This window comes from Pinus tabuliformis, chromosome 9, assembly GCF_031772625.1.
Source record: "Pinus tabuliformis cultivar Carrire ecotype Pingquan chromosome 9, CPIR1, whole genome shotgun sequence".
Classification (NCBI taxonomy): Eukaryota; Viridiplantae; Streptophyta; class Pinopsida; order Pinales; family Pinaceae; genus Pinus; species Pinus tabuliformis.
The window spans coordinates 1,354,854,351-1,354,926,439 of NC_142307.1; the positions used below are offsets into that span (position 1 = coordinate 1,354,854,351).

At 36.4% G+C, this 72,089-nt stretch overlaps 1 protein-coding gene and 1 pseudogene across 1 annotated transcript; one reads left to right on the forward strand and one right to left on the reverse strand.

Annotated features, from left to right (window-relative positions):
• Positions 1–25,724: 25,724 nt before the first annotated feature.
• Positions 25,725–29,639, forward strand: LOC149153532 (ras-related protein Rab11A-like). The gene is made up of 2 exons (XM_089441112.1): positions 25,725–26,764; positions 28,834–29,639. The coding sequence occupies exons 1-2, from the start codon at positions 26,538–26,540 to the stop codon at positions 29,276–29,278; spliced, it is 672 nt and encodes a 223-aa protein (XP_089297238.1). The 5' UTR covers positions 25,725–26,537; the 3' UTR covers positions 29,279–29,639.
• A 31,272-nt stretch (positions 29,640–60,911) lies between these two features.
• Positions 60,912–61,585, reverse strand: LOC149153533 (uncharacterized; annotated as a pseudogene).
• Between the last annotated feature and the right edge of the window lie 10,504 nt (positions 61,586–72,089).

Genomic DNA, 72,089 nt, shown 5'->3' on the forward strand with positions numbered 1-72,089 from the left:
TGAAACATGGAAAACTGGGTGCAATTGAAAAGCTGCAGGAAGCTCCAATTTGTATGCCATAAGACCAATCTTTTGCAACACCTTGTACGGACCATAATGCTTTGGTGATAATTTATTATCCTTCTTAGCTTGCTTGAGGGACATTTGCTTATATGGTTGTAGCTGTAGGAATACCCAATCACCTACATCAAAACTTCTTTCATTGTGATGTTGATCTGCCTATTGTTTCATTCTATTCTGTGCCAAGACGAGGTTATCCTTTAAGAGTTGGAGGACTTTTTGTTGATGTTCGATGTGATGTTCCACTGATTGAACCTTAGAATTTTCTCTTAAATATGTTGTGATGGATGGTGGCTGATACCCATAAAGTGCCATAAATGGGGTCATTTTTGTTTCTGTATGGAAGGAAGTGTTATACCACCATTCAGCCAGAGGCAACCATTTGACCCATTGTGTCTGTTTATCAGATACAAGGCAACGAAGATATCCTTCCAAACATTTGTTTACTATCTCAGTTTTCCATCAGATTGAGGATGATAAGATGAGCTATGAGCTAATTGAGTACCAAGACAAGAAAATAATTTTGTCCAAAAATTTCCAGTGAAAATGGGATCTCTGTCACTTACAATAATCTTTGGGTTTCCATGTAGCTTTTGAATTGTTTCCATAAATGCAGTAGAAACTGTATTGGCTTTAAATGGATGTGATAATGCACAAAAGTGTGCATATTTGGTAAGTTTGTCAACTACCACCATGATGACACTCTTTCCCTCAGACTTGGGTAAACTTGTGATAAAATCCATTGAAACCTCCTCCCAAAGTTGGCTTGGAATGGATAAAGGTTGTAATAGACCCGGTGTCTTAATTGTTTCAACTTTATTTTTCTGGCAAACCAAACATTCTACCACAAACTTTTGAATATATGATTTAAGGCCATCCCAAAAAAATTCCTTCTTAACCCTATGGTAAGTTTTTAAAAATCCTGAGTGCCCTCCTAAAGGAGAAGTGTGCAATTCCATAAGAATATTTTGTTTTAGCTGGGAATTCTTACAGAGGTATAAGTGATCTTTGTACCATAACGAATCATTTTGCCAGTTAATGTATAAGACGTACTGGAATCTTGTTGTAACTTTCGAATAAGTGCCCACACTTCTCCGTCATTCTTCCATTCCTCCCTTGCTTCGTTTATCCAATCTGATTGGATAATAGAAATGGCGCACAACAATGCTTCCACATCCTCATCCTTTCTTGAGAGTGCATTTGCCACCACATTTTGCTTCCCTTTTTTGTAGATGATTTCAAAGTCATAACCCAACATCTTTGAGACCCACTTTTGTTGCTGTTCAGAGGATAATCTTTGTTCTAAAAAGTATTTAAGGCTATCATGATCCGTTTTTACCTTGAAGTGTCTTCCCATTAGGTAGGGTCGCCATTTCTTAAGTGCATGGAGTATTGCCAACATTTCCTTCTCATAAATAGCTTTGTGTAAAAACTTTCCCTTGATTGGACGAATTTCAAAAGCGATGGGTCTTTCATCTTGAATTAAAACAACACCAATTCCATTTCCTGAAGCATCACATTCCACAATAAAAGTTTTTGTGAAGTCCGGTGTAGCAAAGACTGGTGCTTGGCACATTGCCTCTTTAAGATGTTCGAAGGCCTTTTTTGCTTCTGGAGTCCATGAAAATGCATCTTTCTTCAATAATGTTGTTAGAGGTGCTGCTATTCTCCCATAATTCTTAACAAACTTGCGATAATACCCTGTCAACCCGAGAAATCCTCCGAGAAATCCTTGCGATAATTTTGCTAGGGTCTACCTTAACTCCTTCATGAGATACGATATGACCCAGATATTCCACCTCTTGTACTCCAAAGAAACATTTGGATCTTTTTGCATATAATTGTTTCTCCTCCAATAGTTGTAGCACCCTGTCAACATGTTCAACATGATCCTTCCAAGACTTGTTGTAGATTAGTATATCATCAAAAAATACTAACACAAATTTTCAAAGGAATGGTTTGAAAATTGAATTCATCAAACCTTGAAATGTTGAAGGTGCATTGGTAAGGCGAAAAGGCATGACCAAAAATTCATAATGACCCTCATGAGTTGTAAATGTTGTTTTTGGAATGTCTTCAGTCTTCATTCTGATTTGATGATACCCTGAACGAAGATCCAACTTGGTGAAGTAAATTGATCCATGCAATTCATCTAGTAATTCATCAATGATAGGAATGGGAAACTTATCTTTAATAGTGAGCTTTTTGAGCTCCCTATAATCCGGACACATGCGCCATGATCCATCCTTCTTGTGCACCAATACTACTGGAGCAAAGAAAGAACTTTGACTCGATTGAATTATACCAACCTCTAGCATTTCTGCAACCATATGTTCAATTTCACTCTTTTGGGTGTAGAAATTTTGAATAATATAACACTTATTCACAGAGATTATCCTGATTATACACTATTTGTGGAATGCATGCATAATACATAACCTCCTCTACGTTGATCATCAATTTGCGAAATTAAAAACAATCGCATGTGCACATTGAAACATCAATCATACATATCAATTAATAATTAGTGAATTAATTAATAATTAATTCACATCACTCATCACTAGTGTATTTGGCAGTTAGACTAAATACAACTAGTTCAACTAAGTCAAACTGAACACAACTCCATCAACTCCACCAAAATCAATCACTTGAGTTCTAACTGAAGTCCATCAAGCAATAGCTCAACTAACCCATAAGAAAAGCGTATTTCCTTCTGGCAGTTGTCCGTAGCTCGAACTGAAGTGCTGCAAGAGGATAAGATAATGTTTATAGTCCAAATATTATTAAGAGCTAATAATATTCGACTGTTCTATTTTTAGACTGGCAGTCTAAAAATAGACTCCGCCCATATGTCTAAAAATAGAAGTCCATCTATTTTTACCAACATGACCAATCATCCATAAACAACATCCTGCAACTCATAGACCATGATCCATATGTCTAAAAATAGACTTTGCACCAAAAATAGCCTGCGGGCCCACTTAGTGAAGGCGACTTCTTTTCACTAAGCTCCATCATCTTGTTGCATTTTCAACATTGGGCATAGGGAATATCTGTATGGCCTGATGTTTGGAGGAACACTTCCTGGAATCAGATGAATAGCATGATCATGATCACGAATAGGTGGGAGACCTTTGGGAGTCCCAAATACCTTGGAATGATTGTTCAAGACTTTTTGGAGATCTGGAGAAATAAATGATTCCAATGTGGAAACATCTAGCGAACATAATTGTGCAATTACACCTCTTTGTTCCTTTTTTAAAAGCTTTGTCATACCGTTAGAGCTGATTATCTTTCCCGGTTTCCCTGCAATACCCCTTAATTCAACTTCCTTTCCTTCCATAGAAATTTTCATGAAAAGTTCTTGAAAATTAAATGCTATTCTACCCAAGGATTGTAGCCATTGGACTCCTAGTACAACATCAGCACCTCCCATTGGAATGGAAAGCATTGGGCTAATCAATACATATTCTCCCATGGATAGCTTGATATTATGGCACTTTCCAGACAAATTTATTGTTCCTCCATTTGCAACCATCACTTGACACTTTGGTGCTAGATATAAGAAGCAATTCAATTTTTTTTGCTACCTTATAATGAATAAAATTGTAGGTACTTCCTGAATCAATCAACACTATTACCTTTTTCTTCTTGATTTTTCCTTCTATCTTGATGGTTTGAGGAGTGGTAATTCTCGCCAATGCGTTACAAGATATGTTCAGATTCATTTCTTCTTTATCTAGGCTTTGTTCCTGGAGTATATCCTCTTCTTTTGACCTTTCTTGCTCCTTTTCTTCTTCCTCTTCACAATCTATGTAGAATAATTTCTTCTCAGCACACTTATGACCTTTAGTGTATTTTCTATCACAACTGTAACAAAGCCCTTTTTCTCTTTTTTCTTCCAATTGCTGTGGTATCAACCTTATAGGTTGTGGAAGACTAGGGGCAACAACACTTCCATCTTTATAGTTGTGAGTGGTATGCTTTGTGGTTGCCATAATTTTGCTTTCCATTTTTATTGCTAACCTGAATGCCTTCTCTAATGAATTAGGTTCCCAAAGGCGAACATCATGTTGAATATTATCCTTTAAAGTCCCTATGAACACATCAATCCTATGCTCCTCTAGAATATTTTTTACCCTTATGTTCAATTTTTGGAACTCCTCAATGTGCTCCATTATTGAACCCTTTTGTTTGAGACTTATCAATTGGCTAAAAAAAGTGTTGCTTTTTGTATCCTCATAATGTGCTGTCAATTCTTCCGTAAAAATTGCCCAAGTGATAATTTCTTTACGAGAGCAAAGCCATTGATACCATACAAACTGATTTGGTTCCAAATATAAAGTTGCAATACGTACCTTTTGTGTGTTTTGCACATTATTAAGATCGAAAAATTGCTCCATTTGTAATATCCATGTTGCAGGATACTTGCCATCAAAATTCCTCATATCGATTTTTGGAATATGGTGGGTCTTTGATCCGACATTAGAGTCTATGAAATCATGATTAACATTTCTTTTGTTTGCATCATGAGTTTCCTTTACTACCTTTTCACCATTAGTAAGTATTTCTTGTAGAAAATTTGTCAAATCTGTCTTCAAATCTGCCATGTCTCTCTTCAAATCTGTCTTCAAATCTATCTTCAAATCATCCATCTTAGCTTCCACGCCCTTTATCTTAACTTCTATTAGCTTTTGTGAGAGTGACATTTGTTGCATCTGGTCTTGTAATTTTGATATATCATGTAGCATTTCTTCCTCTTCTTCATAGAGCTTTCAGGTTGCTTACTAGGTGTTTGCATTTTCTTTCCTCGGGGTATCAATTATCGATAATAATTCTCTACTAAGCCCTTTGAATTCCTTCAAAATAAATTTTCAAACCAAGCTTATGCAAAAATTTAAAAAAATCTACACACCTTTTTTCACTTGGTAGGAGCTCGATATTGCCTCTAATGTATCTCTGTACTTTCGAATCATCCAGTTCTGAAATTGTGATCTGTAGTAGCCCTCTATGTCATATTTCCAATGCCACTAGTGTGATCCAAATTGGATTCTCCAAGGAAGAGTTATGCGAAATCTCCCACAGTGACCTGATTATAGATTAGTTCAGTAGAGCGAACTTGTACGACGTGCCACAAGTCACTGGTTCGACCTTTGGCACTAAAAAACATATACAAGAAACTACAGTCCGTCCTCTTTCTATGCCTTCTTACGAAATTTCAATCCAATGCTCAAAGAGAAAGTTATGACGATTTTTCCTAGGTCACCTGTTTGGAATGTAATTCAGGAGTCTGCAAAAATACCAACTTCCTCAGATCATATCTCTGCAAATATAGTGCGAAAAGCTCTGAAATTCGGACCTGAGATTCAGCACGATGTCTTCTCAAATGAGTTTTTTTTTAGCTTCTAAAACTTCGCAGAAATAAATTTATAGCGAAAATTCCTTGATGACCTATTTGGAGCAGCGAAACCCTAGAATCCAAAGCTCTGATACCAAATGTTATGAAACCAGCTCAAGAAAAAGATAGAAAAGATAGATCAACGCCTTAGAATTCAGCCTCTTCGAGGGGGCAACCTCCTTTACATTACATAAATGAACAATTCTTCGATGATTCAAATGACAAAACCTCCTTTCTATATATAGGAGTCTAAGGAGTCACAATATAACCTAGCCGACCTAACAATAATAATATAAAGCCACAAAAATAACAATAGAGGGATTCTATGGGGCACAGTAATAACAATATGGGGACAATAGGGGCACAAAAATATTAATAAGGGGTACAACTATAATAGTAAATGGGGTAATCACTAGTATTATAGGGACCCAACAATACCCATATTGAAGAGCATTGGAGGGAGGTAATTCTAAGGTACTATTGAGAAGAGAAGGAAGACCTCTCTTTGTGTGTCGTATTAGTGTCCTATAATTTATAGGATCAATTGATGATTATCCGTTGATTTTATATCATGAGAGGTTGTAAATAATTATTTTATTCTGCAAATTATTTTCAAAACTTCAAAGAAAAAAGAAAAATAGAAAAAGAAAAAGAGAGAGAGAAAAAGAGAAAATAGAATAGGGGATATAAAAAAAATGATATATATGTGAAAAAAATAAAATAAATGAAAAAAAAAAATGAAAAAAAAAAATGGGCCCCTATAGTGAGCCAATCAAAATGTCGCTTTCCAAATTCCAAAATGTCAAATTATAAGGTTTTAAACCTTGGTTATTATCGTTTATTTGGTTTTTATGTGTTATGATATGTAATAAAATGATAAAATTGATTTGTCGCATATAACAAAAGGTCACGCTAGAATCAATGGATGTGATCGACTCCGCCCTGATCTATGTCAGAGGAGTGTTTTTGGCCCCCCACCCCCCTCCGCCGCACTCCCAACAATTAACACGAGGGGGGGTACGAAAAGTTGTTTCCTCCAAAACCCACTGGGCTAATGTGGCAGTCCCTGATTCATTTTGGGCGATCCCCTCTTGATACCACATACTGCCTACACCGCCCCCCCCAGAAAGACCGCCTTCATCTCTCGCCAATGGCCTATCCCTCCGCCACTCCTCTCCTGCCATGTGTCTCCCCCTCCACCACTCATCTCCCGCAACATGCACATTACCCCCCACCACTCCACTATCACCATCTGTCCAGCCACGTCACTCCCCTCCATTTCATATACCGATTGGACGTTCAAAAAATTGCCACAAAATATCAAATGAACGTTGTTTCATTTAATTCCGGCGGTCTATCCATTTTGCAAATAAATCCTTCTCACTCCACAGATGTTGATTTTTCCATTATGCAATCAATTAGACTATTATAAATAATCCTTTGATGTTAGCAGTTCATTTCTTTTAGCCTGCCATTAATCCCGTAGGATGAAGAATGAATTTCCACCAACTATCAGCCTTCAACAACAACTTCCCTGCGCACAATCGATAGTTTTTCACGAGTAACTGTGTTCTTCATCCTTTTCTCTATCAAGATTTTCTCTACTATTGTTCTTCCCCTAGCCTTCTTCATTTTCATGATGTCAAACCGAAAAGGGAAAGAAAAAGATACATAGTCAAATCCCCTCATTCCCCCAGTCTTAGATTTTGACAACTCTCCCATGATAGACACCTATTACAAAATTGTCGAGATCCAATCCGAATTTGACCTATACGAGCTCCACAACTGGGCAAAGCAAAATTTCATGGACAAAAGTGATGACTTGAGTGTTTGGGAATCATTTCTCCCTCAATCTGTCTTCCCCCAAACTCACTTTTTCCATAATTTCTTTGTTTGGTGCCATCTTTGATATTTGTCAAGTCAAAAGGTTGTCATATCCCTTAATAATGAAGTTATTTTCTCCATTTCCCCTAAAAGTATCTGCCAGGCCCTGCAAATTGAATATCAGGCCTCCCATCATCCCTTTTATGCCGATGTTTTAATGGAATTATATAAAAAAATGACATTCTCTTAGAAAGCCAAAAAAAATTAGTGTTTCCTTCCAGAAAATGTTGAATTACCTCGGACAAATCCCCCATATTCAGTCTTAATTTTCCCTGAAATGTACAAATAGGTAATTTCTATGGTAACCCGACTGCTCAGGTACCATAATGATCAGTTGGTAGATGAGATAGTGTTAGGATTTTTATCTATTTTTGCAGTTGGAAAACATCCATCAATCCTTTTCAATTACAGTCAATTTTTGGCCAACTCAATCCATGACCAGTTTGTTAATTTCAAAGTTGAAGGTGTCTTTAAGTATCAGTCAGTGCTAGTTTACCTTATGCTATATTATCAGTCAGACAGGTTCAAGTTCCCTTTACAGAAGACAGATAGTGAAGGAAACCCTTGGTTAGTGATTCACTGGACTTCTCTAGTTAGAAATAACTCGGAGGAGTATTCTTATACTAATTTTGTTGACAACTTTTTACATATCTCACTATGTTTACTTAGCAGTGATATGATCCCAAGGATTTCACTAGAAATAAAGAAATTCATAGCAATCCAAAGTTGGAGACTGGTATTTATACTAGAACTACACTGAGATTATAATTTCTTCTTATAGGTTGCCAATGTTTGTACTAGTCAGGATATTTGCATTAGAATACACTAGGCAAATGCTAAACATGGATGAGCTACATTTTGTCTCCTAAAAGAAGAAACCACAGTTCAAGCTAAAGTCTCATATAGGGCCCTATATTATCAACACAAGAGATACAGAAAAGGAAGTGGATGATATTTTGAGTCAAATGAAATTCAAGCTTAGTTTATCATGGTCTTATGATCCCCTAGGCATCATTTCTAAGCTTAGATTGAATAAGAAGAGTACCTCCTATGCACATACACCAAGGCTTGAAATTAAAAAATATGCTAACCAAGAGGAATGGATAGAGGGTACTTTACAGGAAGCTGAAGAATAACTGGTTAGTCAATCATCCATGAAAACACCTCTTCCCAAGGAAAAGGAGGGAAAAAGGGAAAGGGAAGCCATGTCCCCTACTGATTTTGACAATCAAGATGCATAATTTATTGTTTTTAAAAGGAAAAATAAGGACCCAACCACTACTCAAAATTCATATTCTCAAATAAATCCTCTGTTTAAGCCTCAAGTAATTACTATTCAAGATGAAACTCCAGAGGAAAGGGACACACAACAAACAACCACAGTGATTTTGTCAAGAACTCCTATCACTCCTTCTACTCAAATAGAAGAAACAATACAGTCACCTACTGCAGAAACAACAATCCAGTCTCTAGTATCATCCAGTTCCCAAATTTCAACTCAACATAGTATATTTTCAAGATACAGGGAGATAAAATTAAAGAATGAAGCTTTGAAGGCTTCCACCTACTCTGAATTTTGGAAGAAGACAACTAAAACACAACACAGATTACTCTCTGCATTTGATTCAGAGAAAGGACAGTTCCAAATGGCCTTCATGGAACCTTTAGTACCAGCTCCCAGGAGTGCTAAAGACTACAAAGCCTCCATTTTCTCAATTGATACCAAGAAGATACATGAAATCGATCAAATCGATTTACACAAGCAAACAAGGGAGCTGATTTTCTCAACACTTACCAGTTCAACCATGACTGCTTCAAAATTACAGTCATCTTTGAATAACATAAATTATTAGTTAAATATTGAGAAGATGTCATCATTTGCTAAGGACAATAGGATCAAATCTCTAGAATATTTTATCATAAAGCTAGGACATGACCCTAAGGATATTAAAGCAGCAGAAGAGCTCATAAAGAGAAAAGATGCAGACATTCAAGCATTGAGGAAGCAACTAAAGCTACCCTCCACAAAATATCCTCAAGCTAAAGAAGTTTCCAATATAGAAATGGAGAAAGTAAAATTATTTACTATAGTGGTTGAGCAGAATGCACAGATACAAAATATGGAGCAGGTCATGGAAGCATTGTTGAAAGAAAAGAACAGTAGGAAACAACACGAGCATCTACATCAAGCATAGGTACAGTAGCATAAACTTCAACAAAGACCACAACTTTAGAGTCTACAAAAGAGCTTACCAGAGCTTTGGATGAATTGTCATCAGTTTAGGCTGAGAAAGAGAAATCGTCAGCAACATTAACTCAGATGGAGGAGAATAATATTAAAATTGAAAATGCATATTTGTTAGAAATGCATAAAAATTACAAGCTCATCCAGCAGTTATATAAATATGAGGACCATTCCTTTGTCATTCAGATGTTGGCAGAGGCTACGAAAAAAATTTGGCAAAATATAAATGCCAACATAACATATATGTGGCCTTCGATTCAGATTACTTTTGAGCAATAAGAACTTGAGAAAAGAGTCAAAACAACAATATAGAACACAAAGGAAGATTTGGAGCATAGACTAGAAGAGGCACAAAATATTATCAAGTTGTTGAATTCCAAGACCAAGGAGGAACTAGAAGACCTTAACATTCGAGACAGGACAACAAAAATCATGGAGGTTAAGAGGGTCTTAACAAAAAGGAATTTGATGATACAACTGGAGAACAAATTTAAAGACCTTGAGTTGCAGGTCAGGAGGGTTGCAAGAAAATGGTTTATCTACTCTCAGGAATTCTAATGGAAAATTGATCCCATTAGAAAACTACCAAGAACAACTATGTAACATAGGTTCTTATGCTTCCAAGTTTGTAAAAGCCAAAGGAGTTATTAGTGGAGAAGCATTCATATAGGGAATACAGTTTGATTTGAATATTCAACATGAAATCCACCCCTTTTTTGTCAATAAGCCAACTTTTGACATTTACATCGAGGTGGATGAAAGGTTCAAAAATATGGTCAACTTTTCTATCCCAAGTGAAGAAAGGTGGGACCGACTGCTAGAGTTAATCAAATGAAGTGTAACTGAAGCACAAAATTTTCAGCATCAGAGGAACAATATTTGTAGAGAAATAGCTACAGTCATCACCAAATTCCTACATAGCCTCAATAACACAACAAAGTTCAACAGATTTTCCCTATTTTTCTTCTTCTATATCTAAAATATCCGTGTCTTTAACACATATTATTTTGTAAATATTTTATTTTGAAATCTAATTTGAGATGTAATAGTTTTCTATAAATATTCAGAAATAAGACTTAGAAAAGGTTAGAACTTGTATGAAGAAATCAGACATTTTGATGTAAGTTGCACATTTACTAAAGTGATAAATTTCATTAATACAAAAAGTTTGTTCTAGGATTCTTGTGTTACGCAATTGGTGATGTCTCCTCTCATGTGAAATTGTTATTTTACCAGTTTTCCATATGTTTTTCTATCTCTATTGTTTAAAGAAGATAAAAGGATGAATTTGTTTAAGTACACTCTGCTCTGGCTTATAAACAATATTTATGTTTTCACTATGATATTAAGTATAAAATTCATCCTAGCATGCTCTATATTTAATTGAATCTAAATCATTTCATCCCATTCACTCCACAAATGCTCTAAAGATCTAAAATCTTGTCTATCTTTCCTTACATTTGTTTTGTCATTTTTGTATTTGATCACCCACGGACTTGCGACTCCATGCCCAATGGACTTTCCCTGCAGTTTTCAACCAAATCTTTAAAAAACCAAACTCAAAACTCAATAACTAGCCTAATATCTCAAAACAAAAATCTAAAATCAAATAGAGAAATCCCTCTCTGAAACTGGAAGGGCTAGATTCTAGCTTTACAAGTGGTTTTGTGGTTACCTTTGGGTTTCTCTCCACAGCCTTGGGAAATTACGGAGTGATAACATGTCACAAGGAAGGTACTTTGGGTACCACAAAGCCATTCTATTTTCAAAAACTTAGAAATGAGATACTTGGTTTGTAGTCTTCTTGCTCTTGAGACAAAGCGACTTCCTGAAAAAATTTTCATCATTCTTCTTCACCTTGGTAGTATCATAACTTGGCTAGGGGGTTATGTCCATAGGGGACTACTTGTTAGGTAAAACTTGACTCCATGAAAGAGTCAAAGTTACTCGATCTATAGTGGTGGTTTTGGGCACATGGTTTTGTTCCCATGGAATGCATGTAATGAAGCCTTTTAAAGGCTTGGTAAAACTTCATTATAATGGGCCAAGGGAAGTTAGTGGTGAAGGCTCATTTGGCCGATTTTTGGCAAAGGACACTAATAGAATATTGTTAGCTGGTTTTTCCTTAGAATAAGATTTTCTAGGATAAAACATTATGCTTTTTTTGTGATTTGTTGCTGGTTATTTTAATGTTTCTCTTAGTAAATTTAACTTTTTCTCCAGCAATTTTAATATGGTATCTAATCCAAAGGTTTATTTATGGCTTGGATACTTGAATCAGATCGATATATAAAAGCCAAGTGTTGGATTCAAAGGGACACCTTTGTCACCAATGGCTTATTTGGGTTGGTGAGTGTGAGAGAAGTAGACAAGTATGTCAATAAGAAGAAAGCATCTAAATGGAAGAACCAATAAAGAATGGGTTCTTGAGCAATGGAAATGGAAAGTGTGTGGAGTCTAGATTAGGTTCATGGTGTGGTTCACATTGTCACGTGTCATGTTGAAGGGAATGTTGTATAGGTTTCATAAGGAGGAAGACTAGGTGATGACAATGAAGCGCAGGAACATGGAACTAGAAGAGAAAATTAAAGGTCGGTGTGCACAAGTTCACAAGGAGACAAGCATGGAATATGGATCTACAGAGAAGAGCATCGAGCAAGAGGATGAACATAACAACAACAACAACAAAAATATATATATATATATCTATATATATATATATATATATATATATATATTATTTTAGAATGGATTTAAAATTTTTATTACATGTAAATGGGCATATTGATGTAAGACCTGGTAAGGCATGCGTAGCCTTGAGAAATTATCGATAAAGTTTAGAGTTAAACCAAGGTGATAGGGGGCAAGTTGAATTATACCCTAGATATAAATTTTTATGGGGGTGGGGCTTGGAGATAAGTGAGTTGGTTCACTTGGCCAGTTTCACTAGTTTTGGTTAAGGGAAACCCCAAGTCAAGTTTTAAGGGGGGGTTGTTAGGTAAAACTTGACTCGATGAAAGAGCCAAAGTTACTTGATCTACATTAGTGGTTTTGGGAACATGGTTTTGGTTCCCATGGTTTTCTACCCATGGAATGCATGTATGATGCCCCTAAAATGTCTGGGAAAACTTCATTACAATGGGCCAGGGAGGCGAGTGTGAAGGCTCACTTGGCTAGGTTTTAGCCAAGGGCACTACTAGAATTTTGTTAGTTGGCTTATGCCTGGATTGGGGTTTTACAAAATTAAAAATTGTGTTTATATCTTGTGATTTGTTTTTTTTTCAATTTTAATGTTTCTCTCGACAAATTTATTTTTCTCTCTAGTAATTTTAACAATATCTACGATTGGGTGGAAAACTGTTTTGTCTTATCATTTCGTCTTCAACATATATATATATAATTCATCTCTTCTCAATAATTTCTCATTGTTTTGGTATAATAAATGTTTTCATGTAGGCCTACAAATTTGTGATTAAAATTATGCTTGTAAAAAAAAATGATCTCATTTAACTCAGTTGTGTATATTAGAAGTGACATTAGTGTCACTTTGAATTACCGTGAACACATGAATGCTACTAGCTATAGGAAAACCATTAAGAGCATTAATACTTTGTTTGTTCACCATTATTTCAATGCTCAAACTATGTTGATGGCCATGGTTTTATATTATTATGGTTGCATCTAAAAGTTGTCCTCTTGGTAAAATGGTTTCTAAAGAATTTATGCTTCTATGGTAAAATGATTTTATTTATTATTAAGAATTATGATTCTATGTGTAAGGATTCTTATCTTTGTTCTACCCCTATAATTTTTAGTTGTAGGAGGAAAATCAATCTTGTTTGGATGTCTTATCTTAGTAACAACATGCTACACTAAATTCATTTCAGAAGAGGTGGAGAGGGAAACCTCAATCCAACAACCTCTCTCCCTAAATGTGGCTATTCCGAGCAAGAGATAACCATCCTTATCATGCCCATGTAGTAGTTAAAAGGCTGCCCAATAATAGGAGCAAAACCAATTCCAAATCATTTGGGAAAAAAAGGTTGTTTGATGAAAACCCATATCAAGTGCTTGCTAATATGTTAATCACTTGATTTTTCTTCCTAATAAACCAATGGTAAGTTATTGACACTCTATTTGTCCATGCAAAAATGTAGCAATGGTTGGCACTGATTACGAATGTGAAAATCAAAGATAGATCAATTTTCATGAAATAAAATTATACCTGTAAAATTACCATTTTCTTGCATATATTATTTATTGTTGGGACTGTTATTAAGTATAAATACAATGTCCAACCAGGAATGTTAATGTGGGATGTTTAATTATTTATGATGAGCAAATTATTGGGAACAACATAGGGTATGATTAGTCTTTTGTGAATAATCATAAATTGTTTGACATTTTTCTTTAATAAAAAAGAGTGGGCTTTATTCATCCAAACGTTTCCAAATGGTTATATTGTTATGGGAGGGTGATTGATTCAATGTGTTCTATATGATGTGGCACAAAAAGGTAGCGCGTTAATTTGTTTGAAAAAAATGTGTAGAAATACAAAATTACATATTTATTGAATTTAATTTGATCAATAATATAAGCTTGAATAGACACATTTAACTTGTGTTGATTAATGTGTTGGATGTTATTAGGCTAAAAGATAGCACTACTAGTATTGTTTGCTTCGACCAGAATTAGATGAGTGAGATGCCTTCCAAAAATGGGCCTTTTAAAGAGTTTATGGTTTCATGTATCCTTTAATTTTGAAGTTAGAAGTTTAATATGACTTTTGACCGAAATGTGGAGAGCACAATATCAATTATTTGAGAGATCATACTTGTTTCTTTACGCATGAAATTTTTATTTCCTAAGTATATTAAGTTTATCCATGGTTAGTAATTATTGAATAGAGTTGTTTTTAATTATCAAATTGTGCTCATAGAGGTTATATTTAATCTACGTATTTATGCTTTGAAGTTCTTGTGGTCGTGTCTTTTAGGCTTTTTAAGTGTAGATGGTTACAAGTCTCATGTTATGTTATGTTAGATGTTATGTTAGATGTTGGTAATGATTTCTTATAGAAAAATAAATAGTTTTATGGTGATGTTTTAGTAAGTGTGTATCTAATAAAAAAAATCTTTCTTTAAGTAGTTTTTGGGCTAAAAAGTTATATTATACTAAAAGCTAATTAGATTAGTGCATAAAACAATTCCTTTTTTTTATCATTGGACCAATGTGGAAATAGCGGCAGTTTTTATGCTCTCAATGTAGAAGTTACTCCTTATTTAGGCCATATCCATTGTAGAAAATACTCCCATTTCTTATGCTGACTCGAAAAAATTTGACTAAGGCCTCCCAAGGGTCAACTGTAACCTATCCTAAAAATAGTAAATTGTTGAAATGGTAAGGGGGTCATACCACTAACTTGAAAATCACAAATTGAAATTTCCATAATATTTTTTCTCTTCCCATTATCCCTTAGTGTTAGTCTCTATCGTTCATTTGATACTTTCTACCTCATAATGGGTTTCAAGGATCCCTTAATCCCTTGATTGCAGTGGACTTTCCCATATTGACTTCAACATCTGTATTATAAGGGATTGGCTTAGATATAGTGATAGTGTTAGTGTATGCTCTGATACCATGTTTGGAACAAAAAAGAATAGATAATAGAATCTAATTAGGGTTCAAACATAAGAGAAAATAACACTCCAAGATGATGGATGGTGTTTAGAGACATTGTTATATCATTGAAGTACAATGTATTATAATCAAAACATCACAATGCTAGTGAAAAATATCACAGTATATTGTTCTTCATTGTTGTTTATTTGACCCATAGGGTCCTTTATTTATAGGAGCCGAATATAACCAATTCCTTGAATTATGAAGGATTGGGTACAATGACTCAGCCATTAGAACTATTTTTGGTAAATAAACACCATCTCATCAACAATAATTATGTTGGTTATTTGAATGTTCAAGTTGATCCGATGATCTTGTCCATTCCTTCGACCATTCTGTTGGGGATACGACTAGTTGACCACTGTCTTCTAGTAGGTTACATGACCAACCTATTGACCACTCGGTTGATTGTTCCACAAGCTGATCATTCGACTAATTTTATGATGTTAGTTGAACCTTCAATTGGTTGTCTCCAAAACCTCTAAAAATGTGATGATTCAACAAAACTTAGGTTCCAACAACCCCCCATCAACACAATGTTATGTAGGACACACTCCCCCATAATTGAAACTTCTCAAAGCCTAAGAAATCCACATAGATTGAAAAGCTTGGGTTCAACCAAAGGCTTTGTAAATATATCATTGAGTTGATCATCAATGTTGTAATAAATAAGAGTGACAACCTTATCTTGGACCAATTATCATAGATAGTGGACAAGAAGTTCGACATGCTTCATTTTACTATGTGCAATAGTATTGTCAGTGACCTGAATTGCACTTTTATTACCACAATAAATAATAGTTGAGGTTTGAAAAAGAAATCCAATCTCACCTAAGAGTTGGTGAACCCAAACTGCCTCCATCCTTGCATTGATAATTCCATGATACTCTGCTTTCGTTGTCAAAAGAGAGACTGCATATTGTCTCTTGCATGACCAAATCATGGGTCCACCATTGAAGTGAAACACATATCCTAAGTAGATTTTCGATCACCATTGCTGCCTACACATTCAAAGTCAATGAAATTGACCAATGAACCTGAGCTTCATTAATATTTGATACCAAAGTGAGAGGTACATTTAAGATAACAAAAAATTATCTTTGTAGCTTTCCGATGACTTTATCGTGGATCTTGGATAAATCAAGAAACCACACTAACAGAAAATAAATGTAAGGACAACTCTGAGTCGAATATATGAGGCTACCAACTAGTTGTCAATGAAGGGTCACATGGACTTTCAGAGAGGAACACTCTTGAGTCAAATTAACATCAGATTGAAAGGGAGTATCACATGGCTTACAATCAACCATATTGAATCTTTTCAATAGGTCCAATAATGAAGAGATCATCATATAAAGGAAAGACTTCAAGACCAAGAAATAAATATAAAATACCCAGGTCAATCATTTCAAAGGTATCAGTATGCCAATTCTTCAATCTAAAAACTACATTTGTATTAGTACTAATCATAAGTAAGTTATCTACATAGACAATGGCAGTAAAAGTATCATCATTGAGATGTAACACATAAATACTATGATTAGATTCATAAAATTTGAACCCAAGATCAATCTTACATTTTAAGCCCAAGGAGCTTCCTTCAAACCATATCAAAACTTTTGTATTTGATAAACAAGACTAGAATCTATCGCAAAGCTAGAAGGTTGCTCCATGTATATTTCTTCAGATAAGTCTCCATGAAGGAAGGCACTTTTAACATCCATTTAATGAATTTTCCATCTAGAACAAATGATAAGTAAAATAACAAGCTAACATAATTCATCTTTGCAATAGGGGAAAATGTTTTAGTGTAGTCAATGCCTTCTTGTTGTGAGAAGCCCTTTGTAACCAAACAAGCTTTGTGATGTTCAAAGACACATTTAGAATTAAATTTGGTCTTATATACGCCTTGACACTTGACAACGTTATTTCCTTGTGGTTGAGGAACTAAAGTTTATATGTGTCTGTTCAAAAGAGAATCAACCTTAGATTGCATGGCATGTTCCCATTCAATTTGTCCTTGTGCATTTGTAAAGTATTTTGGATCACAAGTTTCATGATCATGAGCCATCAAAGGAAAGAATAGTGTGATAATTGTGACTTCAATTCATCCGGTTGGTAGAAGCATCACTAACATCTGATCCAATGACTTTAATAGTTTTAACATCTCATTGAGGTAAACATTATCTCAAGGAATGAGCATGAGCTTCAAAAACTTGAGCAGAAGAGAATATTGATTTAGTTGAAGATGTTTGACTAGTAATCTACTCGAGAACAATATTTGATGGAGTGGTCGAGATATGAAAGAAAGGTACGATTGATCATGAACCATCGACAATGTCGATCAGATCATTGCTCATTTTTCTAGAAGAAGATTTCAACAACTTAATCCAAAAGCTTTTTGATGAAAGATGAAATTTCTCCTAATATTGATTTGTTGTTTGACATGATCAAATGATCAATACGATTTTGGTTCATCAAAATAACCCATCATGATGCAATCATGTATTTTTTCATTTAATTTATTTCTATAATCATTATGAATATGTTCCCAAGCGATGCATACGACAACTCTAAGGTAACCAACAAAGGGTTTCCTACCATGTCAATATTAGACTAGATTCATAGAACTAATGACTCTAATTAGAACAAGATTTAAAAGGTAGTTGGCAGAGTAAATTACTTCAGCTCAAAACTTCGTTGTTAGCTCCTTTGCTTGTAGAAGATAACAAGTCATTTCAACTAGGGTGTAATTCTTCCATTCTACCATGCCATTATACTAGGGAGTATGAGGGACTGACAATTTCTAGGAGATACCCAACTAAGTAAGGTAATATTCAAAGGCCAATTAATTTAATCTCCACCATTATCTAATCTCAAGCATTTAATTGAGTGATCAGATTTCTTTTTGACCAATACCCAAAATTCCTTTAATATTATTTAGAATATATACATCACTAGCCAATTAAGGCTTATTTATGTAGCAAAGAATTTGAACCATCTCCAGTGGTTTATGCACATGCCATGCTTTCCCAAAGTTTAAGGTTGCTTGATGATGCTTTCCTAGTACACATCCTTCATAGACTCCATTAGGTAGGATTATCTTTGGTGGGCCAACAACTATATTCTAAGTTTCTATAATCTGGATGCTTCTAAAGTTCAAATGTTTGACTCTTTCATTCTAAAGTTGATTTCACTTAGTTTTATATGCCACAAGAGCATTTGGTTCATGGTCGGGTCAAGATATATTATAGAACTTATATAGTCCATCAATCATGTCAAGAATACCTTTGGAGACAACCAACCCATCTTTATTTAAATTTTTAACAATGAACTCATATGACCAAAATTCAACAATTTTCCCAATCATACACACAATTGACACACACACATATTGCAAGTAAAATTTTGCTTGGGAGCCTTATCCAAGAAGGAAAATAAAGAAGCGTCCTTTTCCATATTGTGGGTACGACCATAATCAATGACCCATTCACTCTATGCCATATGAGCATGCAGCGCTTTCATTCCAATTGAGAAAGTAAACTTGTTGGTAAATCAATTAGCTAATCATTCAATTTCAAGTGATTTGAATTTATGCTCCAAGTCATCTCTCTTCTTGAAATAGGTTTTCTCCACATGTCTAACCTTCCCCCAGTTAGTACATGTCTTCTTCTTATGATTCTTTTTGGTTGATTCAGTCCCATCATGCTTCTAAGTTTTTGAACGAGATACTCCGGTTGATTTTGACTTTCCTTTTATGTCGACTTGCCCTTACCTTTGAGAAAATGAGCTTGATTCTTATTACCAAGCTTCCCTTCACTCAGGAAACATCTGTTGATCCTTGATAAAAAAAATCATAGAAGGTATCAGAGTATAATCCTTACCGTCTTCCTTTTGCGATTCTTAGTTAACCGAGAGTGAGGAAAAAAAATATCATAAGATGTCCACATATTCTTAGGATCAATTCTAAGAGTTGTCCAACTTTCTTTAGATATTTGTTCCTGCATGCACCTAATTTCATATTTAGATCTTTGATGCAAGTTAGATAGTCTTCAATTCTTTCAAAGGAATAAGGATCAAGAGAGATCAAATCCTTTTCTAATTTCATGACTTGACTTTCGTCGATTTTTTTCAAACAAAAAATTTAAATTCTTCCAGTCTTCATGAGGGAAATCAATCTCACTCACATGAAAATGAATTTCCCAACCAATGTAGGTTGTGATGAACCAAATAGACTCATCTTTCTTTGCATCAATGATAAACTTCATTTTATCATCCTTTGGATATGGAACAATGGTCTTCATATGCTCCCAATGCCCTTTTCTCTTCAGAAGGGTTTCCATATATGGTGCCCAAACAACATAATTTTTCCCATTCAAAATAACAAGGTCAATCTTAGACATCATCTTCAAAAAATTCTAATAGATCTGATCTTTCTCAAAAGAAATATTCCATGCAACAAATTGATTGACCCAGAGTCAATCACGAAAAGATCTGACTCAATATGATTTGCAAATAACAGGTTTAGGTCTTAAACCATCAACTTTGATACCATTTTGGGAACCAAAAGGAACTGCTGAAAGAATCTAATCAAATATCGAACAAAAGAGAAAATAATAGCCCAAGATGTTGGGTGGTGTCTATAGACACTATTATATTGTTAAAGCACAACACATTATGATCGGAACATCGCAATGCATAGAAATAAGATCACAATATTTTGTTCTTCATTGTTATTTATTTGACTCATAGGGTCCTTTATTTATAGATACCAATTCTAACCAATTTCCTTGAATTATACATGATTTGGTCTAATGATGAAGCTTGACAATTACAAACATTTCTAGTAAATTTTCACTATTTCATCGACTATATTTATGTTAGTTCCCTAATTGTTTAAGTTGATTTGATGCTCCAATTGATTCCTTTGACCATTCAGTCAGGGATATGACTAGTTGACCACTATCTTCTAGTTGGTTATGCGACCAACTCGTTGACCACTCAATTGATTGTCTCGCAAGGTGATCATTTAACTGATTATCTAGTGTTATTCGACCCTTTGATTAATTATCTCTAGAAGCTTCATAGATGTGATGAACCAACATTACCTTAGGCTACAACATATAGTGCACCTTAGGCCCATCTTCCTCATGGGCGAGTGCCTAAGACAAAGTAGGGAGAATTCTCATTGCTTTAACTTGGTTGTTTCTCACGTGCTTAACTTTATCTCATTATCACATATTTTAGATTTGTACACTTTATGGTTCAATGATCTAGTGGATTGTATTAGATTCCTAGACATATGTGAGCTATATCATCCCTCAAATAGATCCCCACATGTTCTAGGCACAACACTAGTTTCTAGAGATATAGATCTAGTTGTTGTACTTTAGATGTTAGGCCTTAGGAGTTCCTTGTATTCCTAGGAAATGACAAACTTACCCCTATTAATACTAGCACCTTGATTCTAAAGGTTAGTCTTATATACCATGGTCCATTTTACTTATTGATGGGTTACCTTGGACAAAGTTGAGAGAGTTCTTATTGCTCTTAGAATTGGTAGGATCTCATTTGACTTCAGCTCATTCTTATATTGTTGAGACTCGTACATAACTTTTAATGATTTAGCCTCAATCACAATTCCTTCAATTTGGTTGGCTTAGTTCCATTGTTCTTAGAGCCTTCAATTTGAACTTCCCTCATTCTAGTTCAATTTATATATTTAGAGCCCATTTCCTATTTAGTATGGCTTCCCAAGTTGTTTCCTTTTCCCCCTCTAGGGAGGGGGCATTAACTCCTATGTCTCCATATTAGTTATGGTGATTATGCTTCTATTTTGAACCCGGGATTTTCACTTCAATCATGTGTATGTAGGATTTCTCATATCATTTTATTATACTCCAACACCTTTTTATTAGCATCACATTGTATTGTATTAAGACCCCATTTGATCTCATTTTCCTAGCCCATTAATACCATGGAACATTGTTGTATCATTGTTATGAGATATATCGATGAGCATGGGTATGGTTATCTTGCACTCATTGAGATCCTATATTTATTATTGATAGGTGGTTCTCCATGGACCTTTTATGGGTAGTCCTTCTTCCTTGGACATTCCTATCCCTCCTTGGTTCCCTATACTTGGATAAAGAAATTGTGGTGTGTTTAGGCATACAATTTTCTCCTAGATTCACACACTAGGGAGCAATTTGTTATCACCTAAAAACTACTTGCTTGCCACATTTATGGAAATGATAACAAAATATATCACATTAGCATTCTTAACCTCCATTTCACCCATTTTTCCACTATCACACGACCTCTAACTCATTGGAAACTGCACAGTTAAACCTTGATTTTGATGAAAAGGGTCCCTTGTATACATTACATCAAAAATTGTACTCCTAGCATATATAATACCACCAAAATATGCACGAATTTACCAAAAAAAAATTTTGATTGTTTTCAAGGCAAATTTACTAAAATAAGAATTTAGTTATATATGGACCACTTTAAACCCTAATTATAACTCCTAACCTTTATTTGGTCATCTTTAGCCACTATTTTCAAGATCATGTAAAGGTGGTTTAACCACTATGTTTCCTATAAAATTCTTGAAGTTTCTTTATTCACGATCCATCATTTAATAGTAAGGCTATGTTGTGAAAATCACACCAAAAATCTTAAGGAGATCTTCCTCTTGCTATTGCATTCTTATCCAAGTACCTTGCTTGCACACTAGGGAGGGATCATACACACACTACAAAACCAAGGAAGCCCCCAAAGAGGGGCTTTGGAGGCACAAGTCCTATTATGGCCATATCTAATTGGTGAAGTAGTTATTTTTTCATTCTTTTTAAACTCTCGTTCATGTTATAATTTCTTTCAATGCTTTGTATCTTCTATCCCATGAATAATATGAATTTGAGAATGATATATGTCGCTTAGAATTAGAGTTTCTAACTCTAAAACCTTTTATTTCCTGTGCTTGATTCACAACCATCAAGTTAGTGTATTTCGTGCACCCTTGTCACAATTTTCACACAACAAATGCTATTTTGTGTTGGGCTTGGAGTATTTAGGAATTGGTGGCAATAATGAGCCTACAAAATATCTTGAATATAAAAACGAGTTAGATAGAGTTATTCCTTTTGTGTCTTTTACTTGTGACACAATCTCCATTAATGAGAACTCAAAGATTTTGTAGTTTGGTCATGTTGATGAACTTTCAAAACTTAGATGACTACAAATAATATGGCACTAGAAATCATCTCTAATGAAAATGAGAGCATTTGTAGGTTGATAATGATTGGGTGATGCGTTCTAAGCTTTAATAAAGCTCTAGAAAATATTTTCTAAACTATCAAGGGTTTGATCTTACCCCTACATTAACCCAATTGTTGGAATAATATCAACCTCTATGTGGTGTTGTGTTCAATAATTAATGAGGCTCTTAAAGTAACTAGTAATTTCTAGTGTGTTTATTCATTATTTTACTTCTTCCAAGGAATTTCATAGAGAGCATCCAATCTTATCTCTCTAGAGCTTATTGCCTCCATTGTATCCTACATATGGATTACAACATGTTTACCATCATCATAACTTGATGGCAAACATGTGAATTATTTTGGTCATACATTTTGCTCCTAACTTCATGGTATCACCTAAAAACTACTCACTTGTGACATTTATAGTAGTTTTACCAACTCAATCTCCATTTTAGCACTTTTTCCACCATCGTATGACCTCTAACTCATTGTAAAATACAAAGTTAAACCCCAAATTTGGCTAAAAATGGATAGCGTAGATATTACCCCCAAAAGTTGTGTTCCTAGTGTGAATGATACCCCCAAAAGTTGCATTTCTTCATCAAATAACTAGTTTTAATTGTTTCTAGGCCATATTTACTAAAAAGAGAATTTAGTTATGTGTGGACTACTTTAAATGATGATTATAGTTGCCAGATTTGATTTTTTCGTCTTTAGCCACTAGTTTGAAGAACATGTCAAGCGAATTTTACCGCTATTTACGCTATAAAAGCCTTGAAGCCCGTTTATCCAAGATCCATTTGTTCACAGTAAGGTTATGTTTCCAAAACCACACCAAAAATCTTGAGCATCTCTTCCTCTTATCTATGTACCTTGCTCACATACTACGGAGGGGATCATACATACACCAAGCAAACTAAGGACCCATCCAGAGGAGGTGCTTTAGAGTGCACAAGTCTTCATCAAGCTCTCTTCACCAATGCCATCTTGGTATACATATTTGGTAATGGATTTATTCTTTTATTATTTTAAACTCATGTTCATGTTATAATTTTCTTTCAGATTTTGTATTTTTTATCCAACGAAGAATGCTAGTTTGAGATTAGTAGATAAAGCTTCGAGTTAGGATTTCTAATTCCAGAAATCTGTATTGCTTGTGCTTGAATTACAAACATTAACTTAGTGTATTTTGAACACCCTTGTCACAAATTGCACAAAACAAATGGTATTTTGCAATGGGCTTGGAGTATTCAGGAATTGGTCACAACAATGAGCCAATAAAATCTCCTGAATATAAAAAAGAGTTAGATAGAGCTATTCTTCATCTATCTTTTACTTGTGCCAGAATCTCCATCGATGAGAACTTCGATCTTTTGTAGTGAAATTCAAAACTTAGATGGTCTACAGATAATGTGGCATTAGAAATAATCTCTAATGAAAATAGGCTTGAGCATTTGTAGGTTGATAATAGCTAGGTGATGTTTTCTAAAGTTAAAGATTTGTTAAGCTATAAAGAGTTTGACCTTGCACCTAGGTTAACTCATTTGTTGGAGGAGTAACAACCTCTAGGTGGTGTTGTGTTCAATGATCATATGAGGATCTTAATGTATTTGATATTTTATGGAGTGTTTATTCATTATTTTACTTCTTTCGAGGAACTGGATAGAGAGTACCAAATCATACCTCTACAGAAGTTCTTGCCTCCATTTTATGCTAAATTTGGATTACAACATGTTTGTTGTCACAACAATCTATCTATGAAGGAGTGTGGAATGGTCCCAACGTCCATGGGAAAATATCGAGTTGGATATCTCAGTGATGTATGATTTCTTATAATCAAACTTGTTTTTTTTAGTGTTCTTTGTGGGAAGTTGTCATTGGTTTTGATAAGATTATGATCTAAATTTTGGATCCATTAGAAAATAAAAGTTATTGCGTGTTCTTAGGAGATATGAAGCTTGTTTTTGTGCAAGTACCAATTCCATTAACCAATGTTCATATTTCATCCTCTCAAGGTTTCAGTAAGACTCTCCACTTTGTTTTCTACAACTTTTAGGTGATTATAAGAGAAAATTTGAAGGTCTTAAGAGAGCATTAGAAGTTCTTAGGCTTCCTCTAGAAAAAATATCCTATGGTGAGATTAAGTAACACAAATATATGCTTCTTTAGAAGTTGATGTGGTCAAATGTCTAGGGATATGGCAATCAAGATTGAATTATGTTTGTGAAGAATTCTAGTTTCCTAAATCTATGATATCAATGATCCTTTGTTTCAAACGACAACAAATATTTTAAATGCAAGTAAGATATAATTGCATTGCTCTTATGGATTTTAGTTTTGTTGTTTATGTAGATTTTGTTGAATTATATTTGAGGAGGCTAATAAGAGCTTAGTGTTTATCAATTATTCAAATTGCCTTTTTAATGAGTGTATCTTCTCTTTCTAGGGTTTGTGATTAAAGTATTTTCATGATATAGATTATAAGTTTTCTTCTATAAAACAATTTAGAAAGGCGAATATTGGTAGAAATGCTTCTCCTAATTATTAAAAAATGATTGAGATGTTAAATTGGAAAGTGGTCCAACAATTCCATCATTTTAAAATCTTATTAGACATCTTTTGAAGATATTCCTTAATTATTTTGGAAATCACCTTTAAAAATCTACATTAAAATCCAACTATTAGACTTCTTTTGAAAATGTACCTTAAATCACCTTCGAGTATCTACATTCAACCTCACCTTTATATCACAAAACTTTAAATTATCAAAATATGTTACTATTCAAATAAAAAACACAAATAATAAAAAATTTAATCACATCCCAACATTGATTTAAACCACTGAAATAGTAAATAATAAAAAAATATTATATATTTTTTTGACCTAATTTAAATGAAATACAAAAAATAAAGCATCCCAAGCAGATACTATGAAATCAGAATCATAACAGTTGGTATAAAACTGATGTGCCCACAATAGTACACAGAGTCGTTATATGGATGGATTGAAGATTTAGTACCTCTGTATATGTGACATCACATGAATATATACACAACTGGTGGGCCCAATTCCGAGAAAGTGATCTCCTCCAACTTTTTCTTTCTATTCCTATTCCTATTCCCAACGATTTACCTTTCACAAAGGAGCCCACTTTGTTTTGGCACCTACATACGGCATTGCCTTAATCAACTGTCACCCAAAAGTCATAACATTTTATTTGGTCTCTCTTTTCAAATTCTAGTAATTTGCTATTCCAGCCACGACCAGCCACCGCACAAGACCTGGCGGGGGAAGTGCAGGCGCAAAAGGGGCTAGAATTTGCTGTTTCCAGAGGCAGATCTGCCGATCATCGTCATTATGGTTGAACTCTCCATATTTTATTCTGTTTAAGGACACCAACACCTCAGGAATACATTAAATACACGTCAGGCCCGCTTCTTCAGAAAATCCTGTACATCTTGATTGAAAATAACCGTGAAAAGATTTGATTCTTGACGCCAGAATTAGGAAACTCTGCAGAATTTGGTGTTTTCCGTGTGGAAAATTGTGGAAATTGGGTTATTCTGAGCCCATTTACCTGCGATTCGAGGCTTGATCCAATATTATGTAATGTTTCTTCCATCTTTGATATCAGCTTAGTGAAAACTAGAAAGCCTTACCCCTCTTAGGAAAATTCTAGCCTGGCTTTTAGGCGATGGTAATTTCGTTTTTGTTCGAGGGCCGCGATTCAAAAAAATTCGGGCTTTTGGATCCATTATTTGGGACAAATTTGACAGAATTCTGAGATTCACACCTTTTGAAGGATTTGGGTAAATTCAAGGCTTATTGCAATCAGCTCAATTCCGGATTTGCAGGCTTTTCTGCCGAATTTGATAGAATTTGGTTTCGGTGACTCGGGCAATCACGCGCAGAGCCCTGCGGTTGTGTTTTCGGTAGTGTTTTAAAGGGGTATTGACTTACACGAAAGAGAAAGCGGCAGAATTTAGAGAAAGAATGGCTGGCTCATATGGAGATTACGGTCCAAAAATAGACTATGTGTTTAAGATTGTTCTGATTGGTGATTCCGCTGTTGGTAAGTCACAGCTGCTTTCGAGGTTTGCGAGGAATGAGTTCAGCTTGGATTCAAAGGCCACCATAGGAGTTGAGTTCCAGACCAGGACTCTTATGATTGATCATAAAACAGTCAAGGCACAGATATGGGATACTGCTGGGCAAGAGAGGTTTGTTTTCTTGGCCGTTTTGGCTCCCCTTATATTTAATATGTTTATGGTTTTCCATGATCTCTTTGCCTTTGGACGGGAGAGTTCTTTGTTATGGTGATCCATTAAACCCTAGGATCAATTTTAACCGCAAATAACAAGTGCATACCCTTCAGAAGCTTAAGATTTTAATATGTGTGGGGTCCTTTCTGTGTATAGATTTTGTGGCCAGTTGACGCAGAACCTGAACTGCCAAACAGTTCTTCTGCCACTCGCAGAATTAAGACCTTTTTGTATGAGTATTGAGAATATATATATGTTTTCCTTGATGCTATCTGGTCAGATAATTTTTATTTCTAAGCACTATAAGGGTCAACGTGGTGATCTTTACCTTCCAACCAATGAACATGAACAAGACGAATGTACAGAAATCACCCATTTTTGGAATTTTATGTAGAATTTGCCGACGATGGACTGGATTTTTTAGGAGTTTTATAACTGTAGCGTATATTTTAGATAAAATTTGCTAATTTACAAAATTGATCAGAAATTAGCCATGCAAAACGGGTAGAGAAATATTAACAAAATGACATTAGAGCGTCTTAACCAGGGAACTGAAATTTTCATTCCTCTTTTCCTGGATGTTTATTATTCTTCAATGTGACAAAACAAAGTAACAGTTTTCAGTGACTTGCCAACCAATGGTTGTTTTTATATTGTTGTGAATTGTGTTTTTTTTAACGGGTTGGTTCTAATTTTTTTGTTATATTTAAAAATTAAAATGCCACTTTACTAGGCAGGTTGGGGAGTGGTCTACTAGTTATTTCCCTTGCATAGCATGATAACTAAACTAATTTAGTTCCTGTTGTATCGTTTTCCTGCAACTTCATAAGCTCTAATATCATGCATGGTCACGACTCGCAACTTGCACCTAGTCTTAAAAAGCGGGGCCTCAGTTACCTTAGTGATCTGTTCTCTGTTGTCCGTGTCTCCTATTGAGTTCGTTAGATGTTGAAATGAAAAAGCTTTGCTGTGACCTCTGTAGTTCCTTGCTACGGATTAAACTGGGGCTGAATATCATAGATGCATGAGTAGGTTTAATGGATAAGAGTATATGCTACCTCGTAAGAGTTCACAGGTTCAAATTCAGAGGGAAGTAGAATATGTATACCTCTGTAAACTTTAGCAGTCAAATTGCTGTATGGAGGTGGTCCCTTGTTCCACAAACAAGAGAGCTTCATACACCAACTTGGTGTCTGGTAAGAGGTCACAGGTTCAAATCTAGAGTGAGGTAGAGTATGTACATCTCTGTAAACTTTAGCAGTCAAATTGTTGTGTAGAGGTGGGTCCCTTGTTCCACAAACAAGAGAGTCTCATAGATCAATTTGGTGTCTGGCTTGGCTGTAACCTTACATATGAATTATTGGTTTATTTTTCTCATGAATATAATTTCAATATAATGATGCATCCAACTTGGAAAACAGGGGGAGAGAAAGAAACCCTATTAGTTAACAATAAGATAAAATCTTGAGAATTTGCAATGAAAAACATTAGCATCTATTTGCGGCAATAATGCAAGTAAAATTATGGTTCTGAACTAGTAAGTATACTGATTATGTCATTTTATGTGAAGTATAGGCTCAACTTGCCGATAAACCCAAGCATATTTGCCTTGATCGTAAGCAATTACTGCCTGTCAATCATGGATTTAGCCATCGGATAAACCCTATAGTTTGTGACGTTTTACTGGCTCCGCAGTCTCCTAACTTTGAGCTCTATTCTCACCTGAATTGAAGGGGTGAGTATTGATCCTTACAGTGAAGGGATACACTTAAGGTGGATATGAGTTATTAATATTATTATATATAGCGTTTGATAGTTGGATCATATTAAACAAGGGGCACAATTAATACAAGCTTCTTACAAAATGCATGCGCAGAAATAATAACAAGCATTGTCCAGATTGGTAGAGCTTAAGGACTGTAAGGGAAGTTCCTTATGACATACAATGAATATCATGACATGGACTTGTAAGAGTTATTTGGTGATTACTAATTGTTTTGACCATCGCTTTCTTTGTCCGTGAATAGGTACAGAGCAGTAACAAGTGCTTACTATCGGGGTGCTGTTGGGGCTATGCTGGTATATGACATAACTAAGCGACAGACATTTGATCATGTGTCCCGTTGGCTCGAGGAGCTGAGAGGCCATGCTGACAGTAATATTATTATTATGCTCATAGGCAACAAATGTGATCTTGGTAACTTGCGTGCAGTTCCGGTAGATGATGCAAAAGAATTTGCTCAGAGGGAAGGTTTGTTTTTCTTGGAGACTTCTGCACTCGAGGCAATTAATGTAGAAAGTGCATTTTTAACTGTTTTGACAGAAATCTACAGGATAATCAGCAAAAAGGCCCTCATTGCAAATGATGATCAAGGAAATGGAAATTCAGCGTTGTTAACAGGCACCAAACTTAATGTTCCCGTGGAAGTGCAGGAAGTCTCAACGAACAAGAGTTACTGTTGCTCATCATGATAATTTGTTGATTTGGTATATCCTTTCCTTTTATTGGTCTCAGGTATTCATTATTGGTGAAAATATAAAGGAGTTGCATTTTCTGTTCTGTTAGCAAGGACTTTTGCACTTCGGATAGAGCCCTTTTTGATCTTGTAATCTGGACTCTCTTGAGGCCAGTATTTTGCTAAGTGGATTTTAGGTATATGTGGTTATCAGGGTCTATTGATTTCGTATTTTATGACCTTTTATGAGCTGCTGAAACACATATTAGAGAATAACTGAAGAGATCTCAGATCTCTCATCCGTTGCTTGATATACTTCTTGTATTTTGGAATAATTTTTTAAAATTAATTAGTGCCAACTGTTTGTGGGGTGATTATGTTTGCTTGTTCTGCCTTACTCTCCCTCCCCTGCATGGCATGGCCTATTTGTATGTGAATAATAACAAGGAGATATGCTTAAATCTCCTTTCCCTTTCCCATTCAACTTTTGGCTCTGATTTAGAAATATGTATGACTTCGAGGAATCAGTGAAGCTAAGACTATGCAGCTCTTCTTGTTCAGCTTGGATCTCTATAAAGGAAATATAGGTCAAATATCATAATAAGTAGAGTGGTTTCGTATGCCATATTAACATTTGTTTCACCAACATAATTTGTTTGTTTATTGGTTAAGCAACAATAGAAAAATTATTAAGTTTTAACAGGTTCTTGCGATCTTCTTCTGTAAGTTTTCTGTTAAAACCTTTTATGAATTAACTGACAATTGAGGAGGAAATTGCATTTTTTTATGTAAATCTTTTGGAGGCAGTTTCGAGTATATTTACTACTGGATATTACTAGAAAAGCTCAGAGATAATATTCTTCGAAGTAAAATTGTGTAAATAATCCTTTTGACACCAAAAAATTGTTGGCATTGGACATTTCAAAAGCCTTGGACTGTTGAAAGTAAATATTGGAATGAAACCAGATTTCAAGCCCAATTTGATAAAGTCTGAAAAATCTGTGAGTTGCTACTGTATGAGATCGTTTGTAGCAGTGTGGAAAAAGTCTGCAAAAAATCCCGATTTAATCCTAAAAACGCGATTTTTTGAACTAAACGATTTAATCCCCCGACTTTTTGGCGACTTTTTCACAAAGGAAAAAATCGCGATTTTTTCCTTATACTCCCGATTTAATCGGGAGTCGACCCAAAAAGTCTTCCTCCCTTCCTAGGCTGCGGATAAAGAGGCCGCAAAGGTGAAAAAACTGTAAATTGAAGCTTCCATCCATGCATTTTCAAGTTATTGCATTGTATTGTTTGTCATACTTCTTGCGAGCATAGCAGTCTCATTTGTAATCTGTTAGTTTTGAGGTTAAGATATGTTTTTGTTTTCCAAGGAAAAACAAATCTTTATACTTCATATTTCTAGTTAGAAAGCAAAGTATACATTGGCTAAGCCTCCAGGCTTTCAGTGATCCAGACTCTAACAGCCATTGCCCTTTCAAAAGATTACAAAAGTACCAAAAGGATAGGAATACAACAGCCTTCCGTAGAAAGAATCCCACACCATCAAAAACATTGTTATAGTTGTTGAATGCTTCCAGGAGAAACAACAAAGAGGAGGCCATGAAGATCAAATAGCAACAACCTATCTAGAAAAAACAAAACTAGTGCCTCAAAAAAGAACCCATTTTTCAGACAGGGACAAAGTACCTATGAAATCTTGTGATAGCAAAGATCCTTCCTGCAATGAGAGCACGTTTTGAAAGGGAATCTTCTTTAGTGGTGAATTCCCTGTAAATGTGGGGAAAGGTTATGTATCAGAAGTGGATTTTACCTCCAAGAGTTTTTGAATAATAGATGCCAAGGCTAGGTTAATAATCTGACATCTACTGTTTTCTCAGAAAATAAGCAGCTTGGATTCACCAAGCGTTAATTTTCACATCTACTGTGATACTCACTGTTAATTTTCATTAGACCTACCACCTGACACCTTATTACCCAAGCAGATTACAATCTACTGAATAAATGCATGACTTATTTCTTAATACAATTAGCGGAAACAAAAATTAAAAGGGGAAGAGGATCTCAGTGACTGATTACTTGATGACTTTTAGATGACTTATGATATACATTTATTATATTTTTTGTTGATATTTTGACTCTTGAGAGTTGAGACTCGGACAAGACTCAAAATTCAGGAGTTGATTCACTATTTTGATATGTGATGTAGCATTAGACTTCATATACATATTATATATTAGCTTTCTTTACATGTTTATGTGCAAATGCATTTATTTGATGTTGTGGATATTCTAGATGTTAAAAAAAATTAAAAAAATGAATAATTTGTGTTTTTTTAATTTTGCCGACTTTTTGCCGACTTTTTCAAAAAACTCCCGACTTTGACGAGTTTTTCAACTTTTGGACCCTTGCCGAATTAATCCCGACTTCGACTTTTTCCACATTGGTTTGTAGTCGTCAATAATGATCTTGAGAATGGATTATTGGCTGACCTAAGATGACTCATGATGAAATGGTGCTGCTCAACGTTCTGGGCCAAGTCTCTTAATGGCTATTGATATTTTATATATGTGCATGATATTCGTATCCTCTACTCTATAGAGAAACAAAGTTAAATAACGATTTAATGTAAAATCTGAAGCATGTTTGAAACTTAGGGTTAAGATATTCATTTTCCTTTCTTCCAAGTTTCATACACAAAATGAAACCTTTATTACTCACCTGTGTCACATACATTAATAGTCTCTTTTAAGATGCAAATTTTTTAATTAAACTCAGCCTTTTATACAAATAATTTTGCGTAGTACCTCTTTTTATATTAAAAAGTTAGTGCATATACAAGAAAAGTAAACTAAACCAGTCATAGAATTAAAGAAAGTTTTTTTTTGTAAGTTTGGTAGGACTCTCTGATTTTCATGTCCATTACACCCCGCTACGGGGAAGGGTAGCCCAAGATTTGAACCCAAGACTTCCGGTTCGGTGAGACTTCATTTCCACGGCCACTGCCACTTGAGCTACCCCATGCGGACTAGAATTAAAGGAAGTTTTTATCAGATTTAAATGTCAAACTTTATTACTCACGCTTTGAAAACACTTTCAAAGATTAAATCAGATTTATGAGATACCAGGGCACATTCAGATATGAAACAAAGCATCACAGACCTTGTACGACATTGAAAAAAATAGTTTTATAGGATACCAGGGCATATTCAGATGTGAAAGAAAGTCTGACATACTTTGTTTAATGTTGGACTTCGGATCCATGGGATGCTAGGTCATATTCAAATATGAATCAAAGCATTACATAGTTGAATGGTTAATTTTTACAAGGAATTTAAGCTCTCTAAGGAACTTAATACGAAAAATTAAGAAGAAGTGCTAATGTACAAAATAATTTTGAAACACATTTATATGCCATCTTTCTAAGTTGTGGTAAAAAATGCATAACAAACTAATTAGATAAAATTTCTTGCAACATGTAGTTTTAATAGGTGAATGGATCACTGATCAAGAAAGAAAGAAGGTATTTATAGTTATAGATTAACTAAGAAAGACATATAACTGACAGGAAAACTGAATGCAAACACACAAGTAATAACACCGGAGTTACGTGGTAAAACTTTGACAGGACGTCAAGGAAATATCCGCGGGGCAAGGGATTGAAATCTCTATTCAATCAATAAATGATTCTCCATACAATAGTTCGGGCATTCATCAGTTTTATATGAGCTATTTCAGTTACATAACCGATGTTCCAGTATAAAACTAACTAGTTAATAATTAATACATTTTACCCAAATTTACATAATTAGTTGTCAAACTTCCAACAAACTCCACCTTGACAACAATTTTTCTAATCCTTTGCCCATGCCCATTCATCATCTTTTCTACAAGCCAAGAGAAGCTAAACACCATCACAACTTCTTTACTGTAACTGGCTTTGTGAATATGTCTGCACAATTCTTTTACGTATGGACCTTTTGAAGAGCTACTTTTCCGCCATCGATCACATGTCTCAGAAAATGATACCTTACATCAATGTGCTTGGTTCTGCTGTGATAAGCAGGATTTGTAGCCAAGTGAATAACACTTTGACTGTCACAAAATACATTCACTTTCCCCTGCATCCTTCCAATCTCATCAAGTAAGCCCTTTAACCAGATTGCTTCTTTGCTAGCATCGAAAGCAGCTATATATTCTGCTTCGGTAGTGGACAATGCAACTGTTTCTTGAAGCTTTGACATCCAACTAATTGATCCACCTGCAAGAGTAAAGACATAACCTGTAGTAGAGCTTCTTTTGTCCAAATCACCTGCATAATCAGCATTTACATATCTGTAGACTGATCCTTCACTACCATTAAAGATGATGCAATGGTCACTTGTGCCTCTTAGATATCAAAGCACCCATTTCATTGCTCACCAATGTTCTTCACCAGGATTTGCCATGAACCTGCTGACAACTCCAACTGCATGTGAAATGTTAGGTCTTGTAGATATCATCGCATACATTAAGTTGCCTACAACATTTGCATATGGTACATGAGACATATACTGCTTTTCTTCATCAGTTTTAGGACTCAAAACCGAAAAAAGCTTAAAATAGGAAGCTAAATGAACATTAATAGGTTTCACATTGTTCATACAGAACTTTTCAATTACTTTCTCCACATACTTCTGTTGTGATTACCAAAGCTTACCATTTTTCCTATCTCTTTGTCTCTCCATGCCCAATATATGTTTTGTTGCTCCAAGTTCCTTCATATCAAATGCCTTAGAGAGTTGAGCCTTTAACATGTTGATTTTTCCCATGCTTTTGCTTGCAATAAGCATATCATCAACATACAAATCTAAGATAATGAATATGCCATTGAAACTTTTGAAGTATACACAATGATCATACTCACTTATAATAAAGTTTTGGCTCACCATGAAGGAGTCAAACTTCTTGTACCATTGCCTGGGAGACTACCTCAGACCATACAATGATTTCTTGAGCTTGCAAACTAATCTTTTGCTGCGACCTTGTACAAAACCTTTTGGTTGTTCCATATATAACTCTTCATTCAAATCACCATGTAGAAAAACTATTTTAACATCTAACTGTTCTAACTCAAGGTTAAGTAATGCAGTTAGTGCCAACACAGTACGAATAGAAACAAGTTTTACAACTGGTGAAAAAATCTCATGAAAATCGATACCTTCAACCTGAGAATATCCTTTTGCTACCAGTCTCACCTTATACTTTTCAATACTTCCATCAACTTTTCGTTTCAGTTTGAAGACCCACTTGCATCTAACAACACTTCTCCCTTTAGGAAGTTGTACAAGATCCCATGTATTGTTCTTGGCTAAGGAATCCATTTATTCTTTCATAGTCATTTTCCATTTTTCACTATCTGTATCATCTATTGCTTCCTGATAACAAGAAGGTTCCCCATCTTCAGTAATCAAAGCAAAAGATGAAGCAGAATCTTCATACCTTTTGGGAGTTTTTCTTTCCCTTGTCGACCTTTTCAGAGTGGCTAGTTGCTGAACTGGTTCAGAAACTTCAACAGCTTCCTTTGTATCTTCAACACCTTTTTCTCCAGAAAGTCTCTTCTTCCTTTTGACTGTCACCGAAAGGTCTAGCCTCCAGCTGAAGTTGTTGATTTGGTGATCCATGTTCCTGTTCAATTCTTTCAACATTTGATTTTAAAGGAGAAGATTCATCAAATGTTACATCTCTACTAATGACTATTTTCCGTGATGTAGGATCCCACAACCTGTATCCTTTCACTGCATAGTCATACCCAACAAAGACATAACATTTCGATTTTGGATCTAATTTTGAACGTTGATTTTTAGGAATAAGAGAATAAGCATCACAGCCAAATATCCTTAAATGTGAATAATCACAAGACTGACGTGTGCAACCTTCTTCGGGAATTTTACAATTAATTGCTATTGAAGGCGATCTGTTAACTAAATAACAAGCAGTGGATACTGCTTCTGCCCACAACTCCTTTTGCAAGTTAGCATTGCTGATCATGCTTCTAGCTCTTTCCATAAGAGTCTGATTCATACGTTCAACAACACCATTTTGCTGAGGAGTATAAACAACTGTCTAATAATTCTTTCATCCTTACAATATTGTTCAAATTCTATTGAAGTGAATTCACCACCATTGTCAGTTCTTAAACATTTAATTGATTTGCATGTTATTTTATCTATCATTGCTTTAAATTGTTTAAAGACATTGAATACATCAGCTTTTTTTTTTTTTAACACAAAGACCCAAACTTTACGGGTGAAATCATCAATAAACGTTAAAAAACATTGAGCACCTCCATATGATACAACAAGAGATGGTCCCCACAGATCAGAATGAATATAGTCTAAAATATCTTTACTACTATGATTTCCAATTTTAAATCTTTGTTTACATTGTTTTCCATATATACAATGTTTACAAAAATCTAACTTCAAAAATTTCAGATCGGAAGAGAGTTACGTTTCATCAGTGTCTGAAGACCTTTCTCACTCATGTGACCCAATCGCTGATGCCATAGACAAGTACTTGCTTCTTCTTTTTCTGACGCAATCGCTGCTTCGTTGATCTAAGTACTTCCTTTGAGTCTATAAATATTTCTGACCTTTTTTGCTTTCATAACAACTAGGGCGTCTTTAAAGACTTTCAGCATGCCATTTTGATCTGTAAACTTATAACCATCCGAATCCAACACTCCCAAAAAAATCAATTTTTTATTCAAATCAGGTACATGTCTAACACTAGTTAATGTTCTAACTGTGTTATCATACATTTTAATCCCGATATTTCCCATCCCAACAGTCTGACATGATACATTATTACCCATAAACACAGAACTACCATTTACATTTTCATTTGAAGTAAACCAATTTCTGTGTGGACACATGTGATGAGAAGCACCAGAGTCTAACAGATAGCTTTCTAAACCCTGAGAGACATTACATACATGTGAAGTTTCATCTATCATATATAATTCTTCAGCAGATAAAACTTCGTCTGTCATACCTGAATCGACCTGATTTGCTTCCTTCTTCGGTTTATCAGATTCTTTTCGTTTCCAACTGTGTTTCTTCATGTGTCCAATTTTATTGCAGTGCCAACATTTTGCCTTACACTTCTTTCCCTTCGATTTAGATCTGGAAGACCCCCTTGTTTTTTCTCCTCTTTCCTTTGACCGTCCTCTAGCTATCATGGCTTCTAATGCAGCTGTTTCAGTACTGGATTTCCTTCGTACTTCTTCAGACAAGAGAGCTCCCACAACTTATTCAAATTTCAAAGAATCAGCGGCGCTCAAGCTGATTGATGTTATGAAGTGATCCCATGATTCGGGCAGAGAACACAACAAGGTTATAGCTTTGTCTTCTTCCTGAATTTTAACTTCCATATCTGTTAATTGGCATATAAGTGTATTAAAAACATTCAAATGCTCTGCAACTTTTGAACCCTCCTTCATTCGAAGACTGTACAATTGTCTTTTCAGATAAATTCTATTGGTTAATGACTTTGTCATATATAGTTTTTATAGTTTTTACCATAAACCTGACGATGTACTCTCTTCAACAATGTTGAAGAGAACTTTATCTGCCAGGCATAACCTGATGGGACTGAGAGCTCGAGCATTAACAGTCCGAATCAATGATGGTTGCAGGTTTCTTAGTTGCCCTGTCCAATGCCTTGTGCAATCCTTGTTGCACCAGTAGATCCCTAACTTTCAGTGTCCAAAGAGCAAAATTGCTCTTGCTAGTGAATTTATCCACCTCGAACTTTGCATTCGACATATTGGCCATTTTTTTCTCCTAGGGTTTCAGTCTTTCAACTAGATTTTATATATCTATATATATATATTTTTTTTCTGTTTCTTCAAAAACTTTTTGTATTCAAAAAAAATAATTCCTTTTTTTTAAACAAAAAAGCAACCCTTCAACAGATTTTTCCTTCAAATTAATGAAAATCCTTTGCTTTTCTTTCCTTCAATTTTAATGAAAAAAACCCTTTGATTTTCTTTCCTCCAAATTTGAACAAATTTCTAGAAAAATTTCCTGGAAAATTTTTTTCTCTCAAATTTAAAAAAAAATTACCCGGATCTATATCTGTTGATTGAATTCCTCTGGCAATACCCGTTGTTTCTTCAATTTATGGTTTCCTCACTTTGGTCAATGCAGAAGCAGAGAGCAACCAACACTGGCAGCACACAGAGAATGATTCTTCTTGATCACGCAGGGTCTTCTAGCAATTTTTAGCAGCGTCCTCAGCCACGCAGAGAACAGACGCAATATTGAGCCTCCACGCTTCACGCCGCAATGAGCCTCCAAGCCACACAACAATGAGTCTCCCTGGTCCACACGCAGATTGCCCTCAGCCACACAGAGGTCAAGGCTGTGCTCTCGCAGCACTTCTGGCAGCATGCAGGCTCCTTCACCGCAGCTCTATGCACGCAGAGACTGCTCCACGCATACGCAGAGACCACTATGGCAGCATGGTCAATGATATAGGGGTTCTCACGCAAGGACGCAAAGAGTTCGCTCTGGTCCACGTAGGACAGAGGATTCTTCTCTAGCACACCACAAAGAATACACGCAGCAGATGGCACGCGGCTCTGGTCTTCACGGCCTCCCCTCCTCACGCAGAGAATACACGCACACGCAGAGGGTTTGTGGCTCTGGTCTTCACGGCTTCCCCTCCTCACGCGGAGAATACACGCAGAGGGTTTGGTTTTCACCGTTCCAGACTCCTCGTTCCACGCTTCCACGCTCCTCCTCCCCAGCACGCAACGACTCAATTAACCTTGCTCTGATACCATTTGTAGTTTTAATAGGTGAATGAGTTACTGATCAAGAAAGAAAGAAGGCATTTACAGTTATAGATTAACCAAGAAAGGCATATAACTGACAGGAAAACTGAATGCAAACACACAAGTAATAACATAGGAGTTACGTGGTAAAACCTTGACAGGGTGTCAAAGAAACATCCACGAAGCAAGAGATTGGAATCTCTATTCAATCAATAAATGATTCTCCATACAATAGTTTGGGCATTCATCAGTTTTATATGAGCCTCCTCAGTTACATAACCGATGTTCCGGTATAAAACTAACTTGTTAATAATTGATACATTTTACCCAAATTTACATAATTAGTGTCAAACTTCCAACACAACAAACATGGACTTCACTTGTACAACTTTTCTAGTTAGAGATCTTGTACTTGCAAGTTATATCATTAATGTAAATTTCGGAAATGTGTAATGAATTAATAACATCAAGCACACCTCAAAAAAACGGACTTCTATTTTTTTTTGTCTTCCTTCTATGACTTTTCTTTGAAGATATCCCCTTCTTGAGAGTTCTAACATTTACTTAAATTTTTAAGTTATGATGATGGTATGCTTAATATCATCTTTCCTTCATCTCCTTGCTATTGTATCTCCTTTCCGGTGTATGTTGAAGAGACAATGGAAAGCAGCTATGAAACTAGTATAGTTCCATCATAATTTTGGATTTATCAAATGTCAAGAGCAAATCAAATCTCTTAAGATGCAAACCACTTTTTAAGTGCAAAGCTTGAAGAAATGTTTGCACCATGAAAGATTTGATTCCTCTAAGCTCTTGGTAGATCTAAAATTAAGATGGATCTATGTTGGTTTTTTTTTTTTGTAAGCTTAGCAGGACTACGTCTTCATCATGTCCAATATATCAATCCGATCAGGACGAAATTGAACTAGTGACTTCACATCAAGGAGTGCCTTAACAGAGCACCCAATCACTGTCTATCCAAGACCCCATGGACAGATCTATGTTGGTGTTAAGAAACACACTAATAAAATGTTGTAACTAGCATAAATATTTTATTTTCATTTTTTTATGTCTATATTGAATTATTTTTATTATTAATTCTTTTAAAATGTGACATATCAACCTAGTGGGGTAGCTCAATTGGCAATCACTGTGTTTTGAAGTAATATGTAAAGTATGAGATTCAAAGCTCAAATTTTTGTGTCAAACCAACAAAAAAATGTTAAAATGTGTAAAATGTTAAAATTTGTTACTCAACATGTATATTGAAATATTGGATATACATTCCACATTAAACCTTTTTTTGTTATTAATATTTTTTAGATATATCAACTCCACATTAAGAATAAGATAAATTACACATCTCAATCTCAATGGAAAGTGAAAATATAAGAATCTTTTTAATTAAAATTACTTTATTTTTATTTTTTTGTTATTAATATTTTTTAGATATATTAACTCCATATTGAAAATGAAATAAATTACACATCATGGAAAATGAAAATAAAAAATAAAATAAAAAATTAATTAATTAAAATTATTTTATTTTTCTTTAACATAGGATATAAAATTATGAGAGAGTAAATAAATGTATTTCAATTAATATGATAGACACATACTAGTTCCTTCCTAAATAATCTACCAAGCTAATTATATTGTTGCCTTGCCATTGTTGTTTGATATTGTCCCAAGTTATTGTTGATGCTAAGCAAGCTTGTATAAAATCCACAAGCAATTTAGTAAAATGATCCATTCAAACACAAAAATCCCTTACTCAAAGAAAGATAGGTTCAAAATGTAAGGTAATTTATTACACAATTTCAATTTCAATTCACTTGGTCACAAATTGCAAAATTTATACTCTTAATGTTGAGGATTTAATTGGAGAGGTGATAAGGAATATAAGATATATGTGATGATTAATATTTCTAATTCAGCCAAATCAAAATCAACTTAGTGACATAGCTAAATCATCATAACATTAATTATTGATATTTTTAAGTGTAGTTTGCTTATTCTACGTTTTGATCTTATGTTTTTATTTCAAAGTTTAAATTATTTGTTAAAATTACATATTAGGAAACAATCTGTTGAGCTCGAATTGTTGTGAAACCGTAGTTGTTGCACACCTTATGATTGTCTGGGCTGCTTGGCCATGGTTTCAGTGTCAGGAGGGGATTTTCCTTTTTTTCAAATTTGACTTCGACACTGCCATGTTTTTGACTTTGACACTGCCATGATTTAATCTCTTGTTTTTTTTTGAAATTTCTCCATAAATCTTGCCGCCTCCTCGTCTTTTTTTGGAAGTTTGTCCATAGATCTTGCCTCCTTTCAAATTTGACTTTGACACTGCCATGTTTTAATATCTTGTCGTTTTTTTTTGGGAAATTTGTCCATAAATATTGCCTTCTTTCAAATTTGACTTTGATACTGCCATGTTTTAATCTCATTTTTTACTTTTGGGAAATCTGTCCATAAATCTTGGTTTTCATTACTTTAAAAAAATTTGCCTAGCTTCGACATGTCAATCTTCCTTTTGTTGCACCTCTCATGTGCTTTACAAGTATTATGGATATGTGGGTTCAAAAGAATTGGATCTTTTTAATGAAAGGGTAAATTATGTTGTTTAATATAGATATTGAAATATTTTATTTATGGTTAACACTAAAATATTTCTTGTTTTTAATATATTTTTGTTTTAAATATCATGTCAATTGAACATAAAATGAATTCCACATCATGTATTATCAATAAAATTATTTTTACATGTTATTTGTAAAAATTACATATATCTCTCATACTATAAGATAAATTACAATTTGTTTACTTTCAATTATTTTATCTCTCAATATGAAATTGAAATTAAGTTGGAAATTGAAGCATTTTATCTATAAAGGTCAATCTTCCTTTTGTTGCACCTTGTCATGTGATTTACAAGTATTATGGATATTTGGGTTCAAAAGAATTGGATCCATTTAAGGAAAGGGTAAATTATGTTGTTTAATATAGATATTGAAATATTTTATTTATGGTTAACACTAAAATATTTCTTGTTTTTAATATATTTTTGTTTTAAATATCATGTCAATTGGACATAAAATGAATTCCACATCATGTATTATCAATAATATTATTTTTACATGTTATTTGTAAAAATTACACATATATCTCATACTATAAAGTAAATTACAATTTTTTTACTTTCAATTATTTTATCTCTCTATATAAAATTGAAATTAAGATGAAAATTGAAGTATTTGATCTATAACTGATATTAAGTTTTTTTTTGTTATTGCTATTTTTTAATTTGTCAATATAAGTACTATTTTATTATTTTTAAATGTAACATTACATAAAAACAATGTAAATGTATTTCAATTAGTATGATAGATACATACTAGCTCCCTCTTAGATAACCCACCACACTAATTACAATGTTGCCTTGCCATTGTTGTTTAATTTTGTCCCAAGTTCTTGTTGATGCTATGTAAGCTTGTATATAATTAACAAGCCATAGCAAAAGGGTAAATTCAAATGCAAGAATCCTTTACTCAAAGAAATATAGGTTCAAAATGTGAGGTAATTTATCCCACAATTTCAATTCATTTGGTTGCAAATTGCAAATTGTATTGTCTTAATGTTAGGGAAGAGGCAAGGAATATAAGGTATATGTGATGATTAATATTTCTTGTTAAGTAAAATCAAAATCAACTTAGTGACATATAACTAAATCATCATAAATTGGGTTAAAGATTGATATTTTTAACCCTATTTATTCTACATTCTAATGTTGCATTTTTATTTCAAAGTTTATATCATATAGGGTACAACTTGTTGAACTTGATTTGTTATGAAACCCTAGTTGTTGCACACCTTAGGGTCGTTTGGGTTTCTTGGCCATGGTTTCAATGTGTTGAGGGGGTTTTCCTCCTCTCAAATTTGACTTTGACACTACCATGTTTCATTCTCTTATTTCTTTGGGGAAATTTGTTCATAACCCTTGGCCTTCACGATTTAAAAAAAGCTTGAGTAGCTTCTAGAGGTCAATCTTCCCATCATTGATATCATTGATGACACCATGCATGCAATGAGGGAAAAGTCCAATTCGAATTGAGAGGCCAAAGCCTCACTTGCCGCTCCTCCTGAGGACTTCTTCTTGGACTTCTTGAGTGGACAATTTGTAGCAAAATGGCCCAACTCATGACAATGAAAGCACTTAACTTTCATCATGTATTTCTTCTTACTTCCATGATAAGAATCCAATTTGGAATGGGAAGCTTTCCCTTTCCCCTTCTTCACCTTAATCACTAAGGCACAGTTCTCTTCATCACCAGTCTTTGATGAAGAGCCATCCTTGGTGTTCCTCTTGATCTCCTCCTGCATCAAATCCGACCACAGTCGTTCCCAATCTGACAGCTTCTCCCAACCATTGACAGAGTCTTGATAACTATGCCAACTCTTTGGGAGTCCTAGAAGAGCAAGAATCACCATATCATTCTCGGCAACCGTGATTCCAACACTTCCAACTTCATCACGACATTGAGTGAACTTGGTCAAGTATTTTGGAATAGTCTCACCTTTCTCCATTTTGATTTTTCGAAGTTTGTCCTTCAGTGCCAATTTTGTTTGGTCACTATTGTTCTGATACAAGGTTCGTCAATGTTTTCCACATAGCATACAAAGTTTCCTTACCATGGATACTCGAGACAATGTGGTCTCGAACGCCCTTAAGGATTATCCACCTCGCCTTCGCCACACACTTCTTTCATTCGGTCAAATTCTGTGCATCCGATGTTGTTGGCTTAGGAATTTCTTGATCAACGAATTCCTTCAAGCCATTATCCTCTAGCACAACCTCCATTCTGTCCCTCCAGGCTATAAAATTCAAGCTTCCTTCCAAGGCATACTCGAGTCGCAAACCATAGAACGTCATCTACCGATCCTGAAGTATGTATTGCAAATTTGAATTTCACCTGTAACCCAAAACTCAAAACTTCGAAATCTCCTCTAGTATATTGAATTCAATGTCGATACCTTGTAGAAAATCTTGTAGATTCACAAGCTCATGCAATGTACTAAATCACAGGACAAAAATATACTTCTACTTTCAACCAGCGGAAACCAATAGATCTATGAAAACATGAACAAGAAGAAGATAAATCAATGGCACATAACACAAGATGTATCTGGGGAAATCCATTGCTCAAAACCCCGCTATTTGTATTGCATTAATCAAAAATATGAGGAAAGATACAAAGTTTGTTCTTACTAGAACAATTCTGCACAAGTATGCTCAACTCTCTCAACTCACAAGCTAGCTCTTGGCCAACACTTAGCCAATTTTGCAGCTCTCCAAGCCCCTAATCTCTTGCGTAATTCCTAGGATGAATAACTTGTATTTAAAGGGAATTCATGCTTACAAAACTGCACAATCCAAACATAAGATCAATATCTGATGCATGGATGATATTTACACTCCAGTAAATAATACCAGTGATAGTACATTGTCTCTACACTCTAGTCTCAACTGGGTCTTTCTTATAATCGAAATGCATGAGTTTCTCATGAGAGAATCTGCAATTAACTAGAGTAGCACTAATGGATGCATTAGTGCGTCAATTGACTGTTAGTCCTTTATTAGTTCCAAAAACAATTTAGAACTAATTTAACTAAACTTAATTCAGTAAACTGAGTGATCTAATTTCCAACTCAATTTAAACTCATACTAGACCCCTAAAACTTAAGGAGAACATATACATGACTTTAGAAAGACTTCCAACTCAAAATTCCTAAGCTAATTAAGTTAATTAAACTTAATTAACTATTTACAAGTTGATATGAGAATAGAATTCGATTTTAATTCTTAGTTCAATTCAAGGACCGATTAAACTAGAATTTCTTGTTGCCATTTCTCAGCATTACACATAATGTAATATCGATAAGATTATTTTTACATCTCATTTGTCAACTTCATATTTTTTTTTCTCAATCAGTCTACTCCTATTATTTATACAACAAAGTTACAGCAAAGCAGCTGCCTTGAAAAGTCTTGCCATGAAGTTGGCATTTTACAAAAATATGCTTGACCTCAGTACACAAAAGACCTACATCAGTATTTTTGACTCCCATAAAACTCAAAATTGAACCACAGCTATCCATCGCTAAACATAAACAAAACATTAACTGACAGAGACCTGAAACATACATTAACATCGAGACTCAAAAAAGGAGGCGAGCTCCTACTTCAGAAACTGCAAAGAATGGAGGCACGGGCTGGATCAATCGTCCTCTGAGGTGTATGGCTCCTCAACGACTGTACACCCTAATTGAAGTGAGTCCTCAGAGTCGGACTGATGGACCTCTGAGCCTGTAGGCTCTCCTCTTGCTGGCACGCTTGGACCTGCGTTGGCTTCAGAATTTCCCACAGAAAGGCCTCCCATGACCTGGCGCTGGTTATCAATCAGATTTGTCGTCCTCTGATCTGCAAGAACCCCAGGATGGGCCGCTCCCGAACCCCGGGCATTCTCACATTTTTCAATTGTAACTGAAACTATGAAGGATGAGTTAGCTAAAGAACACAGGATGCGGTAACGGACAGTGGGATGAGCATTATGCTCACATTCATCATTCCTGACTCGCCCTCGACCCCTGCCCCTGCCACTTCTGGTGGCTGGAGGATTGCTACGACCAGATTCCAATGCATCCGAGGAAGGGTCCGAGATGGGGGTGGATCGCTGATGGGTGGCGCGACCGCGGGAGCCGCCTCGCCTACTCCCCATTCTAGGCCTTTCACGCGACATGATAACGTGCAGAGGCTTGACTGAGGAGCGGATACACAGAGAGGAATGAAAAAGAAACCAGTGCCCAGAGAGAGCGGAAAAGGAACCCCGACAAGTCCGTGGGTACCTGGAACCAGAGCCAAGCAAATAGAGAATGCTCTTGAGCCGAGTAAGGGAATGACGAGCAGAAGATCACTAACAGAGTGGCTCAGGGAAACACTCAGAGCAGCAACCCATAAGGCAACAGTGGTCTGCGACGAAGCCGCGGGAGTGACAAACATATTGAGAGCCATAACGCAGAAAACCAGGAGACTGTAGGACGAAGTTAATGTAGCCATAAATATACTTGTGCGAGACCAGCTCGCCAACCCATAAATGTAACCCGTGGCGCACTTGGGCTGACACCTGCCCATTCGATGCGCCTCCAACGTACCTTGTGACCTGTCAAACACCCACATCCGGGATTTGTCAACTTCATATTAAGTAGTAAAGAAAGTACATATATCTCTCATACTAAAAAGTAAATTACAATTTTTTTACTTTCAATTACTTTACCTCCTTATAAAATTGAAATCACAATATTTTTGCTTTCAATTACTTTATCTCTCTGTAAAAAATTGAAATTAAGGTGGAAATTGAGGTATTTTATTTATCATTGATATTAATTTTTTTATTTTTTTTTTACTACTATTTTTTAATTTGTTAACGTTGTTGGGTTTTGTAGCATCAAATGTGTTCTATCCACGAAAATTTGATAGAGAGGCTAGTATACATGTATTCTCCAAAACCTAGAAATCGTTTCTGGAAATTCCACCTAGAGACGACTTAATTAAAATAATTAATCTTTTTTTAATGGTTCCTAAGTCTAAACTTAGGAAAAATGATTAATTAAAGGGTATTAATTAAGTCATGGTGAGAATATTCTAGAATAAAAAATGGATTGAATTCTAGTTAACCTTAGCCATTAATTATGTTTTAATCTGGGTCGTTGATGTTTCAGCGAGAGATTATAAGAAGAAATTCGATGGGGGTTGGAGAACACACTTGGAGCGACCAAAAATTCTAATTTACTCGTAGATCAAACTCCATAGTAACAGCGCTGAGTTGCCAGAGAGAGAGCTAGTGAGCTCGAAGCAGTGAGAGGGGCAGTGATAGTAAGGCTGGGCGAAGATTTTCCAGCCCGGTGAGTGCATAGCAGAGAGGCAGTGAGTGCCACAAAGAGGCATTGTAGAGCAGAGAGGTAGCGCAATGCTTTAGAGGGGAATCTGTATTTTGCTGAGGAGAAGCAGTGATTCAATGCCAGAAGCTGGAATGGGAGCCCAGAGGAAAGGATAATCGATTTTCCAGACAACAGTTGATCATGCAGTGAGAGAGATGTTGGTCCGAGTTGTGGGATGCAAGACTCCATAGGCTGACACAGGGATTACACAAATGATTTGAATTGGAGCAAATTATTAATGTTGTGCTAATTCTCAATTCAGAAATAAACCCAAGGTGCTTATCATTTTCTTTTCAAGTGCTTAAGGATTCAAAAACTTTTGCAATTAACAGATTCCCACGAGAGTTTGTTATGTAAATGTTATAAACAATTTAACATAAAAATATATGTTGAACAAAAACAATATAACAACAAAGAACATCAAAATATGACACACAACAAGCACATGATAAAAGAGTTCACCCCTCCTGGGCTACATTTCATTGGTCCAAATTCCAATGGCTTGGGCCTCTCTATTATGCTCAAATTACATCAAAAGTGTGTTTATAATGCTTAGATGCCTTTGAAACCTATCTCCATGAGTTCAGAATACCAAAAAATGCTATAATTGACTATTTTTGCATCCAATTTGGATAAGAAATGAAGGAGTTTTGACTTCTCCCAGTTCTCCCACTATTCATTCCACAAAATGCTCCAAAACCGGCAGAAAACTACATTTATGCTCTAAAATATGCTTATCCAAGCGAGAATTTCGCCGCACCGCGGGCCATATCCTGTCGGTTGTATCGCAATCACAATCGGCAAATTTGCGGGCTCTTAACACAGCGAAACGTTGACATGCAATGTTGCGGACCCAATAGGTTAATTAAATGTAACTTATAATATCCCACGTCTGGAACCTCCCACTTATTGCAATCGGCATGTTCAACACACGAAGGTTTTGTTACATAGAAACATTGCGATTGCGGACCCGTTAGGAATTTAAATTGTGCCATATAATATTATCAAGTCTGGGGTCTATCACTATCGGAACTCCACTACGTCGGGGCCGATTCTTGTTGTCGGTGTGATTGCGATATGCGATCACATCGCATCGCAATCCTGAACCTGTTGGGGGCCGATTTGTAACGCTGAAACACTTACTATTGCGATATGCAATTTGTGATGGCCAATGGCGGGATGCCACTTGGCACCTCCTTATTCGCTGAAGACTTGCCACACCATCCCGATCCTGCCATCTAGGCAAGTCAAACCTAAACTTTGACTTGCTCTAACTTCTACATAGGAACCCAGATTTGAGTGTCGTTCACATCGTTGGATTCAGAATGACGAGATATTCAATCTGAAGCTGAGTTTGACAAGATTTTGACACTTCTATTTTTTGAGCATAATTTTGAGTACTTGATCACTCCTCCCCACTAGAAGCCTTTTGGACCCCAAAAGGATCACTTTCAGTTATTGAATAGATGAGGGTACTGTTCACTCACCTTCCCCACTTCAATCCATTTTGCCTTTGATGGATCTGTACCTTTGAGACCCACCCGAAGATAATCAATATTTCCTCTTTTAGTTGTCCTTGTCCTTCTGTCAAGTATAGTGTCTTGCTGAAGCATATCAAGGTATTCTGGAGAAAAGTCTTTAATAGATGGAATTTGAAAATTCTCTCCTTGATCTTCAATCAAAGGAGGTTCATACAATCTCAAATTTTCAACATTAACAATGGAATAGATTTGCATATATGAAGGAAAATCAAGCGTGAAAGCATTATTACCAATCTTTTGCAAAATTTTAAATGGACCATAACTAATTGGTTTTAGCTTTTTACCTTTACCTTGAAGCCTTTCCTTGCTAATGTATAGCCAAACTTCATCACCTACTTGAAACTGATGATCCACACAATGCTTATCATGCCTTGCCTTATACTTGCCTTGACTCTTTTCTAGTTGTTCTTGAACTGTTTGGTTATTCAACTGAATTTGCTCAATGAATTTCTTTTCCCTGTATATGTCACTATGTCCATATACAGCTACATCTTTCTCAAAGATGAAATCCAAAGGAGATTTATGCAAATAACCAAGACATGCATCAAAAGGCGAAGTTAGAGTAGAAGAGTGTTTTGCTCAGTTGTAAGCATGCTGAATATAATGCAATTGTTCATCCCACAACTTAGGATGTTTGCTGCAATATCCTCTTAGAAAATGAATGACTGTCTTGTTAACCACTTCAGTTTGACCATCTGTTTGCAGATGAAAGGTTGTACTTTTCTTCAACTTGGTGTCCATCAAGTTCCATAAACTTGACCAAAAATTCCCAACAAATCGAGAATCACGATCACTTACAATAGAAGTAGGCAATCCAAAATGAACCCATACATTTTGAAAGAAAAGTTGAGTTGTTTGTTCAACTGTAATTTTCTTTTTACAAGGCATTAATATGCACATCTTGTTGAACCTATTCACATTTGCATACAAATAATCATGACCTTTCCTTGACAAAGGAAGACCTCCTACAAAATCCATAGAAACACTTTCCCATGGTCTTGAAGGCACTGGAAGTGGTGTGTACAATCCTAGTTTCCTATTACTAGGCTTACTGACTGCACACAATGAACAACCTCTTATAAAATGTGACACACTTTCAAGCATACGAGGCTAATAAAAATACCTCTGAAGATTTGCCACTGTTTTACTTACACCAAAATGTCCAACAATAAGAGAAGTGTGCGCTTCTCTTGTGACATTTACTCTCTCTCCCTGTGGAACACAAAGTTTTCCCAAATGATACAACAAATTATCATGTACATGGTAGTCTAATTCCTCAACTTGGTAGCCTTGACTCAAGTATAAATACACCTCTTGAAAGTCAGCATCCTGTGCGTATTGTTCAACATAACTTTCAGGCATAACAAAATTATTCTTGAGTAAAATGGCTACATTTCCAATCGGTCTAGAAATCATATCATCAACTCTGTTAAATATACCTTTTTTGTACCCAATTACCAAGTGGAATTGCTGTAAAAATCCCATCCAACGAAAGTGCCTTGACTGCTGCAATTTGGTTTGAGATTACAGATATTGCAGAGGCCGATGATTAGTGTGAATAACGGTTTCTTTTTCGATCAAATAATGCTTCCATTTCTTCACACTTTGTACCAATGCGTAAAGATCTTTATCATACGTAGGATAGTTTATAACAACACCACTAAAAATCTCAGAATGAAATGAAATGGGCTTACCATGTTGTAAAAGAACTGCACCCATGGCGTAGTCACTTGCCTCTGTGTGTATTTCAAAGGGTTGTTTCAAATCCGACAATGCCAAAACTGGGGCTGAACTGATCTTTTGTTTCAGAGCATCAAATGTTTTTTGTTGTTTGTCTCCCACTGGAAGACAACCTTCACGCTATACAATGCATGTAGTGGAGCTGCTATGGAGGAGAAATTGGAAATGAACTCCCTCCAATACTGTGCTGCTCCTAGAAAATGCCTTACTTCTGTAACTGATTTGGGTATTGGCCAATTCACAATGATCGAAACTTTAGAGGGATCAATCTTCAGCTCACCTCCTCCAACTATGTGGCCCAAATACACTAAGGAAGTTTTCCTAAATTCACATTTAGACATCTTTAGAAATAATTGTTCTTTTCTCATGATATCCAAAACTTTCCTAACATGTTTGGCATGCTCTTCTCGTGATTTGTTGAATATCAAAATATTATCTAAATAGACAATTACAAACTCATCAAGAAATGATCTTAAAACATACTTCATAACTCTCATGAATGTAGCTGGAGCATTACAAAGACCGAAAGGCATAACTAGTCACTCAAGCAATCCCTATTTGGTTTTAAAAGCAATCTTCCATATATCTTCCTCAATTAATCTAATTTGATGATATCCACTTTTCAAGCCTAATTTAGTAAAATACTTTGCATTTTTCAACTGATCTAGCAAATCATCTATTCTGGGCAGTGGGTATCAATTCTTTATTGTGATCTTATTTGAAGCTCAATAATCTACAATGTACACACATACGCCAGGTTCCATCTTTCTTGGGTACCAATACAATTGGTGAACCACATGGCGAAGTAGAAAGATGAATTACTCCTTTATCTAACAATTCCTGGACTTGTTTTTTAATTTCTAAACTTTCCAGAATTGACATTTGATACATACCAATGTTTGGGAGTGGACAGTTCTATTGTAGCTAAATTTCATGCTGAATTCCAAATTTTGGTGGTAGTTCCTTTGGTTCTTGAAACATGTCCCCATATTGATTGACCACTTCAACCAATTGAGCTTCACATCACAGCTTGCAAAAGATTCGTGTTCTGTGTCATTCTTCTGCTTGAACATGAGGAGCACGAGACTCTTGTTGGAATTAACCAGTGGTTTCATTTCACCTACGATTGCCAAAGACAGACTAAGATTTTTGCGATGATCTCTCACAATGTACTCCACTCCATCTTTGAACAAATGATATTTGTTCTCAAATCTATGGAAAACAACTCTCCTGTCATACAGATATGGGCTTCCCAATACAATCCTTGAGATATCCAATGGCACAACGTCTAATTCAACTTCATCAATGAAATTAGCGTTGATTGCAAACCTAAAAATACATTTCCGTGTGACCTGCAAATTACCATCCTTGGTTATCCAACCTAACGGATACGGTTTATGATGAGGCACGGTTTCCAGATTCAATTTCTTGACTAAATCCGCAGAAATTAAGTTGGCTTGAGATCAACTGTCAAACAATGTATCGATTTGTGTATGCTTGGAAATAACTCAGATATGGAACAACTCGATTCGATTTTCCTCATTTGAGACGTTGTGAGAGTTATTTTTTGCGCTGGTACTTACTACAGCTACCTCTTTGCTGACCTCTTCGCTTGCTTTTGCCATGACTTTTCCTTTGGTGACTGTGGCTACGATTTTTGTTTCATCCCCTGAGTCTGAACCCAAGTCTTGTTGTGCAACAACATTGGTCTTTTGTTTCCCTCTATAGAAGTCTTGATGTTGTGCAACTTCTGCTCTACCTTCTAATGTATAAGGAAAAATTATGTAAGTAACAACATCATACCTTACCTCTAACATCTGTAGATGCATGTATAAGTCGTCAAAGAGATCTTCTGACTTTGTCTTCTTGTCTAGATCAAACTTTGATAATAAATTCTCTGGTTGTCTAGGCATCTTATGGAGAATGCCCGAAAGAGCGAGAGGCCCTTGGGCCATCCAATCCAAGTCTTGGTCGATCATGTCTTCATCCCTATGCTCCTCTTGATTTTTAGAATCTGAGGAGTCTTCTCCTTCAACGTCAAAAATGTTGTCATAAATAACAACGTCGTACTCGTACCCTTCGTTAAAGGGTGGAAGTTGATCTTGGTGCACTGTATTTTTTGCGAACTCTGCTAACTCTTCAAAAGTGGAAAAAACCAAATCTTCCACTATGGAAAATAATATACCAATACGAGTTGTTTCTTTCTTCTTCAGAAAATGTGGGAGTTTCTGCGCTCCAGGAATTAATCTGATAACCTTTGCAAACCAACCGGTTATAGGTTGAAGTGCCTAGATTTGTTCGTATTTAACTTCGTATGTCAACTCTAGGTCAGGATGAGAATGTCCTCCTACTTCAAGAATAGGGGTCAAAGTGGTGCTTGGAATATTTCTACCTTGTCCAGAAGATAAATGGTTAGGGTGTGTGGAGTTATCAACCATAAAAAACAAGCTGCCCTCCTTCTAGCACCAAAATATTGATGGTGTTGGATACCACCAACATACAAAGGATCTCCCCGATATAAGGTCCCAACTAGAACTCACACAATTTGATGTATGAGTCAATACGGTTCGGCTATCATTTACTTAAATATATGCCTTGGCTTTAGCTGTCAGCACGAGAGAGAAGTGAAAATGTCCTTTTGAACGAGCAAGTGAGTGTGCCTCATGAATGTTTGATTGCAAATGTATCAAGGTTCTCTTGTTGCGAAGGGGAAAATAAAGTGAGCCTTTAAGAGAGAAGTAATAGTACTACTCTAATGGAGACACATGTGAAAGAGAAAGGCTCCTCTAAAATCAAGCAAAATAGTTCACAAGGATGTGATGATCATTATAAACATAGCAACAAATTTCCAATAAGTAAGCATCGAAGTCACCGAAATAATTTAATTACTCCAGTACGGATGAAAGAAAACATGAACCATAAACATTCAAATAATACTCTTAGAAACATTCATAGTCCATGTGTGAAAATGTGTTAGCCTAGAAGTCTTTGATATTAAGAAAAATTTCCAAGATACATAAATACAATGAACATCACTAGCTCCGATAGTGGAGCATTAGTGCCACTACTTGCTCCCAAAAAGTACTAACTCTGTCTCTCTAATGCCTTGTCGAAGAAGCCAAGGTTAAAATTCCTTTACATGAGAAATGAGGATCCTTTTATAACTTGAGGCATGACCTTTCACATTCTCATGACTCTTCACTTTCCAACTTCTAGTGACCTTTGGACTTCTATAACCTTTGGAATTCCAAATGACTTTTCGAATTACATATGAATTTTAGTATTACATGTCTTTGGATTTCCATGAAGCTTTAGTTCATACATGAGTCTTGGACTTCCACTTATTTTTCTTTACAATGATTGCAACAATACATCATGACTTCCGCATCATCATGTGATGAGAACGTGACATGTCATTATCTTTGATGACTGGCATTAGTAGTGACTAATGACAAGGACTTTCTCCAGTGGTGACATGGATGTCACTAGTACCTTCGTTCTCTACACATCTTCAATTGTTGATGTCCTCACCCTCCAAAGGGTCTTTGATCTGATGGAGTCTTTGAGGTGCTTTGATCATCAAGATTCAAGTTTATTCTTCGTTCTTTCCATGCTTCCTTTGTTTGTTCTCTTTTCTTGATCTTCCTCGTGCGTGCTTGCCATTTTTTTCTTGGAATACCAGTATCTACAATCACTCATGACAAACAACCATCAGCCTGAAAATCTCCTATTCTACCATGTTTTATGCATATTTTCAGTTCATTCCTTTTCAGTGCGCTCAAGAGGGACAAAAGGAGCTTATGGGTGCATGGGCACACTTTCAAAGGTTTAAGGGTTGAAGGGGAAAGGCTCTAGGGCTTCAGCATGCACTCAAGAGAGAGAAGCAGTGAAGGCATGACACATGGTGCAAGTTAGAAGGATGAAAGGGAAGGCTTTGGGATTCCCAAGTGTGTTGTGCACTTAAGAGAGAGATGGAGGGTACATGGCGCACTCCTGAAGGCTAAAGGATGAAGGCTTTAGGCCTTCGAGGTGCGCTCATGCGCTCAGGGGTCCCAGGGGAGTGTATGATGCAAGTATAAAGGCTGAAGGGAAGAGATTTATGCCTTCGGAGTGCGCTCATGTGCTTAAAGGGTCTGGAGGGCACATGGCACATTGGAGAAGGCTGAAGGGTAAATCTTAAGGCCTTCAGGGTGCACCCATGCACTCAAGGAGGGTGCACTTCTTCGAGTCGAAGGAGTGCACTCAAGGAAAACTTAGTCTCTTGAAGGGCATAACTCGGAGCAAGGAATGAGAAAGAGTCTTAAGGAGTGTGCTTTGCGCTCTTGGAGGGCGCATGGCGCACTTCCAAACAACGAAGGATCCCTGATTAAGGCTTCAAAGTGCGCTCATGCACTTTTGGCCTCAATGGGTTTGCTTTGAACCAAAGATTTGTCTAAGTCTAAGATATAGGGTGAGGGGTGAACAAGATGAGTTTTAGACATAAAACCATGTGCGACACATACCAACTCATCGAGAAAACTTAGAAAAACTTGAACAATGATAAATATACATCAAAATGCCACTTTGTACACATTCCCCAAGTACAACGAGTGAAGTGTGTGTGACTGCGACCCAAAAGTGTCATTTTACAACAACAAAGATGTTACGACCATGAAATGCACCTAAGATGTTCTAACCAATGCGACGACACTTGAGACCATTCAATGACACTTGAAGCACATAGAATCACATGAGACAACACTTAATGATCAAAGCGATGCTATGTACGACAATGATGGTAGGCTAAAAAATTCTAATGTAGTGAAATTTTGGAGGGTGTTGTAACAATGACAACAAGACTAGAGAAATCTCTTTATGGGTTGAAGCAAGCACCACATGCATGGTATATAAGAATAGACAATTACTTGATGGACAAGGACTTTAGCAAATGTGACTATGAGTCGTCACTCTACATCAAAGAGAGTGGAAATAAGCTCTTAATTGTTGTTTTATATGTTGATGATTTGACTTTTACAGGGAGTGATGATCTCCTCATTGTTGATTTCAAAGAATTCATGAAAAGTGAGCTTGAAATGGTAGATTTGGGATTGTTAAGGTATTTTCTAGGCATATAAGTGAAACAAATGAAAGATGGCATCTTTATTTCTCAATCAAAGTATGTTTTAGACATATTGAAGAGGTTTAAAATGCATGACAACAAGCCTGCACCAAAACCAATTGTTATGGGTTTGAAATTAAGCAAAGAAGACTGTAGCAACAATGTCAATCTGACACTATACAAAAGTATGGTTGGTCTTTTGATGTATCTGACAACAACTAGACCAAATTTAATGTATCTAGTGACTTTGGTTTCAAGATTCATGGAGACACCAAAGGGGACACATTGGCAAGTAGCCAAAAGACTTATAAGGTATGTTAATGGAACTAAGGATATGGCATTTTGTACACTGAAACAAATGATTTTACGTTGGTTGACTACACCAATAGTGACTGGGAAGGAAGCGTTGATGACAGAAAGGGCACATCAGTTTATGTTTTCCATATGGGTTTGGGAGCAATTTCATGGGCTTCCAAGAAATAGCCAATAGTGTCATTGTTAACAGCTGAAGTTGAATATGTCGTAGCAACAGGGGCAACATGTCAAGCCATTTCGATGAGAAGAATGTTGAAATATTTATGGCATGAAAAAGAAGGAACAACAACCATTTTGCTATTGCATTGTCCAAGATTCTGTTTTTCACAAAAGAAGCACATTATCGTTTCACTAAGTATCATTTCATTAGATAGCTAATCAACAATAGAGAAATTGTTTTGTAGCATTGCAGGTTGCAAGAGCAGTTTGCAGACATCTTCACGAAACCATTGACAAGAAAAATTTTGTCCATCTAAGAAGTTGTTTGGTAATTGTCAATGTCGGTAGCTATGATTAAGGGGCTATTGGAATTAATCACACCGACCAAACTTAATGCCTGACAGCGCAGTCATACTTGGAGTACATAACAAATGAGACGATAGATTTTGGTTTTAGGTTGAAGGACGTAAACATAAATGAGTTTCTGAACCAGAATACAAACTCCTCTATTCCTGCAAAACAATTAGGATCAAAGAGTATGTGTATGAAAGTTCAGAAAATTAATTTTGTGTGTCTGTGCACCAATTTTTAGTTTTAATGTATGTCCTGTCATGAAATTAATGTACCAATGCATGTTTTTTAGCTAGCAAGTTCAAATGTCCGGAGTTAAATTTGAGGAGCGAAAATAGTTGAAATTTGTTTTTCCATTAATCTATGCGGTGGTGTGATTACTATATACTCTACCTTAACTATCATAGGTTTCTTTACTGACTTTTAGATATTTTTCCCATGCTTATTTTATTCTAAGAAGAGACTAAAATTGGTTTATATCGTTTCCCTCCACAAGCAAAAAATCATCCATACTAACCGTGTCCTCGGCCCTTTCCTTTGCCTTATTACCCATTTTGCGCTTCAAAGTGTGCAATAAGCCGAAGCAGAAGTGCCAAAGGCAAAGGTCGAACCTTAATTCCAGTCTTTCCCTTTCGGTAACTTGTTCCACAGTTATAAGCATCCTATATTTTATATCATCTTGTATCTCCAACGCAATACGGTTAGATACTTTGAAAACAATGGACTTCATACAACTATATATGGAAGATTTTGCTCTCAAAGAATGTCCAGGGGCCATCAAATATAAATACGTACAGTTGTTGTAAGCGCATCTATTACAGTCAACTACTAGTTGTGCTTCCATCTAATCAAACAAAGAACCCGTGTATTTTATCTGCAGGTCATGCACATGACTAGTTAAATCACTATCTCCTGGAGCACAACAGAAAACAAGGTATGCATAAATGTGCCTCAACAGATCTTCAATTGTCCTTTCCAAAATCAAGGGAGTCCTATCATACAGCTATGTGTGATGAGACGGTTGGTTTAGTTGGGTGAAACTCATGAGGTCAGCGTTGAAATTATATTGAGCATTGAAATTATATTGAGTATATTGTTTTGTTATGGTGTGAGATTTAGGGAGTAGACTCTTCAGCGTGAGTTTTGCGTCTTGTCAAAATTATAAGAAATTAGTATATATAGCTTTCAGGTTGTTGGATGTAATTTTAGTGTTATAGTGACAGTTACGAGATTTGATCTGGGCCTTTTTTAGATTAGATTTGAAAATTACTTATTCAAAACATTATTAAAAAAATAAAAATCAAAACAGTCTTATCGAAAACAGTACAAAGCAACTTTATCAAAGGCAGCGTGAAAGGGATAATTCCAGTAAGGTTCATTTCTCTTCTATTAGATTCAAAGCCTATAATAGCAACTTTGTGCCTTTGAAATTTAGCTTCACATTCCCATGTTTTTTTTTTTTTTTTAGAGAATTCTTCTTTCATCTACAGATTATATGGCTCCCATATATTACAAGCATCCATTTCCATTATATCATAGTATAAACACGTTAGCCTTTTGTTGTTCTTTTGAAAATAGTTAAATATGTCGCGATATAGCGTAAGATGACTCTTTCGAAATACAATTCGGCAGGAAACTGCTACAGGGAAACATCACATGAAATTATTAGGGAGAGATCATCATCTACATTTTACGACTGAGAGCACTTTCACTCTTGCCAGAAGCATATCTTTTTATGAAATTTTGGTTCTTTGCTGAATTTTGTCTCAGAAAAACTTTGAAATTTAGGCCTTGCAGGAATCTACTAAAACACAGGTTCCAATTGGGAACAGTGTTTCAATAACGGGACACTGAGAACAATAGACCAGTTTCCTTATTGGGCATGGAGTCAAATATTTAATTCTATTTGTAACTATTTCTAAAAATTCTGAATTTTGAAATCCTTCTTAAAGCTTTATTTTCTAGAGTTTTGGAATCTCTTAAAGCTTTATTTTCTAGAAGTCTGATCCTTAAACTTGAACGTACAAGCTGAAACAAAAACTTAAAAAAAAATAGAAATGAAATTTTCACATGCTAAGCTTATTTATGTACTGTAACACTACCTATATATATACCTATATATATAACTGATTTTAATTAAGTATAATCAATTTGCCAATGATACCATGCCAACATTTGAGTACTAGCCTTATACCAGCTCCCTGAACTTCAAAATTAAAAATAAGGATCAACATGGGCAATAGAAATTGATCCACAGGAGTTGGAGTTGATACATACCCAGAAAAAAAAGAGATTGCCTGCAAAAATGATCTCATTCCCGGACTGCTCGAAGACTCCATGTAATCTGCTACGGGGTCATGAAATTCATAAGGGAAAAAATTAACTTGATGAGTAGCTTCAATATTTTGCTGAGGTTCTTTAGGGCAGCCACAATTCAAAGAATATAAAAAATGTATATTATTTCTCTTCAGCTTTTGGCTCTTTTTGAAAATACTATTTTTTTCTTGAAACAAGATATATATAACCAGCTTCTTGTAAACTTATTACCTTTATTTGTTAGGCATCATTTTCTTCTTGTAATTGGCTTTGGCATATACTTGTACCTTGTTTTTCATCTGAAGCATAAGAGTCATAAACGGGAGCCTCTTCATTAACTCTATTATCAACTTCTTATTTTTTTTGCAGTTGTCCATAACTTGAATGGTTGTTGTTCTAGAACGCCTAACTCTTCATCTGAATCATACGAATCATAAATAGGAGCGGCATCAAAATTTACAAAATAAGACCTTTGACGATTAATTTGCAACTTAATGATTTCTGCTTTTTGTTGACTGTTCAGTAGTGATTTTTGGTGCAGGTCTGAAATTTCATCATATTCGGTGCTCTCTTGATTTTTTTTAAATAGGCTCAGCATATCTTCTGTTTGTGGGATTGTTAAAGAGCAATTTTCTTCCAATTGTGTAACATCTTCTTTAAAGAAAAATTGTTTACTGCATTCAGAAACTTCTTCACAAATAACTTGGTTATGCTCTCTTTGAATCATTAATACATTATTATAATTAACCATAACTTTTTGAAGTTAATTCTCATCAGTTTCTTCGACAATATCATCATGAATCTTTGAAATTATTCCAAATCAAAATGTTCACAACAGTCTTCAAAAAGAAACTCTTTTGAAAACAAAGTTTTCTAGAAAGAATTGAATGCATAGTGGAAACTTTTTAAAGAAGAAATGCTTGATTTAGGAAAATATCTATGCCAAACCCAGCTTCTTGGTCCAAAGAAAACATGAACAGCTTCATCTTGACATTTTCATGAACAATACCCTGCTACTCCATGCATTCATGAAAGTCTTTACAGTGCCAAACCATACTTTTCATCTGCAACTCCACTAAATCTTGGTAGATAAGCATTCCATTCATGAAATGAAGGTACATAACAGGATAACCAATAGTACAAGATAAATCCAATGGGGAAAATTTACTGGCTAAGAATGTGGGGACAATCGTTTAAAACCCATAAAAAGAAAAAATACAGTTGAAGATTTACAACCTAGACCTAATTCTTGTCACCCTCAAGAACCAGGTTAGAAATATTATGAAACCCAGGGAAAATCTTTTAACTCCATCCTTGACAATGACGTCAATTGATGTTCTCACCCAAGAGGGAGACAATCTTTGGCTGCAGGAGTAAAATACAGTTGAAGATTTACAACCTAGACCTAATTCTTGTCACCCTCAAGAACCAGGTTAGAAATATTATGAAACCCAGGGAAATCTTTTAACTCCATCCTTGACAATGACGTCAATTGATGTTCTCACCCTAGAGACAATCTTTGGCTGCAGGAGGTCAGTGCCTAGGACATCTACAAGAACTGATAAAAACTTTAAAAGACTTATTACCCGGAGACAGAATTACCTCTAGTGTGTAATGTCGAAAGTAATTAAATCCCAACAGATTAGTCTTTTTCTTGATGATTACAGTCTTTTAAAAAGACTAAGATGAAAAGATGAATAAAAAGATGAACAATATTTTCATTTGGGCTTGATGGAATCCAATATTCAAAGCCTGAGAGAGAACAAGTGAATATAACAAAGTACATCAACCTCAAATGAAGAAAAACAAATTCTGAAAGGAGAATATACTGAGAAATAAACACAACATATTGTAGTACACCCAGGAATCTCAAACCAATATGTCTCTGTATTTATTATTCTTCAAAGATAGTTAAGCATTACAGTGTTAACCTCCTGAAAGTCTTTCTCTGAACCCCCTCTTTGTCTCATTTCTGATCTTTTATTTCTGCTCTTAGCCTACTATTCTTGATCGGTTTCAGAATTGATTCTGTAACAGTATATATATATATATATATATTTTTTTTTTTTTTTTTTCAAGATTTACAAATAACGGTATTTAAATATCATATATACAATAATATATATGGTATTTATTGTTCTCCTTTTACAAAATAAAACCCTGCCCCTTTTTACAAACTTTACCATCGACACCAATACATTTTGGGATTTAGTTAGACCCACAAAACGTTAATAAAATTTAAATGTGAATGATGGACGTGGCCCCAGTTGTCGTCATATGCACATCAAAAACCATTCTTGTTTTTGTGGAAAATGGAGGCAAATTTCCGATGGGTACCCATAAAGATTTCTGGAAATGGAAGGGTACCTGTCGGAATGCATCTAAACCATAGATCTTGTGGTAAGTTGTTTCATCATTCAGCTTTTCGACAGGTGCTATACATTTAAACTTCGGCGATGTTGACCTGTCGAAAATCTGTTCAATTTTGTGGCATGTGATACTCGATCCACTGATTACTCTTATACTTGCAGGATTTTAACATTATCAATATATCTTCGTTTTCGCCTATATGTAGCTCTTTCTCTCTCCGTTAAGTGACAGTTCCTCCTCGAAAATGGTTACCCAGCCTCAGCAATCATCGCATTAAAATAAACTTCCTTGATATAAATCCAACTCACTTAAGTGAATTCTTCAATGTCTTGAGTATTTGCGGTGTCATGGCCACATACAGGTCCCGCTCTTGTATTTATTGTTTGTTGTAGCTACGAGTAGAGACTCAAGGCTAAAGTAGCTTTGAGGGACAGTTGTGGTTAAATACCATGCTACAAGTACAAGCTATGCTACTCATAGTGTTGCTTCTAAGTGGTGAGTTTTTTTTAGGTGACGTTAGGCTCACAATGTCCTCTTTTACTTGGGTGTAGTCTAATTAGTCAGAGAAATTGCTCCGAAAGTTATGGAAATTCTGGTCATATTTAGAGAAAATCCGGTAAGGATTTTTGTAAATCCAAGTTATAGTTGTTAACCTTCAAAATTTTAGGTGTCCTAGACATTTTTGATGGCGCTGAATCCATTTCCACTATCAAAAACACGATTCAAACATTGTTTCTACAAGATTTTTTGAAAATTTTTTGACCCATTTTGGCTGTCCTGGCAATTCCTCTGCCTAGGTAAATGACTCCTTTTACTTGACGATACCTCCATCTCGTACGACAACATAGTGCGGCAATATTTCCATATATAAAGCCATGGGTTCTAGAGAAAAATCAACTAGAGAACCAAAAGGGTATCCCCTTCAACGATGATGCGTTCAAAATATCACAGTGCATAAATGAGCAACGTGAGCAAGTTGTATGAATTTATGAGCTGCCAACATAGGGTAAAGGAGGCTATCAATAATGTTTGAATAGTCATATTCAACACCAGTAGCTTTGATCTTCTTGCAACATTTTGCATCCCTTTTCAATATTACTTTCTCAAATGATCTTGCTCTTTTGCTATTCTATCCTGATTTTGATGTTTCATTTGAATTTGCCACTTTAATGGCTTAAACTCATGACTTGATCCTTTCCATAGCTGTGGGTGAATCTTTTCATGTGGAACAAGGTCAACCTATAGTATGTGTTCAAATAAAAGTAGTTATGCATGCAATCAATAACAATTTCAGCAACGACATGGACTCAAACTCAATGAAGCCATAATGTTTTGACTTCCCAAACTTTCCAATCAAGGCAATTCACAATCGTTTGATTACCCCAAATTGGCTAATGAAACCTCTCACTGGGTCCTTGAAAATTCCATGTGGTATGTACCCAATATACATAACAATGGGTTTCTTTTCTTTTTACTGACTATTAGATATATTTCCTTTGTTTGTTTTATTATAAGAACATACTAAACTTGGTTTATATTGTTTCCCTCTAGAGGTCAAAAAGCATCTATACCAATTGTCTCATCGGCCCTTTCCTTTGCCCTATTACCCATTTTGCACTTTAAGTGTCCAATAAGCCATAGAAGAAGTGTCAAGGGTGAAGGGTGAGCCTTAATCCCAATATTTCCATTTCAGTAACTCGATCCACAGTTATAAGCATCATATATTCTATATCATCTCCTTGTATCTCAAACACAATAAAATTATATATTCATAACAAATTGACTTGATATAGCTATAGATGGAAGATTGTGGTCTCAAAACAAGAATGTCCAAGGGTCATAAAATATGAATATGTGCAGTTGTTGTAAGTGCATCTATTGCAATCAACTCCCAGTTTTGCTTCCATCTAATCAAACAAAGGACCCATGTATTCTATCTGCAGGTCATGCACATGACTAGTTAAATCATTGTCCCCTGAAGCTAGAGAGAAAACAAGGTCGGTGTAAATGTGCCTCAACAACTTTTCATTTGTCCTTTCCCAAATCAGGGGAGCCCTATCGAGAGCAGTGCAGAACAAATTTATCAAAGGAAATGTGAAAGGTATAATTACACTAAGCTTCATTTATCTTTGATTAGTTTCAAAATCTATAAAAGCAACTTTGTGCCTTCGAAATTTAGCCTCACATTCCTCTGGTTTTTTTAGAGAATTTTTCTTTCATCCACATATTACATGTCTTCGACAAAGATTACAAGAATCCATTATATGATAGTATAAACACACATCTGAACTAATATTATCCTTTTGTTTTTCTTTTGAAAATAGTGAAATATGTTGTGATATAAGGTAAGATGACTCTTTCAAATACAATTCGAGAGGATTATTGAACTGCTACATGGAAACTGTTGAGAAATGTAGCTAGTTTTGGTCTTCATAATTGTTGTACTCATTTCAATATGTATCCTATGTAATAGACAAGAAAAGAAGAAATGAAAATTATTATTAAAGCATGGGTTTCATGCTCATTATTGATGGTCTTTTAGGTAAAAGCATTTTCTTTGTGCTTCTAGGGTTTGTTAGGTCTTACGATTTATTGTCGTGATTCACTGGAGTCAGCATCATGTTTATTAGACCCTTCTAGGCAATTTGTAATTGCAAAAAGAATTATTTCCGAGTCTGGAAAGTCTTGGAATCTCCAAGAGTACAAGTTAGCCCTCAGATCCTCAAGTCAGCCTAAAGGAAGGAATTAGATCACTTGAGAAGGTTGTTGGGGCCGTCGTTTAATTTTGAAAAGGTTTTAATCAATTTTCGCTGACCGAAGGATGAAAAGGAAGCGGGTGGCAGCAACGGTTAGCTTGCGGAAGAGTCAGTTGGATAACAAGGCAGGAACAGGAAATTGCGCAAGAGTTGCAGCAAGGTGGCAACGAAAGACAAAGGCAACCGAGTGGGCGGGAAGGTGAAAGAGCAGCCGAGCAAGAATTGTCAGTCCAAGCGGCAGAAAGGAATATAAAAGGAGAGTGCTAGAAAGAAGAGAGGTTGGTTGGTTAATCGGATAATTGGCAAGGTTGTTGGAGTTGGTGAGCAGACATCTGGTTGCAGTAGACGGATAGCAGAATGTAGGAGTCCAGGCGAACTGGGCCCTTGAGGTTGAGATCGAATCCATGCATCTGATCGGGTATTCCTTGTAGTTTCTTGTGGCGAATGCCGAAGTTATGTTGTACTGTTTTATTGCTAAGTTAATAGAAAGAAAGCTAGACTGGTTGCGAATCAAGATATGTATGGGTCCCTTGGTGTGATGAGTTTCTAAAAAATTTAAATGTCCCATCAAATGCATGTATTTAGTAGTTCTTGTGTAAACGCTATTATGCTGTTATCTCTGTTTCGTGTATAATGAATATATATTTGTTATTGGATGATGCCTTGGTTGGTGCTCCCTTGATCCCATGTTGAACCTTTCTTACTTCCGGTCGCGACACGCCTCAGGTGAGACTCCTTACCCTTTGGGTAAGGTGAAAATGTCGGCGTTGTCCTAGACTACACCAGACCATTGTTGGCCCTCTGCGCCCGAACCCAGGGTCTTTTCTCCCTGATGACTCTTTTGTGCCAACAAATGGTTCTGTTGCCGGGACCTGAAGTTACAAGAACTGGTTCGGAACATGGTGTCGAGGATATTCAAGAGAGAGATCAGGGATTGGTGGAATCATAAAGTAGATCAGTTTGTAGCAGAGCAAGCTACCTGTAGAAATCAACCAATCGGCAAGGTAAGTGAGGGGATTTTATATGCCGATGGTACCAATGATCAGTATGATATTTTCTAGTGCAAGTTTCCAGAAGACCTATACAATTGGTTAAGAAGGCTGAAGGGGCAGAACCAGTCAGGGGGATCGACGATAGTTCACCATAGCTAGACTCCGTCGGATATCGCACTGCTCCAACAATTGGACAATGATCTGACTAGAGTAGTCGATTTTTGGGTAAAGACTACGGTGGAAGGATATATAGTCGAGTTTGCTGCAGAGAGTTATCAATCTTTCTCAAAGGCAGAAGCTGTATTCGGCTCCGGATTAAGAGGAAGGTTGATGAGGGAAGTACCGACGTGGATTAAGATGTTTATGGTAGAAGAAGGATTACTTCCCTCGCCCACCGCGGGGATGGCAGCGTAAAACCCCAGTACTGAGGGAAGGATGTAGAGGGGGGAATGCTACCAGTTGAGGAATAGAGATGCTGTTGAAGGGATGGATGCAGAAGAATTGAAGAAAGCTAGAGATGTTAGAGTGCAGAGGAGAGCACTGCTAGCGGATAAGTGGCAGACAAGAGTGATTAAGACTCTGGGGAAGAGGAGGATGGGCCCCCACCAAGTAGGAGTGGTGATGGGAAAACCCCGAGTCGAGGAGGGAGGAGAGGAAGACGTTGGGCAGAGCAAGAGCGGTGACGGAAGACATAGGAGTCAGAGGAATGAAGAGGGACCTTCCCTACAGGTTGCGGAAGGTGGATTGCAAGAGCAGAGGCCGAGTGGGTATGGAGAGGAAAGAGAAGAAGACATGGGTGATGCGATGAGATTATTTAATGAAGGAGAAGCATCCTATTATGAAACCAACTCAAGAAAAGATAGAAAAGATAGATCAACGCCTTAGAATTCGGCCTCGTCAAGGGGGCAACCTCCTTTACATTACATAAATGAACAATTCTTGGATGATACAAATGACAAAACCTCCTTTCTATATATAGGAGTCTAAGGAGTCACAATATAACCCAGCCGACCTAACAATAATACTATAAAGCCACAAAAATAACAATAGAGGGTTTCTATGGGGCACAATAATAACAATATGGGGGCAATAGGGGCACAACAATATTAATAAGAGATAGAACTACAATAGTAATGGGGTAATCACTAGTATTATAGGGATCTAACATGCCCCTCTCCTTCAAAAAAGTGTTGTCCTCAACAGTTGAGTAGTTCTGGATGCTTCTGTATAAAATTCTCATCCTCCCATGTGGAATCTTCAGTGGATAATTTCTTCCACTTGATGAGATACTCTGAAATTGATCGATTTCATAGCTGTCTAGTTCTTGTCTCTGTGACTGCTTCCGGTTCCAATATAATTTTTCCTTCCACGTCAAGTTCTGGCAATATTGTTTGAACTGTGAGCTTGTCTCCTATAACCTTCTTTAAACATGAAACATGGAAAACTAGGTGCACTCGAGAAGCTGCAGGAAGCTCCAATTTGTATGCCATAGTAGCAATCTTTTGCAACACCTTGTACGGACCATAATACTTTGGTGATAATTTATTATCCTTCTTAGCTTGCTTCAGGGACATTTGTTTATATGGTTGTAGCCATAGGAATACCCAATCACCTACATCAAAACTTCTTTCGCTGCAATGTTGATCTGCCTGTTGTTTCATTCTATTTTGTCCAACACGAGGTTATCCTTTAAGAGTTGGAGGACTTGTTGTTGATGTTCGATGTGATGTTCCACTGCTTGAACCTTAGAATTTTCTCTTAAATATGATGTGATGGATGGTGGCTGATATCCATAAAGTGCCATAAATGGGGTCATTTTTGTTGCTGTATGGAAGGATGTGTTATACCACCATTCAGCTAGAGGCAACCATTTGACCCATTGTGTCTGTTTATCAGAGACAAAGCAACGAAGATATCCTTCCAGAAATTTGTTTACTATCTCAGTTTGCCCATTAGATTGAGGATGATAATATGAGCTATGAGCTAACTGAGTACCAAGACAAGAAAATAATTCTGTCCAAAAATTTCCGGTAAAGATGGGATCTCTGTCACTTACAATAATCTTTGGATTTCCATGTAGCTTTTGAATTGTTTCCATAAATGCAGTAGAAACTGTACTAGCTTTAAATGGATGTGATAATGCACAAAAGTGTGCATACTTGGTAACTCTGTCAACTACCACCATGATGGCATTCTTTCCCTCAGACTTGGGTAAACCTGTGATAATATCCATTGAAACCTCCTCTCAATGTTGGCTTGGAATGGATAAAGGTTGTAATAGACCCGGGGTCTTAATTGTTTCAAATTTATTTTGTTGGCAAACCAAACATTCCACCACAAACTTTTGAATATCCGATTTAAGGCCATCCCAAAAAAAATCCTTCTTAACCCTGTGGTAAGTTTTTAAAAACCCTGAGTGCCCTCCTAAGGGAGAAGTGTGCAATTCCATAAGAATCTTTTGTTTGAGTTGGGAATTCTTACAGAGATATAAGCGATCTTTGTACCATAACGAATCATTTTGCCAGCTAAATGTATCAAATGTACTGGAATCTTGTTGTAAATTTCGAATAAGTGCCCACCCTTTTTCATCATTCTTCCATTCCTCCCTTGCTTCGTTTATCCAATCGGGTTAGATAGTAGAAATGGCGCACAACAATGCTTCCACATCCTCATCCTTTCTTAAGAGTGCATCTGCCACCACATTTTGCTTCCCTTTTTTGTAGGTGATTTCAAAGTCATAACCCAACATCTTTGTGACCCACTTTTGTTGCTCTTCAGAGGATAACCTTTGTCCTAAAAAGTATTTAAGGCTATCATGATCCGTTTTTACCTTGAAGTGTCTTCCCATTAGGTAGGGTCTCCATTTCTTAAGTGCATGTAGTATTTCCAACATTTCCTTCTCATAAATAGCTTTGTGTAAAAACTTTCCCTTGATTGGACGACTTTCAAAAGCAATGGGTCTTTCATCTTGCATTAAAACAACACCAATTCCATTTCCCGAAGCATCACATTCCACAATAAAGGTTTTTGTGAAGTCTGGTGTAGCTAAGACTGGTGCTTGGCACATTGCCTCTTTAAGATGTTCGAAGGCCTTTGTTGCTTCTGGAGTCCATGAAAATGCATCTTTCTTCAATAATGTTGTTAGAGGTGCTGCTATTCTCCCATAATTCTTAACAAACTTGTGATAATACCCTGTCAACCTGAGAAATCCTCGTAGATGCTTTATGGATGTGGGGATTTTCCATTCCTTAATGGCTTTAATTTTGCTAGGGTCTACCTTAACTCCTTCATGAGATACAATATGACCCTAATATTCCACCTCTTGTACTCCAAAGAAACATTTGGATCTTTTTGCATATAATTGTTTCTCCTCCAATAGTTGTAGCACCCTGTCAACATGTTCAACATGATCCTTCCAAGACTTGCTGTAGATTAGTATATCATCAAAAAATACTAACACAAATTTTCTAAGGAAGGGTTTGAAAATGGAATTCATCAAACCTTGAAATGTAGAAGGTGCATTGGTAAGGCCAAAAGGCATGACCAAAAATTCATAATGACCCTCATGAGTTCTAAATGTTGTTTTCAGAATGTCTTCAGTCTTCATTCTGATTTGATGATATCCTGAACGAAGATCCAACTTGGTGAAGTAAATTGATCCATGCAATTCATCTAGTAATTCATCAATGACAGGAATGGGAAACTTATCTTTAATAGTGAGCTTGTTGAGCTCCCTATAATCTAGACACATGCACCATGATCCATCCTTCTTGTGCACCAATACTACTGGAGCAGAGAAAGAACTTTGACTAGGTTGAATTATACCAGCCTCTAGCATTTCTGCAACCATATGTTCAATTTCGCTCTTTTGGGCATAGGGATATCTGTACGGCCTGATGTTTGGAGGAACACTTCCTAGAATAAGATGAATAGCATGATCATGATCACGAATAGGTGGGAGACCTTTGGGAGTCTCAAATACCTTGGAATTATTGTCCAAGACTTTTTGGAGATCTGGAGAAATATATGATTCTGATGTGGAAACATCTAGCAAACATAATTGTGCAATTACACCTCTTTGTTCCTTTTTTAGAAGCTTTGTCATACCGTTAGAGTTGATTATCTTTCCTGGTTTCCCTGCAATACCCCTTAATTCAACTTCCTTTCCTTCTGCATAAAACTTCACGAAAAGTTCTTGAAAATTAAAAGATATTGTACCCAAGGATTGTAACCATTGGACTCCTAGTACAACATCAACACCTCCCATTGGAATGGAAAGCATTGGGCTAGTCAATACATATTCTCCCATGGATAGCTTGATATTATGGCACTTTCCAGAGCAATTTATTGTTCCTCCATTTGGAACCATCACTTGACACTCTGGTGCTCGATATAAGAAGCAATTCAATTCTTTTGCTACCTTACAATGAATAAAATTGTGGGTACTTCCTGAATCAATAAACACTATTACATTTTTCTTCTTGATTTGTCCTTCTATCTTGATGGTTTGAGGAGTGGTAATTCCTGCCAATGCATTACAAGATATGGTCGGATTCATTTCTTCTTTATCTAGGCTTTGATCCTGGAGTACATCCTCCTCTTTTGACATTTATTGCTCCTTTTCTTCTTCCTCTTCACAATCTATGTCCATGGACTTGCATTTTCAGATCGCAACGTTAACGGAGAAAATGAAGGATCTTCAGCTAGTACGACCAGCCAAACCCAATGCATGGTGCACCCACTGCATGGTGGAAGGGCACATTGAGACAGAGTGCCCCAGGTTGCGAGGGATTAATCATCTAGGGGGAGTCGCTGGCTCGTCAGGGGCCCCACCAACCACAGGAGTTGCAGCAATAGGAGCGCAAGGAGCTTTCCCGGGAAGGAATAGCCAAGAATTTTGCGAGATCTATAGAGTGTACAGATCCCTACCACAGATTTTCCTGATACTGCAAAAATACTCCAACGTCCCCAATAAAAACTACTGTGAGTTCTACGCATCTACAACGCATCACACTGATCAGTGCAGAGCACTAGATGCTCTAGCAGAACGACTGGACAAATCTACGTTCAAAATTAATGAGTCAAATCAGGGAGGATGAGGAGGAAATGGGCAAGGAGGGAGAACTAGAGGAAGAGGTCCCGTGAGGTGTTACAACTGCGACCAGGAAGGGCATGTCGCCAGGGAATGCTCGCTCCCGAGGAGACCTTGGTGCTCACAGTGCAGGATTAATACCCATACCACAGAGGATTGTCCAGAACTCATTGCAAAGTGGGAGGAAACGACCAAGCAGAGGGGAGCTAACCTAGTTAATGCCGAACCATGGACCAATGACATTCTTCCCGCAACCAATATTAATATAATCACCCAAGGAGGAAAGAAGACAAGGGAGGATTGTAGCACAATGGACCCACCCTTGATTGTTAAAGCAAAATCTCCATAGGAAGTATATCAGCCTGAATGCCAAAAGAAATATTATCATGAGGTAGCTAAGTTGTTCGAGGGGATGACCGAGAAGAGAGACAACCAGAAACTGCAGGAGCACGTGCTTGAGCGCGACTAGATGATTGAAGAATGGTTTAAACTATTCTTGAAGATTGTTGAGGATGAAGTCATGTTGAAGGAGTTGTGGAAAAGTTTGAAGGCTGCGGTATCCGTAGAAGAAGGGGAAGTGGAGTGATCACTCGCAGATTTGCCAAAAAAGAACTCCAGAAGAGTGAAACAGAACAAGAGGAGAAGTGACAAGGAGTTCCAAATCAATGCGCAGGTTGCAGGGTTCCAGATAAGGGACACAATGTTAGACTTGGGGTCGGATGTAAACATCCTACCTAGAAAAACATGGGAGGCAATGGGGAAGCCACAACTGAAATACTTGCCAATTCAACTAAGAATGGAAAATCAATATTGTATACTGCCCATTGGGAGGTTGGAGAACGTGGAAGTCGATGTGGCGGGGGTGAAGACGCACACTGAATTTGAGGTGATTGACATCATGGGGGATAAGGACCCATACCCGATGCTCCTTGGGATTGATTAGGCCTATGAAAACTATGTTGTCATCGACCTAAAGAAAGAAATGATGATTTTCAAAGCAGAAGGGTTAAGGGTGATCCAACCTTTGGAGCCCTATCAAGGACCTAGGTTCACAGAACCAGTAGATGACAGGGATGAACCAGGAATGCTAGACCAACTCCACACGCTCACAACCGGGAAGAGGGAAGATTATATAAATCCCACGGAAGGAGCCTCAGTCAGATGGAGAAGTATTCAAAGCTCAGAGACCGGCTCAGAAGCTGCATGGGATGCATGGTAGCAAGGTGGGTATGAACTAAACACTAGACATTGTGCAATGGTAACCCGAGTAAATTGGATAGGAACGAAGATGGGTGACTATCCCAAATATTATGGCCTTGAACCAGTGGACGCCTTCTTGAACATGATAGACCAGGAAATAACGAAGGATCAAAAGATTCCCTTTCTTGATATCGCCCTCATGGCAACACCAGCAAGATGGTGGAAGATGCACCGCAATGCACTAAGAGACTGGACGAGCATCAAGCAAGCCATGAAGGAAAGATTTTCCTAGGAGGAAGATCGACCATAGGATAAGGCAAGGTACCAGGGGGATTCAAGTCCCGAGAAGCACATCGAAGATTGCATAACCAATTGGAAGAGCCAAGGAATGTTGAAGGATCGATGGGTACACGCATTTATACATACCCTCGGAACTATCCCCCGAGCTTGGTATGTACAAGAGGAGCTCGGTCAACGGACAACAGATTGGGATGCTTTGGAGGTACAGTTTGTTAGCAACTTTTCATTTAGAGGTAACGAGGCACACATGACAGAGGCACTCCAGGCGATAAAGCGGGTTCTATTCACCCTAGAGCCATTGGTTGAAGGAGGGCCCGATGAAAATTTTCTGCAATATCTGTACGACATGGAGTCACCAGGATATGCAACCTGCGACAAGGTGGACATAGAGATAAAGGAGGATGGGTTGGATGGATTGAGACACCTAACCTTCGGGGAAACAGAAGGAGAGAGGGACATCCGGGAGAGCCCCTCAACAGGAGGTGCCCACCTTCTACCAATGAAACTAAGAAAACAAAATGTTGGGACAGAGGATAAGCCCAAAATAGCATCTGTGGGAGACTACTGGGACGAACAAACCACAAAAGATATTTTTGACCTACTACAAGAATATCAAGACTCGTTCCCAACCTTAGTAGCAGAGCCGAAGGGGATAAAAGGAAATATAGGGGAAATGAAAATTGTTTTGAGACTAGATGTCTGGTCAGTAAAGCACAGACCATACAGATTAAACCCAAGGGTGAAGGAGAAAGTTAAGAAGGAGATCGACAAAATGTTGGAAGTAGGAATTATATTTCTAGTAGATGAAGCTGAGTGGATAAGCCTGATAGTCATACAGAACAAGAAGGACGCAACCGAGATTAGAGTATGTGTTGATTACAAAAGCCTTAACAATGCATGTGTGCATGACCCGTTCCCGATGCCTTTCAGTGATGAAGTCCTAGACAATGTGGCAGGGAATGAAGCATATTCGTTCACAGATGGATTTTCGGGTTACCACCAAGTTCGAATAGCTGAGGAGGATAAAAGAAAAACAACATTCACTACTGAGTGGGGGTCATATGCATACAATGTGATGCCATTCAGACTAAAGAATGCACCAGTAGTCTTCTCAAGGATTGTCATAGCTACATTCCGAGACTATATTCACAAGTTTCTAGAGGTGTACATGGATGATTGGACAATGTATAGTCTGTTAAAACAACACACCAACTTATTAAGAGTAATGTTTGAAAGGTGCAGGCAACTGCAGATTTCTTTAAACCTCAAGAAATGTATCTTCGCAGTCCCATTTGGAACACTACTAGGCCATATCGTCTGCAAGGATGGAGTATGTGTAGACCCAGTGAAGGTTGCAACAATTGTCCACATGGAACCACCGCGCAACATAAAACAACTAAGATCAACTCTAGGTCATACGGGGTACTACCGACGATTCATCAGGAACTACGCATCAATCACAACCCCAATGGAAAAATTGTTGAAGAGAACGGAAGAGTTCATTTGGATTGAGGATTGTCAGACAACTCTGAATAAGTTAAAGGAAAGGCTGGTAAGTGCACCTATACTCGTATATCCCGATTGGAACAAAATGTTCCATGTGCACATTGACGCGTCAGGTATAGCACTGGGAGCGGTCTTAGCACAGCCAGGGGAGAAGAATATGGACCACCCGATGTACTATGCTAGCAGAAAGTTGTCAACTGTGGAGAGAAACTATACAACAACCGAGAGAGAAGCCTCGACAATGGTTTATTCTCTCCAAAAGTTTAGGC

Bases quoted from the DNA above. Each gene is read 5' to 3' on its own strand.
- LOC149153532 (XM_089441112.1), top strand. From the start codon at position 26,538: ATGGCTGGCTCATATGGAGATTACGGTCCAAAAATAGACTATGTGTTT. The intron at 26,765-28,833 runs GTTTGTTTTCTT...GTCCGTGAATAG, and splicing joins GATACTGCTGGGCAAGAGAG to GTACAGAGCAGTAACAAGTG.